Source organism: Xyrauchen texanus, chromosome 18, assembly GCF_025860055.1.
Source record: "Xyrauchen texanus isolate HMW12.3.18 chromosome 18, RBS_HiC_50CHRs, whole genome shotgun sequence".
NCBI lineage: Eukaryota > Metazoa > Chordata > Actinopteri > Cypriniformes > Catostomidae > Xyrauchen > Xyrauchen texanus.
The window spans coordinates 42,418,928-42,481,519 of NC_068293.1; the positions used below are offsets into that span (position 1 = coordinate 42,418,928).

At 38.9% G+C, this 62,592-nt stretch overlaps 1 protein-coding gene across 3 annotated transcripts; it reads right to left on the reverse strand.

Moving 5' to 3' along the window:
- Positions 1-32,388: 32,388 nt before the first annotated feature.
- On the reverse strand, positions 32,389-59,258 carry LOC127658667 (TRAF family member-associated NF-kappa-B activator-like). 3 transcript variants are annotated; one of them, XM_052148076.1, is made up of 8 exons: positions 59,204-59,258; positions 52,008-52,143; positions 51,821-51,932; positions 49,268-49,380; positions 45,409-45,476; positions 44,854-44,972; positions 39,499-39,884; positions 32,389-35,092 (listed from the first exon to the last, which is right to left on the reverse strand). In XM_052148076.1, the coding sequence occupies exons 2-8, from the start codon at positions 52,104-52,106 to the stop codon at positions 34,928-34,930; spliced, it is 1,062 nt and encodes a 353-aa protein (XP_052004036.1). In that variant the 5' UTR covers positions 52,107-52,143; positions 59,204-59,258; the 3' UTR covers positions 32,389-34,927. The 3 variants fall into 3 exon arrangements, with proteins under 3 accessions (XP_052004036.1, XP_052004034.1, XP_052004035.1); XM_052148074.1 differs by lacking the exon at positions 59,204-59,258 and adding an exon at positions 54,314-54,476; XM_052148075.1 differs by lacking the exon at positions 59,204-59,258 and adding an exon at positions 54,325-54,473.
- Between the last annotated feature and the right edge of the window lie 3,334 nt (positions 59,259-62,592).

Sequence of the window (62,592 nt, forward strand, 5' to 3'; positions counted from 1 at the left end):
GTTGTATTTGGTTTAGGGGATGTGTTGGGTTTAGGGGTTGTGTTGGGTCTAGGGGTTTTGTTGGGTTTAGGGGTTGTGTAGGGTTTAGGGGTTGTGTCGTGTTTAGGGGTTGTGTCGGGTTTAGGGGTTGTGTTTGGTCTAGGGGTTTTGTTAGGTTTAGGGGTTGTGTTGGGTTTAGGGGATGTGTTGGGTTTAGGGGTTTTGTTAGGTTTAGGGGTTGTGTTGGGTTTAGGGGTTGTGTAGGGTTTAGGGGTTGTGTCGTGTTTAGGGGTTGTGTCGGGTTTAGGGGTTGTGTTTGGTCTAGGGGTTTTGTTAGGTTTAGGGGTTGTGTTGGGTTTAGGGGATGTGTTGGGTTTAGGGGTTTTGTTAGGTTTAGGGGTTGTGTTGGGTTTAGGGGTTGTGTCGGATTTAGGGGTTGTGTCGGGTTTAGGGGTTGGGTTGGGTTTAGGGGTTGTGTTGGGTTTAGGGGTTGTGTGAGGTTTAGGGGTTGTGTTAGGTTTAGGGGTTGTGTGAGGTTTAGTGGTTGTGTCGGGTTTAGGGGTTGTGTTGGGTTTAGGGGTTGTGTGAGGTTTAGGGGTTGTGTTAGGTTTAGTGGTTGTGTCGGGTTTAGGGGTTGTGTTGGGTTTAGGGGTTGTGTGGGGTTTAGGGGTTGTGTTACGTTTAGGTGTTTGTGTCGGGTCTAGGGGTTTTGTTGGGTTTAGGGGTTGTGTGAGGTTTAGGGGATGTGTGTGGTTTAGGGGATGTGTTAGGTTTAGGGGTTGTGTTGGGTTTAGGGGTTGTGTTTGGTTTAGGGGATGTGTTGGGTTTAGGGGTTGTGTTGGGTCTAGGGGTTTTGTTGGGTTTAGGGGTTGTGTAGGGTTTAGGGGTTGTGTCGTGTTTAGGGGTTGTGTCGGGTTTAGGGGTTGTGTTTTGTCTAGGGGTTTTTTTGGGTTTAGGGGTTGTGTTGGGTTTAGGGGATGTGTTGGGTTTAGGGGTTTTGTTAGGTTTAGGGGTTGTGTTGGGTTTAGGGGTTGAGTTGGGTTTAGGGGTTGTGTTGGGTTTAGGGGTTGTGTTGGGTTTAGGGGTTGTGTCGGATTTAGGGGATGTGTTGGGTTTAGGGGTTTTTTTAGGTTTAGGGGTTGTGTTAGGTTTAGGGGTTGAGTTGGGTTTAGGGGTTGTGTTGGGTTTAGGGGTTGTGTCGGATTTAGGGGTTGTGTCGGGTTTAGGGGTTGAGTTGGGTTTAGGGGTTGTGTTGGGTTTAGGGGTTGTGTTGGGTTTAGGGGTTGTGTCGGATTTAGGGGTTGTGTCGGGTTTAGGGGTTGAGTTGGGTTTAGGGGTTGTGTTGGGTTTAGGGGTTGTGTGAGGTTTAGGGGTTGTGTTAGGTTTAGGGGTTGTGTGAGGTTTAGTGTTTGTGTCAGGTTTAGGGGTTGTGTTGGGTTTAGGGGTTGTGTTGGGTTTAGGGGTTTTGTGAGGTTTAGTGGTTGTGTCGGGTTTAGGGGTTGTGTTGGGTTTAGGGGTTGTGTTGGGTTTAGGGGTTGTGTGAGGTTTAGTGGTTGTGTTGGGTTTAGGGGTTGTGTGAGGTTTAGGGGTTGTGTTGGGTTTAGGGGTTGTGTTAGGTTTAGTGGTTGTGTGAAGTTTAGTAGATAGAATCTATAGTTTGTACAGTATAGAAATCATAAAAAAACATTATGTCTATGGAAAGTCCTCATAATGATAGGTAGACCAACATGTGTGTGTGTGTGTGTGTGTGTGTGTGCGTGTGTGTGTGTGTGTGTGCGTGTGTGTGCTGTGTGTGTGTGTGTGTGTGTGTGTGTGTGTGTGTGTGTGTGTTATAAATGGTCTTCTATTGTGTTTTCTTCAGGACCAAGATTTTAGTGGTGACCCAACACCATACCAAAATTTTACCATATTTACCCTGTCTATTAATAGACATTTTAGTTTATTAATATTACCATGAACTGCACAAGCCCAACAATATGAAAATATATAACATGACATAGGCTGGATAGGAAATTGACAATTTTGTACATTCTTAAATGACACGTGTGATTTACCAGTCTAACATATTGAACATACACTGGGCCAAATATTGTTTATCTACAAGTAAAATATGAATTTGTGCCAAAATAACAAGAGTTTGATTGGGTGCACAGCCTTTGACATCTACAAGAAAAGATATGGGAAGTGTCTTTTTCTCACTATTTAGAAGGTGATATGACTGTTTATTTTACTATCATAATGAATTATTCATGACTATATGGTTAGTTAAAGTTTATTCCCTGCTGTCCGTGACCCCATCAGAACAGACCTGCAAATTATCTTTGGATCACAACCCATCAGTTTAGAATCACTGTGTAACATTATTTCCCAAAAACATGTTTAAATGCAATAGATTTTTACATGATACATTTTTAAGATTTTTTTTTAACGTTTTTATTTATTTATTTTTTGTTATTTTATCTGAAATGCATTTTTTGCCGAGGCCAATTGGAACTCAAACAGAAACAACATACCTAGAGGGTTAATGCTTTATTAACACCTGTCAAATGGGTTTTTGTAACTTCAGAGGAACGTATTGCAAGAATTCAAAAAGGATCATTTTGAAACTGCCATTATGTTTACACCTAAATCATTGGGGACACCAGACACAAAGACATTAAAGTTAATCTCCACTAAACATAAGCAATATTTTCACATAAGCGATGTACTTCCTTGCACGTTGAAATGTCACAAATGATTTGCAGCTCAAAGAAAACGTGTGCTGAGGGATGCAAAACAGCTCTTGTCTCTCAGAAAGGGGCCGCAGGCAGAGGTGAGTTGTTCTGTGTTCAAATGAAGAGGCGTCCATCTCTGAGGCTAACGAGAAGGGTCATTATAACAGGGCAACGGGGTCCAGTAATCTATTCTCCAGAATCATGCAAGCACGGGCTTGCCTGCACCCTACCAGCAGGGTAAGCAGCCATCTTCGCCTCCTCATTACCGGATTATTTGCCTTTCCTCTCGTTCTCCTCCTCTTTAATAGGCTACTGTCAGGCTTGGAGGCCTTATTGTTGAGTTAACTGTGCATGCGCCTGCCTGAAGAGTGTGTTTTTCTCCCCCGACTTGTTTTTTTGTCCTCTGCTTTTGTTGTGCATTAGCCCCCTGTACTTTGCACTTATTAGCACAGTCAGTGGCCACAACCGCCGAGGGGCCGTCGTGATTAGGAACGGTAAGGCCAGCCGGTCCCTTGGGGGGTCATTGTGTTGGATAGGGAGCTTTTCCATCATCAGGTGGGTACAAACATGCTGCACTGACCTACACAAGCAGCTGTTGTGTTTGCGTTACGCATATGTGTCTCTAATGGGCTTACAAGACGAATTAAACATAATGTTTGTGTATGACAACACGGTGGATCAAAAGGAAATCACGTCATTGGAATACAACCTAAAGGCCTATTCACACCAAGCACGAATTTGATTGCGAATGAGCTTCTGAATAGGAATTAGGAACAATGGATTTCTAAGGCGCTATTCACCCCGAGTCTGACAAATCATCCGCAAACAATCGGAAGATTTGCGAATAAAACTGATCAACCAATGAGATAAGTGCTTTTAGTCGCATGTCCCGAACCGCTGCCGCTAACAAACCAGCCAAAGTAAGCCAAATGTTACTTTGCAAACCATTACCTGAAAAGAACAACTAGGAACCGCTGTTGAACCGACTGCTGCTGCTGTTGTTCTTGTTGATTCTGATCTCTAGTATCCTGAGAAGATTAAAAATATGACAATCAGGCCCAGATGCAATTTTCAGAGGTTTTCCCCCATTTTCTGCATGGATTTTAGAGGAAAATCTGCTTAATTCTGCAGGATAGATTAAAACTAAAATGTGTTAAGCTGAGATGAGAGCACAACACACTTAATGGCAGCTAAAAGTACATAAAATTAGCCAATACGTTTTATTAATGAACAATGCAAGGGGTGTATAGATCTTTATGAATGACAGGTGAACCAATTTTGCAGGAAATTTTCTAATGACCTGAAGGTGAGGAAAGGAGTGTTGCACTGATATTGAAAGAACGTCTAATAATGCATCACCTGTGAAACAGCTTGTAGAGATGACATCAGCTTGGAGGTGTTTATCTGGGGTCGTATCACAGATTCTTCTTTATTGTGGCATTCATTAGTCGTAAAATGCCAACAACAGCCTATAAGAACAAGCCAAATGACGGATGGAAACATGATCTGTCTACTAAGCCACAGTGCGACGACAACGCCAATGTCCATACCAATGACAAGGACAAAATATTAGCTCAAGCCTTGTGTGGCACATATTAAAGTTTTCAGAGGTTGCCCGAGGACCAAATCAAGAAGCTTTGTTGCAAAGTCTTGTCGCCAAGGTGCGTGTTTGCCAGCCTGGTCTAATCTAATCAGCGTCAACGACACATCGAGGCAGCTTCTGTAAGTGAGCACCAGTCGAGGGACTTTACCTAATGCCCGGCTCTGTCACATCAATGATGTGGTCACTGCACACTTAAATGACAACAAAATTATTGCCAGCTCGGATACGGGGACAGGGAAGCCTGCCCCAGTCAGAAGAGATTGCTTTCTGCGTGAATCTCGGAGAGAAAGACGGCGAACTGATGGACATCAGGGTAAACACACCGAGAGATGACTGAGAGAGCGAGGGCCAAGGTTATTTGTGATTCATGACAGGTAGTAGCTTACATTACAGCGTCACTAAAAATTTCATGGGAATGCATTTAAGATGGCCCTTGAGTTATTTATAAGTTGTTTGCCAGATGCCATTTTTTAAAAATCAAGCTGTGAAGTCAAGCTGAACTTTGATGTCTTTATTTGTCGATTTGAAAAGGAATATTCAAAGTGTCTCGTTGTTCTAGCGACGTCCTCTAATCAACGTCTCGGCTTGCTTTAATAGGTGCCGGCTTCATTGTTTGATGCTGACATAACCAGTGGCCGCCGTGGTCCCCTGCGGTTGCAGCTGAGGCCTGTCACAAAGCATCAGGCAGCTCTTTGGAAAAGAAAGACGGGTGGTGGGCTGGCGTGGGCTGTGTGGACAGTTGTGGCTTTTAAACCCTTATTAGCCTCTGTGCAGCAAACTCGGGCCCGTGTCGTCCCTTGAGACACACTCCCACACCTCTCATTATTGATGTCCTTTTACGTCCCCTGCTCAGGTGTCACTGATGTTCTCCTCTTTGTATCTACCGCAGACTAGTAAAGGAGCCAGATTTACCTGCGATGGGCACAAATACACATGAACGCATATGCGCTGACCCTCTCAATATGCACTCAATATTTCACTCTTGAATTGATGCAAAATTGATGCCGGAATGAAAATTGACATTTCTGCTACCACGGATCGCACTGGCCACTCTAAGAACCTTTTCAACCACAAAAATTAAGTTAGACTCTTAACTCGTTTATAAATAAAAACGAAGCAAAATTCGTGGTTCCAGTGAGGCACTTACAATGGAAGTGAATGGGGGCCAGTCCATACATGTTAAAATACTCACTGTTTCAGTAGTATAGCCAGAAGACATAAACAATATGCACGTTAACATGATTGTAACGTGATAAAATCACACACTAACATTTTCTGTGTAAAGATATAGCCAATGTTACAACTTTGTTGCCATGACGATGTAATGCGCTACCCTAAAACCCTAAAATGACTGTAAAAATGACAATTTAAACAACTTTACAGCTCAAATAATACATGGGTTTTAACAGAAACATTAATGTAAGTGCTTTTATAAAAATGATAAGCTTCACATTTCTGCTTTTAAATTCGTAAAACATTGGCCCCATTGACTTCCATTATAAGTGCCTCATTGTAACCTCAATATTTGCTTTTTGTTTTTAAAGAAAAGGACGGATGACAAAGGTCATCAACATTATGCCACAAATGCTGTCGATTGAGCTTAACTTCTATTGAACCCGGAACGTTCCATTCAGGGTCTCGCTCAATTATCTAAGACCTAATGTTTTGGTGGTTATCTCAAGTCAGTCCAAGATATTATTATGTGTATTATCTACAAGTGAATGATGAGTTTTAATGCAACAAGTTCTGCAAATTTTAAAAAGGTGTTAATTGCAGATAGACACCTAATTTAAAATAAATCAATAAAAACTTCTTGAATACAAAAGGTGGACTATAGAAAGCATATTAGAATTATTTATTGTCGTTATTTTCCACACCTGACACCATAAAAGCAAAGCTAATGAGGACACTGGCCTTTCAAGGCAGGTAAGGGTCGGTCTGTGAGCGTGTAGCTTCTCGGTCGTGTGACTTGAACTTGGTCTAATTATTTCATATCCACATAATCAGCATTAACAGAACCAATCCACAGAAAATCACGATTTTTAATTAAGTATTCTAACAAAACATGTTTATAATTCAATTTAAAAAAAGTTGAAAAAATTCTACTTTTAGATGATGATAACCTCAACTTTTCCTAGCTACAGACATCTCCTATAATGACATTTGCACAGCAACATATGTTTTAAGGGAATTGCTCAACCAAAAATTAAAATTCTGTCATAATTTGCTCACCCGTGCATTAGAAATATTGATAATAAATATACGTATTATTGATTTAATACCCAAAATTAGCATCTAAAATCAGTCTACTATGTAGAACGTTCCAAGTCAGTATCTTGTGAGGTTTCATTTCGGTTAGGATGTTCCCTTGGAAGGCAACTCCCTATTTTGGCATAAGACAGCAAGGCAGCTTAGTTTAAGAACAGAGCCAATAAGTGACATTGTAACACTTTTCACAGTGACATTATTTAACAATTTAGTATGATAACATTATTGTATGAAAATGAAACATGCTATTTTTTCAGGTCACATGGGCAGTTATGCACGGATGAATTTATTTCTTGCATCTATTGCACTGTCAGTCTTCTCAAAGGAAAACCGAAGCTAAATCAGTGAAGTGTATTACAAGGCTAAACGATGGAGAAGATATAATATCGTATACTGAAGAAAAGGCCTAATGTTCCAAGTAAAGCCAACTTTTATCACCTGCAACTGACCTGTTATCAGCCACTCAGTGTGTCGCTAGTCCCTTTAAATATTAATTGGGCCGTGTGACCCAGGAAGTGCAACTGGGGTTTGTGACCATTTTGTTGTTGATGCTGCCGATTGCTCTCAGACGTCTACAAGTGCAGAACATCAGCCACTGTCCCCTGCAGGCCCCCGGTCATGAAAGATTCAGAGCAACTCTACTTTTTAAGCCATTTCTGATGAAAAGCTTGGAAAAATGAAACTGACTTATGCCAAATGAATATCAGTGAGTCGCTGTGATTGTGGCCTTTGATGTTTGTGGGGTCGAAATTATTTATAAAACATCAATTTTAGCTTAAGACAAGCATGTGCATTTTTCATCAGGCTCCTTTGAGAATTTCAACATATTCGGCCGGACCCGAAATGACAAAAAAACCTTTCTAGCCCCTAAGTTTTTCCCCAGTAAGCAACGATTCTCAAGATATACATTGTATTCGGTTCTAGCTGTCAGAACTGCACATATTATACAAACATAATGCAACTAAACACGATGTTGAACTGAAACGATAAGTGGACGTCCAAGATAATACATGCACAGTCTCTGCGGAATAGCCGTTATGTAAATTAGGTAAATCACATTGTTGCATTACAAATATTACACTAAAACAGTTTTCGCCATTGCGAAGCACAAAGTTTAAATAATCTCAGAGCTTTAGTCCAGAAAGTTATTTTATGCAAGTATGCAGATGCAAAAGTATGCAAGCATGCAACACCATGGTAATGTAGCTATTTAGCATGTGCTAAGTAACCTCAGTCCTCCAGGGGGCGATAGAGTTACCTTCAAATGTTTGTGCCATTGAACCGGATGTGCTATGAACATGGCGACTGTTAAATAACTTTATCTACGATTCCCTTCAAAACCGTTTCTCTGCTGTGAGAGTAAAAAGAACATTTACCGTAGAAGAAGACAGTTTTATGTTAATGCACTCTACAGCACCTCCTGTGGCAATGCAAAATAATGCAACACGTACTTGCATTGCTTTATAAATAGCTTTTCAAAAGCATTTGTGTTGATGCACTTGCGTAGAGTAGAGTTTTGTACATTTAATTGAAACAAATTAAGGGAGGAAACAGTTGATATTTTAATGTAAAAGTCGCTACAAATACAATGTTACGTGAAGGGTTCATGGTTTTCATTGTCTTTGTTTTCGCGTATAAATATCGAAATATCCTTCAACCAAGAGGAGCACAATTGTGTACGTTTTAAGACTTTCAGGCAATATATTTTAATTAAGTTAATTGTACTTACCCCATTGGCAAATAGGTTATTTTTTTTGTTTTATACAAAAAAACATATAGCAATGTGACACACATAAATATATAAATAAACGTCTCAATGTGAAATATGTATATGTGATGACACCTTCTCTGAAACAAACAAATAGTCTTGATGTGTGCACTTGTCAAAACCCATATTGAGCAATTTGCGAGATCGCAATCACGGCTGCAGTGTAGTACATTCGAAATCCTCAATAACACAAGAGGGAAAATCGGTGTTCTTGCACTCTCGTCTATAAAAATGAACCCTTAGCCAATTTCTTTGAGCTGGGTAAGTACGCCTGCCTCCTCCTCCCCATGGCAAAGTGAAATGGAATTGCCTCTCACATTCAAAGACAGCTCAGTGGAGGTGATAATAGAGCTACTCCCTGCTGTCTACAGCCAGGAAATAGGAAAGTGGCATATGGGGCCAGGAACCAAACAGAACAGGAGAAACAGGTTGGCAAGGAGGTGGGGGGAGAGGGGTGGAAGTGGAAACCAAAGGATTTGGTTAATGATCATTCCAGAATTCTAGCGGGAGAAATTCTTCTTGAAGTTGAGAGTGAGGGGGAAGGGAACAAAACAAGAACTGAGTGGTTATTTCAGAGATTTACCTTCACTGTGCACTTCATACAAACACTTTTTGTGTTACATTGGACGCAACTTCTGACAACCGAACGCCATAAAAGGATGAGATTATGAAGATTGTATGATCAAAAATGTATCATTGCAGTAAGAAACTTGTTATAGATCAGGAGATGCATTTACCCACTTTATGAAAAGGCATTTAAGGCAGCGTAGTTCTAGCGGGAAGACTAGCAGCTGTACATCATCGCACCATTAGCTGGGTAACTCCTAGCCAATCACATGTAAGCCATTGCTTTATAATCCAGCTCACAATCGATCACATTGCTGTTTCAGTGTGCTGACACGGCAACCTCCACCACCCCACCTCCACCAGTTGAGTCCCGTCCTGCACGGAGCTAGGCTCCTCGCCCCTGCCTCCTATCTCCTGCAGGATATGACGGTTCCGAGTACAACTTCTTCGGACCGCCAGGCGGGCCTATGCCAAAGAGAGACATTACCTTTATGTTTTATATTCACCAAATAAATGTCACTCAAGTCTGCAAGTCTTCCTGATAGAAATATAGTTTTAAACGTAATATTTGAGCAACCTATGTTTTTGTTTTATGGTTGCATGCCATTTTAAAGGTAATGTATACAATTTTGCACCACTAGCATCACAAATCGGAATTGCAATGGTTTATTTCAGCGTTCCGTCATAGGACAATTGGTTCAACCATATCATGGGTTTGGATCAGTATTACATGTTTTTTGAACTTCCCTGTTTTGGAAGAAAGGAGGAATGTTCAAAACAGTGACACTCGTGGTGCAGACATTGCTTCAACTCTGGTGAGACAAACAGAAAACTGATTGTAGAAGAAGTTAACACTAATGTACGCCACAGCGCCTCTTGTGGCAACAGTGAGAATGCAACACATATTTGCATTATGTTGTGAATAGCTTGCATACGCTAGAAGTGTTAGCGCTATGTACTTAGAGTATAGAGTATGTTTTAGATACTAGAGTGTCTGGTTAGGTTAATGAGTAATGTTTTGGAAGTCCAGCCTGGATTAACTGCAGAAGTTTACATAGATGCATTGCCTATTGTTATTTGGCTGATGAAGGCTTTTGTTGGCAATTAATGGAAAGTCAATGTATTCCATTTTAAGAGATTAGTCCATCATTAGACCAAGATGATGCAGGCAGAGATCTGTGAGAACCAAAGAACATACTGTCAGTTCCAAAACGACTACGTCACTCCACCCGGCTAAAATTGTTCTGCTAATTCGTCTATGCAGTTCTGCAAAAACTTGCACAGGTACTGTAGCAGCACCCAGACCAGCTCTGTTTTCAAGCTGTAACAGAGAAGACAAACTCTGAGACAACTGGTCTGAAATATCACACAGGTGTGAAAAGTAAGCCCAAAATAATAGTGATTAAAACGGCTCTAATACGCAAGAGTGCAAACATGCGAGAGCGAGCCAGAGTGCAGAGTGGAAGGGAACCAAACCTTGGCCGAGGCAGTTTGTAGCCTCTCAGCACTTCAGAGAGGATAGCAGGCCTTTAAGTATCAATTAAACTAGCAGTGGGATTAGCCACCTCATCATTAGGCAATTTGCACTATGTTGCTCCTCCGCTGTGCCTTTGTTCACATTCATTTGAGGCTTTTTTAATCTCTCTTCAATGACAAAGGTATTTGAAGAAGCAAATGCCAACTGTTGAAGGGCACAGTTGAACTGTTGAAGTAGTAAAACAGAGCAGAGTTCGCTCTAGTCCTGTTCTTGATTGCATAACGCTCGATGTGCTAACATGCGAGACATGTTTAAATGCAGATAATCGATGGCGTGCTTGCATGAATACTAGATGTACACATATGTGCGCAGAGAACACGATTATGATGTCTTTTATGGTGCTTTCACACCAGAGTTTTCTTTGTGAACATGAGTCTGAGTCACAGTTTTTCGACTGTGGATGCATGCAAATCACACTTATTATAGTGATGCATTTCATGGCTGTCTGTCTCCAAATAAATTGGCTTCACATAAAGGGAAATATGCTTATAATATTGGGGAGAATTAACTAAAAGTGGTGATGCTGCTACCTTAACAAAATGTTTCTGTTGCTCTGCTATTTCAACATGATCACACTGAAGTCGGCATGTTGTATTCGAGAGTTCCGGTACCCTAGGATGAGCCACATTATGCCGATTCACCAAGAGCCATCTCCTTTTAGACACTTTTTAATTGGCTCCAGCATGGTCACCTTCTCTTGTGTTGTAACCGGAAGAGCGTCAGCAGTGTGGGAGTCCTGGCGTTTCCGATCCTGCGTTGAAACCAGGATGTTATCACGTTCGCTTAATCAGTGACGAGCACGATTCAGAGATTGCGGTCTTCCCTCCAACATTACATTTTTACGCCACTGATGGTTAGGTTTAGGTTTGGGGTTTGTGCTGGGGAGTGTAGTTAATAAAATATGCATCACTCTTCGATGTATTTCAGCCCGTTCAGCTAAAAATGACTTGATTGTGGCGCCCCTCTGTGGACAATTCAGCTGGAAAATGGAGCTCTAAAGTCTCCATACACCAAACAACACTTACCGCTTTGGCCACTAGGGGCAGTGTTTCGCATTTCTGTAAGCACAGTCCGATTTCAGCATAAGAAAAGCCAACCTATGGTTTCCGATGTCTCTGTGAGATCAGCCTGGCTATTTTCACAATAGTGTAGGTTTTCCAGTAGAGGTCGACCGATAAGGATTTTGCCGATATGATAACCAGGGTTGGGGAGTAACGGAATACATGTAACAGGATTACGTATTTAAAATACAAAATATAAGTAACTGTATTCCACTACAGTTACAATTTAATCATTGCCAATTAGAATACAGTTACATAAAAAAAGTATTTTGATTACTCAAGAGATTACTTTGCATTTTTTTGTCATTTGTTTAATTTAATATTTAGTCCTTTCAGATGGAAAACATTTCTACATATAAATGATGCGATCCAAAGTGCATTTGAACAGCGGTGAAACACTTCATGATGTGTTACATTCGTACGAGCAGACAGAGAAGTGCGTTTGAAGTACGTTTGAAGTAAGTTTGGAGCAGAAGAAATAGAAATAAACCTTGAGTAAATTGTTAGCTTTATGCTAAGCTAAAATGCTATTTCTAGCCATTTTACATGCACATGTCACCAGACATGATCATATTTATTTATCAAAACATTTATGTTGGATCATAATTTCTTCTTTTCTAGTAAGATCTTTGATATTATGGCAAAAAATATATTCTTGATGATCATTTTGTTTGTTTTTCTGTAAAAATATCTAAAAATACTTAAAACAAGATCAATTTGATTCATCTTGTTTTAGAAACAACACTGCATAAGATATTTGTATTTTTCAGAGAATGTATTTTTAACATGTGTATTTTGAAGTTTTCATGGTCAAAACAAGTGAAAAAATCCACCAGTGCTGAAGAAGTAATCCAAAGTATTTAGAATACGTTACTGACCTTGAGTAATCTAACGGAATACATTACAAATTACATTTTACAGCATGTGTTCTGTAAGCTGTCGTGGAAAAAGTAATCCTCCCAACCTTGACGATAACTAAGGTACTGGAAAAGGCTGATAACCGATTGATCAGCCGATCTATAGAATAATAGAAAATATATTTATATTTCCTTACAAAATGAATACAATTCCAAAAGCATTTTATTGTGCAACCAAAATCCCAATAATAACCAGAAAAATTTGGTCCAGATTTGGTCCACTACGCGGGACTTTTTACTTTAAACAAGCCCAAAATACACCGGGGACTCTTATTTTGAAATTGCAGAGATTTTGCTCCATTACAATGCTCTGTATATAAGTATTTACCAAATGAAGCCTTTTATAGCCTATAGATTCACCTGATGAAGAGTGCTATATGTATACATTTCACCAAATGAGGTTTATTGATAAGGAATTAAAAAACAATATAATGTTGGCAACTATCTGCATATGTTTTCGAGAACCGATAGTTCCAAAAAGCTATCGGCACCGATTAATGATATCGGTCTACATCTATTTTCCAGCTCCATTTTCCGATGAGTAGCATCACAAAAGACGTTTGTCACATTGTATTGTGAATGTGGCAATGGATCCAAGTAGTGAGTAATCAAGAGGGTGGAATCGAACCTGGGGTCGGACCAAGCAATCGAACCTCAGTGTGAAAAACCTCAAGACCTGCATTTCACTGTAGGGTTTTGCAATCAGGCTTCAGGCCACCTGCAGCTACAGACATGAGGTCCGGGTGACATACATGTCGTAGAGACAATAGTCATCTTCCAGGAGCCAGATCTCACAATAACAAGTTATCACCTGAACGCAGAGGTGACATAACAGGGGCCTTCAGAGGCAGATCGATCAATAACCATCAGTTCTCGTACACTTTCTGTCTCAGTGAGATTGGAGTGTGGCAGATGTCAGAGGGTGATGGTCTGATGCTTCAAAACCAAGAATCAAACTTAGTGCTCTAGTAAACTAGAGATTGTAATGATATCCTCAACAACATTTTTAAAGGGTAACTAAACCCTAAACCAACTTTTTTTAGTTAATGATCTGTAAGAATGGGGCTTTATTAGTACTGGTCATTGATTCAAGTAATTGTTTTGACATTTGTGTATAAAGTGTTTTAATTCTACAATATATGGTGTAAAAACGTCTGAGTGCTGCCCTCTTCAGGTTGAACGGTGGCTACTGCAGTTGAATTTTCCTATTGGCTGTTTGCGGTACTTCGTGACGTAAGCGGTGACAGCTGACGTAAGCAGGTTTCAACTCACCACGCCCTTGGTACGAGCTACCACGCCCATGGCAGTATAAAAAACATCTCTTTTCGTCAAAACCACTGTAGCGAGTCAGGAGTTGGAATTGCGAGTATTGAAAACGATCAGGATAGAGTATTTTAGCATCTATTTAGCATAGCATTTATATAGTTATTTAGATTATTTCGTGTAGCCTAGGTAGTTAATTAGCATATTTGTTAGTGTAGTATTGTTAGAAGCATAGTTAGTTAGTAGCATAGTATTGCGTCAGTTAGGATAGCTTCAAGTTAGCGTAGATTATCTGTATTCAGAACAGTGGTCAGGATGGTACGTAGGTGTAGTGTTTCTGGTTGCAACAGCAATGCTGGACTGTATAGCTTTCCAGCAGACTTGGAAATTAGGCGCCAGGGGTTGCATGTCCTTGGGCTGGAAGACCGCGAGTTCCCGCCTATAGCTGGAGGAGTGTGCAAACTGCATGTTACGCGGGATTGCTTCTCCAACGCAATGGAGGTGGAAATGGGCTTCTCCAAACAGCTCGCGCTGAAAAGCGACGCAGTGCCAAACGCTGCTCCTCCTGCATGGACTCCACCACCTCAGCGGCGTCTTGAGGTGAGTGATCATATATATTTGAATCACAATTTATGGTTAGGCTAAAGTTAATCCTCTGGGGTCGACAAACGCGCGTTCGCGATGCGGGAGTGTTAAACGTATTGCACCCTTATACATTGTATTACGGTATTGACTGTATAGTTTTATTTGGAGGTATACGGTTTTGTACATGATGACGTTATGCTTTACGTCACATTCTTCTAAGTTGAGAGAACAGCTAACTGATGTTATGTTCAAGTGAAGCTTGCTAAATAAAAATCCTGCAAAAAGGATAAACATCACTGAACAGCGTTTCGTTTGTTTTTCCTGCACGCGAGTGAAGGTGAATGCGCACTCGGATGCTCAACAGGGAGTTAAAACCGCAGTTTGAGCCAGCGGCTCGAATTGATATGGCTCCGGCCCTGTGTCCACAGACAATTCACCCTCCTCCACTTCAGGTGAAGGTGGGGGAGAAAAGTCCTCAACTTCAAAAGACCGCTCCGTGGCAAAGCTACTTGCGTCACTCCAGTCACTCTCCATTTTAGAGTCTGACAGCAGCTGTCAATTAATCTGTCACTACGGGTCTCAGGTGCATGTGACGTGTGTGATGCTCTTGTTCTACCCGCTCCATACGGGACTTGAACCAAGGTCTCTGGCATAGCAGGCGGGTGCTCTAACAAGGAGGCTAAAGGCTACAGCCTCTAGCATCAGTCGCTAGTGCACCTCTTGAGGTCAGGAGAGTGAGGTTTACACACTGCACAGCTATCTACCAGCTGGCTCCTGTTACACTCACCCCCCTAAACCTCACTCCCATCCGGGTCACGGCACCAATGTGACGCTCTTGTTCTACCCACTCCGTACGGGACTCGAACCTAGGTCTCCAGCGTGGGAGGCGGGTGCTCTAACAAGGAGGCTAAAGGCTATCATCGCACTGATATTTCACTTTTAAAGATAAAAAAAATAGTATAAAGTTGAATGTCGTAATGAGGTATATGAAATGTAAATGTAGTATGCAATATTTGTAAAATGCAATATGTATTTGTTTAAAAAAAATGGTCACATTAAGGGTGTTTAGGATGAATACTCTTTCACAAACTTTTGTTGAAAAAGCTTATTTTTGTGGGGTGTATTTGCATATTTGAATATGCAAATAAATGCAAGTAATGATTTTTGAATTTTGAATGTTGAACATTCTATCAATGCAATTCAAATGGAGATTTTCAATGTGTAATCTCAAATTTAAAAATTTCAATTAAAGGTGCTGAAAGCGATTTTAGAATTCTGAAGCTTTCAGGGGACTGAGCTGTTGAATTAGCCACGCCCCCCTCATTCCAAAACCCCGCCCTCCAAAGATCATTTTGAGACCAAAACCAAGCAAAAGTGCAGCATTGTTTGTTCCTGTGGCTGTCAAATTAAACAGTGACACACATAGACTGTAAAAAAAGATGGACGACGCCCCTTCGCTCTTTTCCATTGGTGAGAACTGAAGCCGCCAGTGTCCCGATATGGCGCTGACATCTTGGGACTTGAGTCTGCGCAGTTGTGATTTCGGGACCAGACCTCGCGCAGTAGTGAGCAGGAAGTAAAGCCGCGAAATCAAGGCCCCGCCCTCACTCTTGCTGAATCAATCGCAAGCACACGCCCTGCACTTTTGACTTTGACTTATGACGGTGTGAAATAATGAATTATAGAAATTTAGATATTAAATTTAAAGCTCCAATCTCCTCAGTCCTCCGAAGATCCCAAAAAAGTCAGTTGGTGCTTCAGTGACTACTTCGCTCAGAGAACCTGTCAATCACAGCTGTCAATCATGATGTCACAGCACCGCTTTTATAGCATCAAATAACTAAAACAAACTTATTTTGAAAACAAACACTTGAAATGACATCAACGTGATAGAAACGACAGTAAATGACAGAAACTATCTTTGGAAAAAAGACATGTGAAGTGTAATTTAATTGTTTAGTTGGTCTCACATCCCGTTGAATAACATGGGGAGGCGGGGTTTATGACCTATACTAGGACCAGCCACCGGGGGGCGATCGAGACGTTTTGGCTTCACTTTTGAGGGCTTGTGCGGCACACTTGGGTGACACAATAGCGCCCTCAACTAACAAACATTATGAATCAAAGCCTCACTGATCCACTTCAAATTAGAGAAAGCAAAATTATTGACAGGTGAAAAGCATCAATATCCGCGATCTGCTGACCCGTTTTTGTTTGCTGTTTACAAAGTCTACAGCTCTCACAGAGACTGGTGAGATAAGGTCCTTAGGAACATGTTTTGCATTCTTTTCCATGAAAAAATCACTTACAGCACCTTTAATCAAATTAATTGCAACGATTTAGGGATAGGGGTTTCATTCTAAACCATAATGTTTGGGGTAGACACATACAGTGCCGCCATTGCAAACCCTGTAAATATGAATTAATGATTAAAAACTACTCTTGCATTACTAATACTGAGGCTACTAGACAAGTCTCGTGTCATTGGCTTTTGGTTTAGCATGTTTTTGGCTTCTCTATCAATATTGTCAGGCCTACACATGATGAAATCCAAGCCATTGCTGAAATATTCAGCACTGATGGTTTTTATTTGTCCCTGTAGAGAGACAGTGTATGATTTAGTAATGCCAATGGAAAGCCTGCCAGGACACATATCTCTCTCTCTCTTTCTCTCTCCCTCTCTTTTTCTGCCATCATGGCTGTGGAGATGAAATTTCAGGATGGCACTAACATAAACCATGTTTGATTGCTGTCCAGCGATCTGCAATAAACTTGACCTAAAAATACAAAGCAGGCACATACATTTCAAGATCAACTCTGCTGCAATATGTCGATTGCACTCCAGTGAATGTTATAAAATATTAAACTACAGAATACTTATACACTTTATTATGACAGTGCATTTACATAACATTCATTCATTTGATGTATGTGCTTTTAACAGACTTAGGCCAGAAACATACAAAGGTACAAAAACGCTGAGACAAATGCTTGGCCAACACATTACAAATGCACTGTAACCAGCCTGGTCTCATGAACATCACATGACCGTGGCTAAAGTTTTTGCAAAACGAATTTGCATGCCTTTTTGCACGTTGCGCGAGAAGGATATAGCAAAGATAATAGCGAGCCCCTAACCTAACCCTAACCCTAACCATGTGGAAGTGTTTCATGTATTCAAGGTGCAGAGAAAGCATTATAATACATTTTACTTAATGGTTACACTACATTGCTTTTGTAGAAAATGCTATAAAATGTTTTAAAAAATTTAGGAAACTAAATAGGAAACTGACCCATAAGTTAGATTACACCCCCATTTGGAGATCTCGGGCCTGCAGCTATACCTACTTGTGTTTGGCTGCCGTTTTCCAGTGAAATGTCCAGTGGGGGGCGCCAAAAGCGAGTGAAATGTGTTTTTTAAGGTGAATATTAGATAGAGGATTTAATGAGCAAAACGTACCTCCCTAACCTAAAACTGTAACCTAAACAGAAAATCAAACGAGGTTTACACAAAACAGACATCATTTCACCTAACCAACACCAAAACCAAACCGAAAGTGTCCAAAAACAAAATGAGAAATGAAAAGCACATTTTCAGACACTTTCGTCTCACGTGTCAGCTTGCGTGCTCGGGTGGGCTCAAACCACAATCTGTTAAATTTACAGTCCAACACTCTATCGGGTGAGCAACCGCTCAAGCTAATCACATTAAAATAAGTGTGTGAATGTAGGTGGGTCTGTAATACTTAGGGTGACCATACGTCCTCTTTTTCGGACCTTAAAAAAGCGTCCAGCCGGGATTTCTAAATGTGCAAAAATGTCCGGGATTCGGCTTTAGTTGCATTATGATCTGCATCTGGTCTAATACTTCATTGTGTGTGCACGCATGTTTGCATTGCTTTGACTCCTCTTTGTAAGTCCCGCCTTCTCGCACACCAGTTGGTCGATTATAAGAGGCTTGCAGCAACTATTGGCCAAATTCCTGCCAGTCAATCTCTCCGCGAACGCACGAAGCGCTGTTGTGTTCGGCATCAAACAGTTGCTTGACAGTAGCAGCAAATGACAGCTGAGTGGAAACAATGCCCAAAACGACATTTACATTTACATTTATGCATTTGGCAGACGCTTTTATCCAAAGCGACTTACAGTGCACTTATTACAGGGACAATCCCCCCGGAGCAACCTGGAGTTAAGTGCCTTGCTCATGTACACAATGGTGGTGGCAGTGGGGATTGAACCAGTGACCTTCTGATTAACAGTTATGTGCTTTAGCCCACTATACCACCACCACTCCACGTTGCAACAGGGTAGGCAAACCAGGCAATTGGCTGGGGTCCCAAGCTGGAAGGTGGCCCCTCAAGGACGGCTATTACATTGGACCACAGCAACGACAACATGGAACCCCTTTAAATTATTTGATGGTACAAGACTCTGCAATCACATGTCCGGAACCCCCCCTAAAACCCCCCATGCTACGAGCTTGCTATCAAAAGTTTCGGCAATTAAAAAGAGCGGCAATTAAATGACGGACCATGAAGCGGATTTACCCATCTGGGCATATTAAAAGGAAACGAAAGCAAAAGGAAGAGGAAGAGGCCCTTTCTGCCTGGGGCCCCCAGAGTCTCTAGAAACGCCCCTGCTTTCGTGGGAAGCAGAATGTATGACATGTAAAGCTGAACTTATGTGTCAGTTGCTCATAAAGATGCAAGTGATTTTGAAGCACATATTAGTTCTGCAAAGCATAAAGGGTCAGCAAAAGGTGAAAGTTCATCAGGTCAATTAACAGACTACTTTTGTGACCAGGTAAAATGTTTTCACATTGCTTCATTTTCCATGGCCATTCAAAATAATAGTAATAGTAAACAAAGGAACACTCATGGCAGTTATTTATTCATATATATTTATGTTATGCTAATAGAGCATCTTTTTCACTGTATTTAAGTTTGCATTCATAGTAACACTGTTTTGAACCTTATTATTTTAATTGTTTTAACATTTGCTTTACATAACCAACTACATTTACATGCTTGTTCGAGTGTGATTAAATTGTGCAGTAGCTCAACTGATAGAGCATTGCACTTGTGATGTAAGGGACCAGGTACTAGTCCTGAAGAGCAATTGAGTCGACACGTGAGCCCGTATGTGTGTTCCCTAGGAATCAAACCCTCGGTCCTGGCATAGCAAGAGCGACACTCCACCAGCTGAGCTACAGTAACTAGAAAAGTTACAATGTAAGTTTACAGCAATCAAATGTCCTTAAAATGAGCTTTGGATCAGAGATGAAAATGGATTTTATGACTTTTCATACCTGCTTCTCAGCTTTACATCGAAACCTGACTTTTACGGCTGGAGTTGGTTCATCATAACAACAGAAAGGCTAGTGAATTGGTCACAACTATAAATTCATCCTCTTGAGCATATATTAACGCTGTATTGTATGTACACGTCCCATGATTGGGACATGAATGCATCATGAACTGAGAGGCGCAGACACAATAGAACGAATGCAGGAATCGCAGGAAAACAACAAAAGCCGTGTGTTCAGGAGGTGTGGGGTCCCTGACGTGCAGATTAGGGTTGTGGGAGCACTTTGCAGGTTGTTGTCACAGAAAAACCAGCAGAGAATTGCACTAGCTCATCCCCAGATAGCAGAGTGTGTGAGAAGAGAAGGCAGCAAATTTGTTTTGCACTAAATTAAAAGACCTTAAAGTAATTGCAGGGTTCGGTACAAGTAAAGCTCAACTGACAGCATTTGTGGGGTAATATTGATAACCACCAAAATGACTTTCGACTTGTTCCTCCTTTCCTTCAATAAAAGCAGTGAGGCCCTTACAATGGAAGTGAATGAGGGGCCAATTTTTGAACGTTAAATTACTCTCTTTTTCAAAAGTATTGCCACAAGGCATAAAGGATATGCACGTCAACATGGCTTAAGTGTGATAAAATCACTTACTAACCTTTTCTGTGTATGTTACAACTTCGTTGCCATGACACTGTAATGTCAACAAACCCTAAAACCCTAAAATGACCATTTTAACAACATTACAGCTCAAATAACACAAGTTTAAACAGGAGAATTAATTTAAGTGTTTTATGAATTATTTAGCCTCCAAAAATTGGCCACACTGTAACCTTGAATTTTGCTTTTTTAAATAAAAGGAGGGATGAGTCTGTAAAGGGGTTATAAGGGAAAGGAGGAGGCGAGAACCAGCGAATGTAGGATATAACCAATTTAAATGTGTTTATTATGTACATAGGATTTTCTTATATATAAACACACAGTCATGGGAGGTGGTCAGGGGCGTAGCAGTCATTTTAAAAGTGGGGGGACACAGCTGTCTGTTGGTGGATGCCAGAAGGTGATGAAAAATGAGTGTCTTGTGTGAAATGAGACTATTTTCATCCTTTAAAGTGTGTATGTCTACAGACCTACAAAGAGACTTTAGTAGAGGTTTTGAGCATTATAAGAACGAAGCAAGTCTGTCATTTCCCAACAGACTGTGAGCTGCTGAGCATGAGTTTATCAAAAGACAACAATAATAGTCTGATATTATAATGATCTAGTATCTAGTAATCTGCTTAACTTGGCAAAAAGAGCCGATCAAACTATTCCCTCACAAACATGTAAAAAGCGGACTGTTACATAAGGGATGTTTCGGCTCATGAAACTCACCTGTGATTGGACGGATGGTCGCTCATTCAGCCAAAGTAACAAAACGCAACGAATACTGTATATAAATCCACCATTTAGACTCAGTATGGGTTTAGCTTGGAAAAGTGCATGGAACCGAATCACCCTTTTTAAAGAGTACGGCGGACGTGTCCCCTGTGTCCCGACTGGTTGCTACGCCCTTGGAGGTGGTGGACCAAAGATTTTCAATTTGTGTGAAATTGTTGTATGCGAAAAATAAGACATTGACTTAAGAGTCTATCAAACTTTTCACATCTGCATATGGACAACTTTCAAATAGCAAAAATGGTGGTTACAGTGAGGCTCTTACAATAGAAGTGAATGGGGCCAATTTTTGGAGGGTTTAAAGGCAGAAATGAGAAGCTTGTAATTTTATAAAAGCACTTACATTCATTGTTTTATTAAAACGTATGTATTATTTGAGCTATAAGTGGTTTAAATTGCCATTTTTACAGTCGCTCTAGGTTTTGTGGTAGTATGTCGCCATGACAACGAAGTTGTAAAATTGGACATAACGCAGAAAAATTATTAAGCAATTTTATCATACTAAATTTATGCATATTGTTTATGTCTTGTGGCTATAATTTTGCAGAAGTGAGTATTATTGGCCCCCATTCACTTCCATTGAACATCCATCAAGAACCCCCATCTCACCACTCACTAATGGTAAAGTTGATCTTATAGTATCTGACCTGGTGTTTTGTGAATGTAAATGAATCGCTATTGTTTGGGAGGCTTTCAAGAAACCGAAGCGTTTTCTTACATAGTCACTATGCTAGTTCAGACTGATTATTAATGATTTTGTCCTCCCACTAATACAGCATGAGGTGTCAGTCATACACTCCGCCTGCCAGATTACATGCACTTTCAATTTCATCATGGCCAGATGGTTTCTTCACACTGCATAAATAAATGAACACGGTGTGCGGACCTCTATAGCACGGATCTCATTCTCTTTGCCCGTCTCATCGACAAGCCACGTTACGATATCATAACCTCAAAGGTGAGCAGAACGGACGCCGTGATGAAGCGGTGCCGATCGGGTGTAAGCAAACAGGGCCGAGGTGTTTAATGTATCGCTGTCAATGGAGTGTTAACCATGAGGCAGACGTTCCATATCCAAGCGCAACACACAACTCAGAGTGCTATCCTTGTAAAAGTAAGCCAAAAAATGGTGAGACACACTACATCACCTTTGGCAGCGGTGTGAACCTCCTATCAATTATGTATCTTTTCTTTGATGATCGCATTCCGTTAAAATAGCTGCTAATGAATTGCGAAGCCACGTGTGGAACGATGAATGCAGCGGAAACGTGGTGGTAACCACATAGATTTATTCAATTACACTCCATTTTACCAGCTTGAAGCTCAGTGCTTGATGCAAGGGACGTCCATGCGACACACGGGCCGAAAGGTGTTTCAGACAGTGCACTCCAGTCATTAGGACCTAGCAGCGGTGCCTCTCTCCTACCTGTAAATGGACTCTGAGGAAAAACAGAGACGGAGCCCAGTGAGAATTTCACTGGGGGCTTGAAAATTCACACCCGCCCAAGGTGTTGTTTAGGCGTCTGATAAACATGTGAGAAAATAATAGGCTGGAGAGGAGTGGGTGCTTCAACCAAGGAGAGCAGAGTCAAGATCTAGATTTTTGAATAATTAACTTTGTGATCAAGATGATATCAGCCTGTTAGTCTTCATTTGTTCAAGAGGAGCAACAAAAGAGTGAGAGAGAGAGAGAGAGAGAGAGAGAGAGTGGGAGAGTGAGCCAGGCCTAGGAGAAAGACAACTCGGAGACGATAGTATCTTGGAAACCAGAGTTGTGGATCTAATTGAAGCTTCAAGCGGCCATATGGACTAGTGTGAAAATAGAGAATGATATCAGTAGGCAGAAAGACGAAGGAAGAAAGAAGACTAACACGGCATCTAGGTATGATGATAAAATGGGAGCCAATATTTCTCCAGATGTAGGGATGAAATGTACCTAGTTCTTTAAGCAATTTTAAATTCCAATCGCTGGTTCTTTACATTCAACGTGTGGCTTCATAGACAAAATAAATGACTCAAACACCAAACTCAAGTCCTTAAGATGCTAAAATGACTCTCAGCCATAGGAAACAGGCCAAGAATGAAAAACAAAGTGCATGTGCGCCTCTCCTCCCACCGCGCCTGATGTTCCGAGGCTGCCTGTTATCCGAGGTGTTAATTGGCAAATTCGGTACAAGTCAAGAGCATGTTCCCTGCCGTCCTCGCCCAGCTAGGCTAGGTCATTAAGTCGAGAATGGATTCTCTCTTGCTCCCTTAACCCTTGTTTTCCCTCCTCCTCCTCCACTTCCTCCCATTTCTCTTTTTATCCCTCCATCTAGAAAAGATAAAAGCCACAGATTTCACTCCAACATCAAACAGAGCTGTATTGCTATTGCTGTTGTATTTGCATTTGCCAACATACAATAATTTTCACTATTTCATTAATGTTTCTGAAAAGGTCAGTTATGCCATATTCATAAATTGTAGCATTCTTACTTAATTTTAGGTGCATCCCAAATCGTACAGTACTGCACCATTCTACTGCTTTTTGTAGTGTAACTACAAGTTGCATGTTTACACTGAAAAATGCAACAAAAAAATACAAAATAAACAAAGTGTGCTACGAGTACCCGGATGATGTATTACTCCTTAAACAGTTGTGTTCCACCAATCCTGAGCAATCAAAATAATGTTTCAAGAAAACTTAAAAGACACAAACATAAACACACACGGCAGCTGCGTATGGCTCTCTCTCTCTCTCTCTAACTGCCGCATCCAGCTCGGCCTTATCCCTCTCCTCGGCTGATTAGCCGATTGGGGGCCGGCCATGCGGACCTCCTCTTGTCACACTCCTCCCTCTTTTGCCTCAGGCCGGGGCACCCCCAGCATGATATACATCACGTTGCACTTCCGGCTGCGCCTGCCGGCAGCCTTTCCCCTCCTTTTGAGACCTGGAAGGCAGACAAGAGGAGGGAAAAGAGGAGAGGGAAAGCGCAAGGCGGAGCGACAGTGAGTGAGAGAGAGAGAGGACAGAGAGAAAACAATTGCTTGCCGGTTCCCCGACACGCCGTCGCCTGGTCCTCGACCACGCCTCCACCCTCAGGTGGATGACAGCCCTCCTCCCCGGGCTGACCGGTGCGAGTACTCTGAACCCTGGTTGATGGAATGCCCCTCCATGCCCGTGCCCCGGTGGGCGTCTGCTCCTTTGGCCGGACGGCAGTGGCAAGGACTCCACGACAGTGCATCCCTCCACCTTCCCGGGTTTTGGCACCAATGCAACATGGTTAAGAATGGGAAAGGAGGAGGCAGGAACTGACTGAACAATCAAAATAATGTTTAATGGAAACTTAAAAGACACAGACATAAACACAAATGGCAGCTGCGTATGGCTCTCTCTTTTATATCAGCACATGAGTCTTTATTAAGTTACGCTTTTTACATGTTTGTGAGGGAATAGTTTGATCGGCTCTTTTTGCCAAGTTAAGCAGATTACTAGATACTAGATCATTATAATATCAGACTATTATTGTTGTCTTTTGATAAAGTCATGCTCAGCAGCTCACAGTCTGTTGGGAAATGACAGATTCGCTTCGTTCTTATAATGCTCAAAACCTCTACTAAAGTCTCTTTGTAGGTCTGTAGACATACACACTTTAAAGGTTGAAAATAGTCTCATTTCACACAAGACACTCATTTTTCATCACCTGCTGGCATCATCAGAAATGGTCACTGTTAATTATTAAATGGATCTGAATTAATTTTGGTGAATGTAGTCAAAACACTGGAGCAACTTGGATACATTTAAATCCCACAATGCACAAGCACAGAGTACAAAATTACATTATTGTAATTGAGGAAATAATTTATTCAGGACCAGCTTGTGCTCAGTGTTTTATTGTCAAGTGCGAAACAGAAGCAAGTGCTCCAAAAGATGCCCTTTAATTTTGCTGCTAATTTTGTAAACTTTTTGCAATTATTTTGCAATAATTGAATCTTTAAAATACTTCAAATATTAAAAGTAAAATATATGCATATATTAATGTAATAATAACATAATACTTATATATTAATATATACTGTAATATATTAATACAGCACTGTAAGTGTTGGGTCTGTGTGTCCCCCCACTTTTAAAATGACTGCTACGCCCCTGTGTGTGTGTGTGTGTGTGTGTGTATGTGTGTGCGTGCGTGCGTGCGTGCGTGCGTGCGTGCGTGCGTGCGTGTGTGTGTGTGTATCAAATTTCTGTATTTGTACTTTTTGTAAAAAAAAGTCACACACACATAAATATATATGACATATAATTCCAAATACTACAAAAAATTACATTTTAAATTGTAACATACTGTTTATATATATATATATATATATATATATATATAAATACAGTATATACACCAATCAGCCACAACATTAAAACCACCCGTCTAATATTGTGTAGGTCCCCCTCATGCCACCATAACAGCATCAATCTGCATCTCAAGAACAGCATTCAGACATGATATTCTTCTCATCACAATTGCATAGCGGTTATCTATGACTGTAGACTTTGTCAGTTTGAACCAGTCTGACCACTCTCTGTTGATCTCGCTCATCAACAAGACATTTCTATCTGCAGAACTGTCCATCACTGGATGATTTTTGTTTTTGGCACCATTCGGAGTAAATTCTAGAGACTATTGTGTGTGAAAATCCCAGAAAATACTCAAACCAGCCCATCTGACCCCAACAATCATGCCACGATCCAAATCACTGAGATCAAAATTGTTCCCCATTCTGATGGTTGATGTGAACATTAACTGAAGCTCCTGACCTGTATCTGCATGATTTTATGCACTGCACTGCTGCCACACGATTGGCTGATTAGAAAATCACATGGATGGTTGTTGGTGCCAGATGGTCCGGTTTGAGTATGTCTACAGGAATGTCTACGGTAACTCAGATAACCGCTCTGTACAACTGTAGTGAGAAGAATATCATCTCTGAATGCTGTTCTGAGATGCGGGATGGTGCTCTTTTGAAGGCATGAGAGGGACCTACACAATATTAGGCAGGGGTTTTTAATGTTGTGCCTGATATATACACTGTGTATATACAGTATATATATATATATATATTAGAGTTCTTTATTTGTACTTTTTATACATGCAGTACTTGTATCCATTTGAAGAACCATTGAAAAACAAGTGAAGTCGGAAAAGTGATTAAAAAAATTGATAAAATAGGCCTATACACTTTTTCTTACACATGATATAACTTTGACCCTAAAATCCTGATCGTTTATTTTTTTGGAAATATTTATTTAAAGTTCATTCAAGATATAGTAAATGTATTCCCTTGGAATTTAACCCATGAGTTTAGTGCTCCTAACGCCATACTCTACTAATCGAGCTACATAAACACAAAACTAAATGTCTTTAACATGCTTTATTTCATGTAGTAGCTCAAGTGAAGCATATCTGAATGGGCTCAGAGGCCTTCCTTTCTACTGCTTCCTCAGAAACGGTTCGTCCTCTGGGGTTCTGGGTGCGATCTCACCAATGCCTCTGTCATCACTTGCTGTGACTGCCAAATCCGTGCTCCAGAATCGGGGGGATGCATGGAAACAAACACACAAAGCAGACAGGACTGCTCAGAGACCTAGGGAAGGCAGCCTTTCGCTTCAACACATTTCGGCTGACATGAGGAAGAACCACGATGCATCCTGAACCGAGAAGGACCATTGCGTTATTTGTTGGGTAACATGTAAACTGCGGGGTGGCTCTCTATCCTCTCTTGCCCTTACATTTGGTCTGCATCCAGTCATGCATGCACATGTGTTTCTGTAGGAAGTTGTTGATTGTCTGCAGGACTTTGATATGGAGAGATGGCCATCGAGCCATCGCGAGGCTATAAAATAGCGGCCAACTGTCCTGCGACACCAGCTGAGATGTGCATTTACTCAGCAACTCTTCCTACAATGCAAATGTGTCATAGGTGCATATTCATATATATATATATATATATGAATATAATTCATGATTATATTTCAATAAAAATATTGTCTGGAAGCCTATAGCTGTGGCACTGTCATGTCCGGACAAGTTTATGGTTATTTTTTCATTTATTTATAAGCTAAATCGGAAAAAAGAAAATACATGACCAGACAATGGCATACCTGGCCGGCCATATTCACCAAACATATATACGTATATATATATATATACTGTACAAACAGTAATAAGTTCCATGCACTGCAAATGAATCAATGCATTTAGTATTACAGCTGTATCTTCCTTTCTCAGGTGTTTGCATAAAAATTGAGGTTTTATACAACACAGAGTCATAATAAACGCTTTGGACAATAATGTGTGAATCTGCTTCCTCTGATCAAACTTTGTCAGTGGTGACGCTGAGACTGCCTCAGACTTCCTGTAAATTAACACTACATATTAATTCCACCATCTTTTAGCCCTCTCCTCTCCCAGACTGTTATTTGGCAATAGTCTGACAGAGATGCAGACACTGAGTTCCGTTTGTGGTTATTTGGCTGTGCAAAAATAAATAATCGAAATCATGTTGATATATTTTCAATTATGTTTTCTCGGGGATCATTGTAAAGAGATGGATTTTCTGATATTTTTTTAAAGACCATTTATTTATTTATTTATTTAGGCTACTAGGCTATTCTCCCTGTTTCGCAATGACGCGAAAAAACCTGTTTATGCGTGGTTTGCTTGACCAAAGATAAATAAATGAAAGAGGAAAGAGAGAGATTGTTGCAAGCAGATGTATCAGTAATAACGTCATAAACAATGCCGATTTCGATCAACTCAATAACAGAGTTCCGTTCTGTGATGTCATAATGATTTCGAAGCTATGTCAAATTAACGGCTGTTGATGCAGGTACAATACAGTATGTTGCAAAAGTTATGATGTCACAATAATGCAATCATTTATGCTATGCAATGAATGTGTTTATGAATACATTACGTCTATTATTAAAACGAAACATCTCAAGAATTTGGTTAAATGTCGCCATAGGTACATTTCAGCATGTTTTAGCAATTTTCTTTTTTCAGTGTTTACTACTGAGATTTTATTCGCGTTCATTTTTTAAATAAATAAATGCATCGAAATATTATTTCTGAGAGAGAGAAAAAACGAAAGTGAGGTGAAATAATTTATTGACAATCGACATTCGCCAATTTGAGAATTATTAGAGTGTTGTTTTGGAATAAAAAATGAACATTCAATTTGATTCTTATAATCTCTATTATTATTATTATTATTATTATTATTATTATAAAAGTAGAACAGTAGGCCTAGAAAAAATATTGCAGGTAATTCACATTAACGCTGTTAAAGGACATAAGGAAACATTAATTGAGACAAATGAAATAACAAAAGATGTTTGAAATGATGGTAATTTAATGTCATTATATTCGTGCCCTTATGTGCTTGACGGTGAATAGCATGGAACTTAATTAAATGAATTATAGAATGTTCTATACATTACCAGCGTGATTGTTATATTTTCTTTTTATATTGTTATAGTTATATAAATGTATATAGGCTATAAAAGCAAGACTAAAAGGTACATAACATCCAAGTATATATATATATATATATACTTGGATGTACTACAACAAGCACACTAAGTTTCTTGACAATTATTTTCAGTTTAAATACACCGACCGAAAAATTGATGGATGGATGAGTTCATTTTAAATTAGGATTCAAGCAAATCGTCTTTTGGCTCGTCTGCATCGGTGGAACTTGAGCCAACACAGTTATGTGAGGGTCTCTCTCTCTCTCTTTCTCTCTCTCTCTCTCGCTCTCCATCATTTGAAGCTGGTGACTTGCTGTTTTTCCATGAACTGTGCAGCCGCATCAGCAGCGCCGATGGAGCGGCTGATTAGCATGCGGCAATAATGAGGGTGAGCCGGGTTTCATTGTTCTAACACCTCCCCTCTCCTCCGCACCAATCTGTCAGCGTTCAGCCTCAAATGCTGCACTCCACAAATGAATTGGATAATTAGTTGCCCCTCACGAATGCTGCACTCTTCTCACCCCTGATTGCTTTCACCTTTTTGCTCCTGGCAATTTTGACACCTCGTAATCAGCCTGCTGCTTCTCCTTCTCCATCTATAACCCTCCTCTTCCTCCTCTCTGCCATACTTGAATCCAAATACGACGTGTATACAGCTAAGTGTTGAACAGATGAATGGACGGCCTGCTTTACTAAAGATAATGCGCGCGGTCTATAGATCTTTAGAATAATCAACCATATTTCTGTCTTGCACTTTCTACATTATGCTGTCAAAAACCGAGTCAACAGCAAGGGCAGGAAAAAAAGAAAGAAAGAAAGAAAAAACACATGGACCCAGAAACTGTCAGTACAGCTTTCCTCTTCCAAATAACGAGCACTGACAACGTAATTACGTACAAGCATCTGTCTAAGACGAGAGAGAGAGAGAGAGAGAGAGAGAGAGAGAGAGAGAGAGAGAGAGAGAGAGAGAGAGAGAGAGAGAGAGAGAGAGAGAGAGATTGTTCATATCTGCTGCCTTTTAGAATAAATGCATGTTTTGATGTGAGAGATGAGAATTTGAGCGGTCTGTTTATCCAAGTTGGGTCGTGTTTTATGCGCAACACATTGTGCTCGTCCGAGATGCAATATTCAGCTTGCCAATAGATCAAAATGCACATCGTGTGTCTCAGTTATTGTGCTGTTTTTGCTTTACCAAAACAATGTCGCTCTATAGTGTTTACATGTTTTTATGCCGGTTGCATTAATTGCTTATATTAGCCGGACAGTTCGGCCCTAGATGCTGATTGGCCAACAGTGTTCCAGCTGTTCTACAATCAAAATCGCAATGACGCGAAAAAACGTTTCGCGCGATGTCACTGCAGTCAGTGACGTAGCCAAGGGTGGGCAAATTAGACCCATGCTCACCCAGAATATCAGAGATTATTCTTTGACTTAGAAAAAATATATATATGTATTAGGGCTGTTGATTTAACAAAAAATACGTTAATAAAAATAACGTGTTAAAAAATTGCAATTAATCGCAATGTCCCTGGACATTATGTGGAAGATTCCTGACTCAAGCTTGTAGTACCACCTGTTTACTCCAGAGGGCAGTAAGATACATTTCCGCTGTGTGAGCAACACACACTTTATTACAGTGAAGAAAACAACACTTCAGCAGTTCTAAGTATTAAACTATATTTAACTTGACACAGTGACTTTCTCAGCAAATATTTGTATATACAACTAAATTAATTACCATGTAATTAATTCAATTAAAAATGTTAATCGATTGTCAGCCCTAATATATATATATATATATATATATATATATATATATATATAATTCTGACTTCTGAAAATGTGAAAGAACTGTTTGAATGTGCCGGTTCTCTGTCGGTTCTCCTGTCAAGCAAACTTTGGTAAAAAAAATATTTTTTGCTGAAAACTTTTTTATTGAGGGCGACCTTGGCTGCGCCCATGGCTGGACTGAATGGGTCGCGATAAGCTAAAATGAGCCGGCACGTTATGCAGGACAGACCACAAAACGATATGCAGAAAAGGACAGTGAACACCCCCCCCCAACAATTTTTGGGCCTGTTGCTGTATAAAATCCCAGGCTGATTTCTCTTCCCATAGCGGATTGTTATTTTTGTTGCATATAGATTAAGATTAAGATTCAACTTTATTGTCATTGTGCAGAGTACAGGTAAAGAGCAAATTAAATGCAGTTGTTTTCACATTTCCCAACTAAGCTGGGGTCAGAGCACGGGGTCAGCCATGAAACAGCACCCCTGGAGCAGATAGGGTCAAGGGCCTTGCTCAAGGGCCCAACAATGGTATCTTGGCAGTGCTCGGGCTTGAACCCCTGACCTTTCGGTCAGTAACCCAGAGCCTTAACCACTGAGCCACCACTAGACATTGGGGGTTTACAGTGTGATTGATCATAGTTTAAATATTGGTGGGACTGTACTTGCTTGTTATTATTAATCTGTGTTCTAGTGAGGCACTTACAATGGAAGTCAATGGGAGCCAATTGTTGAACATTAGAATACTCACTTTTTCAAAAGTATAGCCACACGACATAAACAATTAGCATGATAACAAATTGAGTGTGATAAAATCGCTAAATATTTTTCTGTGTAAAATTGAATCTATTTTTACAACTCTGTTGCCATGACGATGTAATGTCAACAAACCCTAAAACTCTACAACGAGTGTAAAAATGCAATTTACACAACTTTACAGCTCAAATAATACATGTGTTATAACAGAAGAATTAATGTAAGTGCTTTATAAAATTATAAGCTTCCCATTTCTGCCTTTAAACCCTCCAAAAACTGGCCCCATTGACTTCCATTGTAAGTGCCTCACTGTAACCTCAATTTTTGCATTTTTAAAGTTAGCGATTAGAGTTAGAAAACTAGTTTGTTTAGGATCATTTAAGTAATTTGTCTTCAGAGTTCTGAATTTCATCTCAATCTAAAAATGTTAACATGCAGTTCCATAGTCAGAATTTTTTTACATCTAATTCCACCTCTAAAACGTTTTAAAAAAAATATTTTAAAATGCAAATTTATAAATTACACCACAACATCTTCAGTTTTGTTAACTGCACATGCCTAGAATGTCTAGAATTCAAATTAACACATTTTTAGAACCAAACACTTTAGTCATTGTTCTAGCTCCATAGTCACCAAGCAATGCTCTGTTACATCACAGATACTATATTATAGTGGAACAATGACAATTGATGGATTTGCTTAAAAATAAGGTATTGGTGAAAATTGTGCCCTTTACATTTTTATAGAATAATGCACTTGAGGCCATGCTATATGGTGAATATCCAGTTAAAACTCAACTGCACGTGTCACGCTTTACAATGCCATTTGGCAAATATTATTATTTTATATCACAATATAAAACATGGCTCAAACATACACTATCAAAGATTATCACACGGCTCTCTGGAATACTTGTTTGGTCAATCAGAGGTATTCTGCGATTTAATGCTTTTATCCAAGCTGTCCAACTGACCGTTGTCCCAGGCAACCGATTTTCTACATAGCTGTGCTATAGCATCGTTCCTTCTGTATCACCACATGCAGGGGCGTAGCACCAAATTTTGGGCCCTGGGTACAAACCATCTTGCTGGGCCCCCGTACCAAATATGTATGTATAGAAAACTGACTTCTAAGGGGCCCCCCTGCCTCGGGCCCTGGGTACTCGGTACCCTTTACCCCCCCCAGTCCGACGCCCCTGACCACATGCACTTTCTTCTCACATAATTTAGACTCATTTAAAACTAAATATTTGATGCACATTTATCTATTTGGCAAGGAGCTGTGTAAAAAGTGGGCTAATGTAGTCAGCAAGTCACAAGTGCAAAAAGATCCCTCCAATTCACATCAGGGTTTATTTTGCAACAATAACTGTACATTATCCACTATTTAATATTGTATGGAATCTTTTCTGCAAACAGATTATCAATGAAACATCATGAAATGCCCCATGTGCAGAGCCAGTCTGCCAGTGTGAAACAACAACAAAATCTAGTTCTTCTTCTTCACACATCTCATCTGCTGAGTGTGAGTGTGTGTGTGTGTGTGTGTGTGTGTGTGTGTGTGTTTGTGTGTGTGTGTTAGCAGGCTGAAATTCGGGGTGTTGGGAGGTCTTCACAGCAAAGACGTGTGCCACTACACACATGTCCCTTTCTGCTTAACGCATCGTCACTGGAATTAGTGAAAATGATTACCTTTGTTTATGAAACTAATTATCCACACACATGGTCCAATGCAGCATCAAGGACATGGTTTAAGATTCTCCCATTAAAACATTCAAGTGCATCTGTACTGTCCAGTGCACTGCAGTTTAGAGTGTTATAAGCGTGAGAAAACACAATAGAAGATTAAAAACAAAGCTTTGGTTTGGTATTAGAGGCAGTCTGTGGGGTGGATACGGCAGAGCCCTAAAGACATGTATAAGACAGACTATTAGCAAGAAGGCAACAAAATAATACGCTATACTGTAAATCACAAGATAATCGTGCATGTAATTGCAAAGTGAGCACGCATTGGATACTATGTGTAGTAACAATTAACCTGCAATACCTGTGCAGCAGTGATTTCATAGACCAGATGGTGTTTATCGTTGGAATAATGATCTAAGAAATATCTCTCATTCTGAACAGATTCCCTCATACAGGTGGAACAAATTAAAGCAATTAGGAGTTATTACTTCCAAAACATTTCAATGGATTGTTTTTTTCTCCAGGGGCCACTACATTTACTACTGCATTGCTGGAACTGCTTATACTAGATGTGCTGCGAAAATAGGGAGACTGGGGCAAGTTGTCACATTTTTTTAACTCCAGTGAATATTTCTCCGAATGGATTTATTTTTTAAAGTAAATAAAGACACATACAGTACCTTAAAGTCCGAGCTACATGAAAAGATTTTGAACATTTCTTGAGTTATTGCCCAGGAGGAAAGATAAAGTTCACTGAACGCATGTTGATCTTTATAGTGGAGCATTATATGGGGTAAGTTGTCACAATGGGAACCCGCCATGAAATAGCCTTTTTTTTAAGGCTTTTCAGCCAGTTATAAACAGGAATCTTTCAAAACAATTAATGAAAGCTAAAATGTCAAATAATAATAATAATAATAATAATAATTAATAATAATTCCTTACATTTATATAGCGCTTTACATAGCATAGGGATGATGCGACGGCAGCCATAGTGCGCCAGAACGCCCACCACACACCAGCTATTGGTGGGGAGGAGAAAGTAGAGTGATGTAGCCAATTCAGGGATAAATAAAAATATTTTTTTTTTGGCAAAAGATGCTGTAATTCCATATCAGATGTAAATGCATTCATAAAATATAAAATGCTCGGCACCTTACCCCAATAAATGTGACAACCTGCCCCGACATGACATTTATGAAACTTTTCTTCAGGTTAAAAATAATTAAAATGTAAGACATTTAAGACAAAAGTGTTTGAAACCAACAAAAACCACTGACAGAGAAAATACACATTAATGTAATTGGAATTGTGACAGACTGACATAGTGACTTTGTGTGACAACTAGCCTCGGGTCCCCTTTATGCCTGAAAATAATGCAATCACAACAAGGTAAATATATTAACAAAATGTAATATATATATACAAACACACACATGGCTTGAGACAGCATGACATTAAAAGGGTAGTTCACAGAAAAAATTAAATTCTGTTATCATTTACACACCTTCATGTCATTCCAAAACTAGCCTTTTTTCTTCCTTCTATTGCATCTTTTTTCAATACAATAATAGTGAATGGTGACTGAGGCTGTCAGTCCATAACATTCTCTTTTTGTGTTCCATAGTGGTTTTATGGGTTCGGAATGACATGAGTTTGAGTAAACAATGACATATTTTCTAATTTTGGGAGTACTAACCCTTTTTAAAGAAAAAAGAAATTGATGTTTTGTTTTAAATTGAATAAATGCAAACATAAAAGTGTTCTTTGGTTTTGGAAACATATGAAGAAACAGATTTAAGGGGTGTCTAAAACTGAAATGATGTGACATTGAATTCTCAAATGATCACATGATCTCACATGATCAGCGTTTACAATTATGAGCCTCTCTGAGATATGAATGTCCTTTATATTGCCATCTTGAATTAAATGACTTGAAAATTAAAGCAAGCACGTCTTCACCGCAAAGTCATCAGAATGCCTTCAAATAAAATGCAGCTAAGACATAACAGGCCTAAAATGAACCGTTTAATGTTCTCCTAATTAAATAAACGAGCGTGGAAGGTTCCGCTCTCTTCGTGGTGTCACTGAAGGACATGAGCAAATGTGTTCTGACGGGTAGCGCGCTACTCGACAAAACCACGAATAAAGCCCCTTTGCAGTCCTGCGGGCGGCCCTTTGCCCGCGTTTGTCAATCGCCAGCTTTGTTCTGGAAGTGTGAATTGAGGTGGCTATACATGTGAGTTGGGGATACATCATCCTTGCAAAAGGCACACTTCTGATTGCTGCTCATCTGCTGCACGTCTGTCACTGACGCCTGGGACGACGTGTCCGGGAGGTCTGGGGTCCAAAAAAGCTGGACACAGACAAGAGGACATTAGACAGCAGCAAGGGCAGCAATAGAGACAATTATTCATTGATTAAGATGGCATTAGATAATCTTGGGTAAATAAAAGCCAAGACTGAGCTATTCCACATGCATCCTTACTCAAAAACATGGTCAAAGTGCAGGATAAATAGGCGGAGATACAAAAATAAAGTGAAAATAGGACTGGGCTATATATTGCATATTCATGATGCATTTGTGATGACTTTGCTGGGGATATAACATTAAATGATGAATATTGCAATTTTGGTAATGCACATTTCAATTTGGCTATTAAAGGGATAGTTCACCAATAAATGAAAATTCTCTCATCATTTACTCACCCTCATGCGATCCCAGATGTGTATGACTTTCTTCTGCTGAACACAAACAAAGATTTTTAACAAAGATTCTTACAATGCAAGTGAACGGTGACCACCAGAACTTCAAAAATGCACATAAAGGCAGCATAGAAGTAATCCATATGACTCCAGTGGTTAAATCCATGTCTTCTGAAGTCTTCATGTCTGATCTGAGAAACAGATCAATATTTAAGTCCTTTTATTTTTAATACAATAAATCTCCACTTTCACTTTTACCTTCTTCTTCTTTTGCTTTTTGGGGATTCACATTCTTTATCCATATCGCCATCTACTGGTCAGGGCTGGTCAAAGGCGAAGAATTATAGTACATTTAAATATTGATCTGTTTCTCACCCACACCTATCATGGATTTAACCACTGGAGCCGTATGGATTACTTATATGCTGCCTTTATGTGCTTTTTTGGAACTTTAAAGTTTTGGTCACCATTCACTTGCATTGTATGGACCAATAGAGCTGAGATATTCTTCTAAAAATCTTAATTTGTAAATAATGAGAGAATTTTCATTTTTGGGTGTACTGTCCCTTTAAGTCTTCCTTGTGTTTTCCCGAGCTTTCTCTTTAAGATGTGATGTTTAAGATGTTTTAATAGCGCCCCAAATTTAAACTTCATTAGTGAGTTGGTAAGTTCAACCTGTCCATTTCAGTGGTTCAAAATGATTATTTCCATCTATGATTTTGGAAATATTAATAATTTTATTTTACACAGATTAACAGGTCTTTTACAAACAAAATTGTGTTGTTTTTTCCGAAGTTGGTGTGCCTCTCACTTCAGAGAATTAAAATATTTTTTAAGGCCCTATATGGTGAAATCCCAGAGATATGGGGCTCTCAATGTGGCTCCATCCAAAAAAATTATAATTTTGACTCATATAGTACAATGGTCAAAAACCAAATGTGGGTCACATGGTATGAAGCAAGTTTTTGTTTCTAACAAATGAAGGTCTGAAGTACAAATAATGTTGAAATCAGACATGTACCTTTATTTATTTATTTACATTAGAACAATTATGTCAAAATCTTGATTTTTGAGGGTCCAAAACAGGGCTGGACTGGGGAGAAAAATCGGCCCGAGATTTTACATAGCAACTGGCCCAAATGTGGGGGGGGGGGGGGATTGAGGGCGTTTTGTGGTCCATTCTGCATAATGCAGCAGTTCATTTTAGCTTATCGCAACCCATTCAGCCTGTTTCGCGGCCGACCCACTGGCACGCTCGTTTCTCCGGATGGCCAGTCCGCACCGATCGACCCGGGAAAATGCCCAGTATGCCAGATTACCAGATAAAGGTCCAAAAATAAACTACTATTAAGAGTAAGCGACATGTGGATCTCAGCAAGCGCAATGCCTGTATCTAGTTTGAGGATTTCAGAAATGTACATCTGCAAATTTGATCCACTGTGTTAAATATGTTGGATTTTTAATCTTCATTTATGTTTATCTTTCTCCAAAAAACATTTCAACCTGGAAAGTTTCTGAAATTTGGTTGATCTGACATGGAATAACCCTGTGGAAACATGCCCTGATTATTAAAAGCTAGATTTGTTTGCTACTCTGTAACAATTCTTGCATTAAACATTTTGAATCTACTTGGCAACACCTGTTCGTTTGAAATCATTTGTTTAATCAATCACACATTTAAGCCATTTCAGACCAGCATTTGATATTTACAGGTATATAAATATCGAGTTATGTGTTGAATATCATCAAAAAGGCTGAAACTCCCATCCCTATGTGGAAATGAAATACAAAAGATTGGTATTTCTAATGTCATTTCTTGAGTTGTGGCTTTGCATGTCTAGAATGTCTCACACAAGTGTCATTATTACTGCAGGACCAAATGCAGAGTAAATATGACACTTACTGTATGTTTCATTCTCCCTAAGCATTTAAAACCTAGTGACAAAGCCATTATTTTTTAATTTTATTATTCATTTCACATGCAGTGTTTTTATGCTATCCACAATTGCACATTGCCATACGGTAACCGAAATAACATACTTTATAATCAGTTATCTTGGTATATAAAGATCTGGCCAACTGCACACAGCACTTGGTGAAAACGCACTTAATAAAAGAGTTGTAGTTTTGATAACACTACATTTACACTTCATAATTTAGTCATTCCGTTTGAAATGTGTGTTTGCTAGCAACACAATTTTTTCATGTTCTTAAAACAGATGAGCCCAGGTAGCTATCTGTAACACTTTTAAACTAGAAGAGAGCGAAAAGAACAGTCCGGAAACTAGTGTAATAGTACGACAACACAGAAGACGAGGTAATATGTGATTCACAGCTCTCTGTGGTCTTAGCACATCTTAATTGACATCCTAAATGGAATGGCGCTGAATCCCCGTGCAGATGTGAGGCTTACATAATAGGTGTGAGTCTTGCAGTTCTCCATATGGACAGGTAAAAACAACAGGGTTTTTTTACATGTGTCTAATCAGATTTCTTGTGCAATTGTACAATATATTTAACATTGAGTTTGTGTTCATTGTATTGTAGAATGGGGGTTTGTGCAATTGTAAGTATGCAAACATTCTTTCAACTAGAGTACTGTATATTTCTCTTTAAATATGCAATACATGCACTAAATGCATTTTTGCGCTAAGAAAAGCTAGATGACGCACAAAGGCTATAACAGAAAGCAGGTTTCCCGAGACACGTTTTAAAAAGTTTAAGTTCTTTATAACATGACAGCATCTAGAAATGTGGTACTCCAGCGTGAGATGCTAATAAAAAAGGAAGATGCTGCACCACAGTCAAGGATGTCCGTCTAGTGCATGTCAACAAAGAAAAACATTGCAAACAGACACAAGAAGCATTTGTTGTGAATGGTGCCTGATATACACTGTTTTGCCCAAATTGTAAGGTAGCGTCGCACACACCCTTCGTGGAGAAGGTAATCGTTGAATGTATTACGACGGGCCCGGTGTAAAAATCATCCTGGTCTCATACACATTATATGGCCATGGTAAAATTTTTGCAAAATGAAATGATGTGCCTTATAACACGTTTAGCTGTTTTCCCAGCGGGGGGTGCCAAAAGTGTGTAAATTGGTTTTTAGGGTGAATATGGAGGTTTTAAAGTGTAAAACGTACCTTCTTAATTCAAAACGTTAACCTAAATTAAAAAAATTCCTGAATGCAAATGAGAGGTGAACAAAACAGATATCCTTACCCTAAACAAACACCTAAACCTAACCGGTAGCTTTTTGTGTCTGTTTGCTATGTTTTTCTTTGTTGACATGCACTAGACGGACATCCTTGACTGTGGTGCAGCACCTTCCTTTTTGTCCTAAAACAAAATGTGACCTGAAAAGCACATTTTCTTGAGCAACCATGTCATCTTATGTTGCTTCTATGACACTCTTGTCTCCTGTGTCATCTTGTGTGCTTGACTGGTCTCAACCACATACTTCCTAGTCTGAAGTCAACACTCTATCAGGTGAGCTACCATGCAAGCTAATCACATTGGAATAAGTGTGTAAATGTAGGTCAGTCTGTAATACAAGCGTTAAAATGCATTGTTTATGAAATGATGCGTACAGTAAAAGTGTTTGGATATAATATAACAGCAGTATGTGAGAAAAATATGCCATAATTAGCCACTGTACTCGTGAAAGTGAATAAAGCGCAGTTGTTGTGGCGTCTCTAGTGTTCATATCACAAGGAAACTGCAGCGAAACGAAGACTTCGGCATGTCAAATTCAGTTAGCAAAAAATGTAGTTCATGCTACGGGACTAGGTTGAACAAATTTCATTCAGCATGGCAGACGAACAGGATAAAAGTTGCTAATAAATATATTTAATTCAGTACAGAAAAGTAATGCATGTTCACATTTAAAAACCGTGAAGACAAACGCACAAGCGTGTTTGGTGTGAACAATCCCTGAGATATGCTGTTCCTAATAAAGTTTTCAACCAACTGGTTTGATTACGTTTTATTTACTCTTAAAATTAGCATTTGGAGCTTGGCGAGATTTCAGATCTCGCGTGTGAATGCTCATCTTACCTGCTGGGGTCCTCGTACATTTTCGTGCGCTGCAGAAGACGCGGATGAGTGAGTGGATGGAATGGGGGTGGGGGTGGGTTCTGATGAATAAGACTCCTCCCTCAACGTGTCTACGTGGTCTTCGAGGTCGGGCCTGTGCAGGGACAGGTCCAATCGTTTATCTGGTGTACTGTTCAGAAAGTCGTATTCGGGGTCTGTATCCGGGGGAAACTTGAGACTCAGGATTCTTAGCGAATCGATAAGGCCATCATCTGGAACAGCGCCACGTGATGCAAGAGATTTGGAGGATAACGTGTTGTCAACTTCTGGCTTTAGTGGTACGGAAAAGGGCACCTCAGCCTGTTCCGCTGTGTCGTCTGTGCATTGGATGGGCATTGAAAACTGTTCTGGAGACAACATTTCAAAGATGTTTATATACAGTGGCCCCAAAATGACACTTAAACCACACTTAAAAATGCACACTTGTAAGTCTTTGCATCACATAACAAAAAACAAGCAAAAAGAATTTTGTTACAAATGATAAAATGCATGTGAATTCGTAAATGCATATTGTTCAAAATAAAGACCAAAGCATTTGGACTTGGGCTGACAATCTATTAAAACATTTAATCAAGTTGACTATAATATGCAGCTTAATTGCTATATCAATATTTACTGAGAAAAGCCCTCAAATAAAGATAATTCAAAGACCTACGTGTGGCAGAAGAGTAAAACGTTAAATACACAAAAAATGGCTTTAAAATTGCATGTACTATAATACAGTTTTATATCTTGCTCTAAAGTCGGTGCTCTTTTTTTTACATTTGGTCAATGTACATATGCATCAAATGGAGGGAATGATGGTCATGTCGCATCTTAAAAATAAAAATAAATTATTCACATGTATCACACGTTTTGCTCAGTGCCACCGCTCCCTATACGCAGGGACGGATTACCGACCGGGCCAGTAGGGCCAGTGCCCAGGGGCCCTTAACTACCAAGGGGCCCTTGACTGCCCGAGGGTGCCCTGGGCTTTAAGGCTGCGCAATCTAGTTTGGTGATCCCCCCGCTTGAAAACCCTTTTGGGCATGAACACCACCTCCCACCCCCACTCGCTCAACAACTTTTGGGTGTAGGGGGGCCCTTGGAGATAATTGGCCCCAGGGCCAACTCCCTAGGGAGGCACCATCTTACCCTAGGGGGCACCAGGAACTCTACCAGCTGCCCTTACTCGCACATTATACGTTATTCAAGGACCCAGTAGCAGTCTCGGAACACAGACTATCGCCTCGCGTTCGCACTTTCGCCTCGCTCGTCCCGCGTCTTGCAGCTTTTGCTCCGCGCCATGCAACTCACATTACAATCTTTTTACATTTATGAACATTTAAGAACTTAATAATGACTGTAATAGGGCGGAGGGCGGGGCTGTGTCGTGTTTTACACACCCGGCCCCTTATCAGGCTAATCAAGCATCCGAGAGGGATTAAGGCCAACTGTGGACAGTGGTGCGACAGAGAGAGAGAAAGTTTACGGGGGATACGGCGTAGTGGAGTTCTCACCGCTACCATCCACCCCACCTGAGCAGCCACGGCTGTCTTCAGGGGGACGGAGGAGCCCGACAGCTGACCGCGAGGGGAGAAGGGACTCCTAGTCGACCACCTGGAGCGGTCAGGGCCGCTGCCAGTGGCGGAGGAAACCCCTACCAGCCGCTGAAAAGTGCCGGGGTCTGAGACCGTGAGCGGGAAGGGGCTCACTGCCGATCGCCTGGAGCGGGAGAACCGCTGCCAGGTGCGTGGGAGACCCCTTCTGTTCCCTGAGAACGTGGCAGGGCGTTTCGTCTGCCAGGGGCTGGATGACTGCCTCCGATCCGCCTGGGGAGGCGCGGCTGTCATCCACTAGAGGGTGGAGGAGTGGCCGAGGACCAAGCTACGGCGTATCGGAGAACTGGCGAGTAAGTGTTTTTTTTTTCTCTCTCTCTCTTCTCTTTCTCCCACTGCTGCTCCGCGTTGGCCTTTTCCCTCTATTTTAAATTTTGCAGTTTTTTTTGTTAGGAGGGTACTGCACTGTTACAGGGAGACCCCCTATTTTTCCTTATTGTTTCCCTCCCCCTGGCCCCTCCCAGATTCAGGAAGGCTGGGATGACCTGCTGGCAGACGGGGCATAAGGCACGCCCTGCCCCAGGGAAAGGGGGGGAGGGGTGTACGTCATGCTGGGGACTCCTCAGCCTGAGAGAACGAGGGAGGAATGTGACAGGGTGGAAGGTGGGGCCTGGTCATGATTTTACACACTGGGCCCCTTATCAGGCTAATCAAGCCTCCGAGAGGGATAAAGGCCAACTGTGGACGGTTGTGCGACAGAGAGAGAGCGTTTACAGGCAGCTGTCTGTCCTATGTGTGTGTTTGTGTCTTTTGGTTTATTTCTTCATTAAACTATTATTTATATTGACGAGCCAGTTCTCGCCTCCTTTCCCTTAATCCCTTTACAATGACTAACAATATTGTTTTAGGTGAAACCATCGAGTCATGAATGATTTAGAAGTCTGAACTCTACCGGGTCAAAATTGACCCGCCAATGCAAAAGTATGCAGACATTATCACATTTTGTTGATACTGAACACAGAACATTCCTTTAACAGAAAAAAAGGACAGGCCTAACTCTCAAAATACCTTTATTTTCTCTCGTATAAGTCTGTCTCTCTTGCTCTCACTCATATAGAAGAACATTAGTCTATGCAAATGCAAAGAAAGCACAGCAGTGATATGCACACCATGCAACGCTGACTATTAATGAGGAACTCTGTCAATTTTAGCACCAAACAATGCAGTGAGAATTGCTCTACCATAACAACCACGTCAGCCCCTGCCACCACACCACGCCACGCCGCCAGCCAATTAAAATCAACTACACAGCTCGAAATTCTCCTTTAAATCTTCCAGATCAAAGTCTATGATAAAACTAAAGACAGGTGGAGTTAGTAATGTAACATTATCAGATCATAATGATCACAGAATGGCTCCGTTTCAATGACTGTTATCAAGAATTCAGCACTATGATATGCAGAGACATTTTTACAAGGACAGCGAGTCTGAGATCATTGTGAGAAGAAATTGTATTACCTCATATCTCCAGAGCAGAGTCACTTGCTAAAAGAATAGAGAGAGATGGATATGGATTTTTATCTATCTGGAACTGTTCAACCAAAGCTGAAAGCTTTGTTGTCATTCACTCACCCAGGCATGGATTATTTTCTTTCTTCCGAGGGATATAAAAGCAGATCTTACACAGAATGTCCAACCTACTCTTTTCCTTACAATAAAATCTGACGGTGATTTACATACCAAGCTCTAAAAAGGACAAAAAAAGGCCCTTAGAAGTAGTTTACACAGCTACATTCCTACTCCATGGAGGAAAAGTTCCTTCAATGATAATCTCCCCCTCCACCAAAGTGCTCTCAAATTTCATTGGCACTTTGTTAAATTTAAAAATGATGGCTTTATACGCATGATGACATGTATTTTTTGTCCAATTGGTCAGCATATTTTTCATCATTATTTCTTTTAAACCCGATCAAGTTGAATATTATATTATTGTATTATAATAATAATAATAGATTTAAGAAATTATTGTACAAATGTTGGTGATTTAATGAAATATCGGTTCCTGATATTTATCGGCCATGATATTATTATCACCAAATTAAAACCGCCGGCATGTCGGTTATAAGCATGAAAATGGTGATGGTGAAAAATGGTGAAAAACGATGGTTTATTTATAATTTATTAGTAACACACTTTGGGAAGCCATTCAATACGCTTTGAAACCAGCAGACTTTGACTTCCGAGACGTATCAATTATCAATTAATGCTGCATGATTGATTGAATTAAGACTGAAATCACAATATGGCCTTGCGCAGTGGTCGATTTGAAAATAATCATTCAAGTGGGATGGTGTAGTCAAAGGTTGGGGGGGTTCTAATACTTATGGGTCATTGGCAAATAACGTTGTACAAGGTGTTATAATGAGAAATCTTAAAAAAATCTAGTTTAAAACACGTGTGTCATGTTCTCAGAAATTTAACCAAATTAAGTCCAATTTGGTTTCATACATTTTTGAAAAAACTTTTATAGCATTATATTTTTAATCGGAGTGGTGGTGGTGTAGTGGGCTAAAGCACATAACTGGTAATCAGAAGGTTGCTGGTTCGATCCCCACAGCCACCACCATTGTGTCCTTGAGCAAGGCACTTAACTCCAGGTTGCTCCGGGGGGATTGTCCCTGTAATAAGTGCACTGTAAGTCGCTTTGGTTAAAAGCGTCTGCCAAATGCATAAATGTAAATGTAATCATGTAACTTTAAAATTGTCAAGTGGTGTAACCATTAAGTATTATAATGCTTTCTCTGCACCTTGAATACATGAGAGTAAAAACTATTTAATAATTTATTTCCAAACACATTTTTCAAGATAAAAAAAATATATATATTATGAATTTTTGAGTCAAAAATATCAAGAAGTTCTCTCACATGAACAAAATCTGCCTTTTCGTAAAAATGTCAAAATAAATATCAGATGTTTTTTAAAACTTTGTGCTCAGTCTTGAGGGTCTAATGGTGTAACATAGGTGGATGCTAGGGGTCAAAAATAAAAAAAAGCTCACCACAAAGTCTCTATAATATTCTGGTCTTGGGGCTCTTTTTCAATGCAAGTCATCCGTTTTATCCTCTGCCTGGCAGAATTTGTAAATCCAGTCACTTAGAAATGTAATAGCACACCTCTCCTCAACAGAACACCTAGCCCCAAGTATGAACAATAGTAATAGTAACGCTTGCCTTAACAAGCAACACATATAACTGATTACATTTACTACACATGACTGTTCAACGACGCAAGACACTGTGTTTTCTGCACGCTTTCCATCATTCTACCACGTCCAAAAATACATCTCACTGGCGTATAGTTTTCCAAGTCATTTCACAGAGGACACGTAATTGTGTAACAGTGTGCGGCTTCAAAACAACATTTATCAAAGTGATAATTGAACGTGTTCATCTGCGTAGTCTATTTTAATGCTGCGCAGAGGTCAAAGGTCAATGGAGCATAGAGACCTTACACCATAGCTTTGCATTAAGTAGTTCTGCTTTTAATTGCGTGCAGGATCCAACGCTGAAATGTATAATTACTAGTATACTGCATTAAACTACTAGTTAGATAATTAAAAATATGTTGTGACATTTCCGAAGTAATTGCAACTCCACGGTTTTCATTTGACCTAATTTAATTAGAAACAAAACGCACTTGGGTGAGGTGGTATAACAGCTATAATTTAATAAAAGACATTAGTCCAAAATTACAAATGAGGCTCTAAAAAGGCTGTTACCATTAGCGGTTTCGTTTCCTTTGTGTATTCTCTTCAGGTGATCTTTCTGCCGTCTCGCTAAGGTTTGAATCCTCTGGAAAGTCCCCTGGATTTCCCGCAGAGCATCCAGAACATCTTCACTGTGTGAAAGAGAAAGAGAAGTCATGAAAACAATGTCTGCTTGGGTCTTTCCCAATAAAAAAACTAATCTATCCAGTTAAATCCAGTTACTGTCCAAGGAGTATTATATCCTATATATACAATATATCTATTATAGAAATTAAAGAAATAATTTAAAAAAAGTTTCCCACTTAAATATTTCAAGTTGACTGTGTTGACAAGACTTAAGCTGATTTAAGGTCAGCGTAACTAACCTTTTGTTGCAATAGAGGCCACAAAAGCTGATCCCAAATCAGCAGCACTGCATTAGTATTGCATAAGCATGATATTTCAGGGCTGTTGACTCTGAATCAGTTCAGCTGGTTTGTATACTGCTCTTCAGATATTATACAATATATACTTTACAAAAAATAATTCTTTAGTAATTAATTCAGTTAAGTGAAATTAATCTTGTACCTCTTTATTCCACAAGCGGCAGAAATCGCGGTGGGAAGCATCCCGGAATTCTCTGTGGGTCCGTTTATCTGCACAAAAACAATAAAAAGAATTACAAATCAAAATAAACAAAACTCAAAATACATTTATCAGCACACCAAAGTAGGGTTAAAATATTTCACATTTATTTAAAACATTTTACTTTGCATAATAATTAATACATAAACCATTAATAAATGTTTTGCATTGTGAGATTTTTTCATGGTATTTCAGAAGAATCCTGGGGTTGAATATGTGCTTAATTGTCATAATTAAATATGACACGTGGTCTGGGTATCTCAGCGAGTAAAGACGCTGACTACCAACCCTGGAGTCATGAGTTTGAATCCAGGGTGTGCTGAGTGACTCCAGTCAGGTCTCCTGAACAACTAAATTGGCCCGGCTGCTAGGGAGGGTAGAGTCACATGGGGTAACCTGCTCGTGGTCGTCATAATGTGGTTTGCTCTCGGTGGGGTATGTGGCGAGTTGTGCGTGGATGCCGCGGAGAATAGCGTGAAGCCTCCACACGCGGTAGGTCGCCGCGGTAACGCGCTCAACAAGCCATGTGATAAGATGCGCAGATTGACGGGCTCAGACGCGGAGGCAACTTCGATTCGTCCTCCGCCATACGGATTGAGTCACTACGCCGCCACGAGGACTTATAGCGCACTGGAATCAGGCATTCCAAATTGGGGGGAGAAAATAAAAAAATAAAATAATAATAATAATAATAATAATTAAATATGACACTGCAAAACATCTTAAAGTTCCTAAAAACAGGCTTTAATTTTATAATAATATTATTATATACTGCAAAATGTTATTTGTTTAAATATAAAAGATATACATTTTAAATAAAAATAAAACATTTTATATATTTTTAAATAAAACATTTTATATTTTATATAAAATATATCATATTTATTTTATATAAAATATTAAACAACTATTATTTATTTTGATAATTTTTATATAAACAAAAGATGTAATATTTGTATATAAAATATAGGATTTTTTAAATTAAATAATAATATTATTATTATATACTGCTAAATGTTATTTGTTTAAATATAAAATATATACATTTTATATAAAAAAATTAAACATTTAATATATTTTTAAATAAAACATTTTATATTTTATATAAAATATATAAAATATTTTATATACAATTTTAAACAAGTATTATTTATTTTGATAATTGTTATATAAAAAAATATGTAATATTTGTATATAAAATATATATTTTTTTTTATTAAATAATACAATTAAAAATATATATATTTTGATAAATAAAAAATAAAAAATGACCCAAACATGTTCTTGACAGAAAAGCTTTGCTCAACTGAGCTGAATATACTTTATAAAGCCTGTACAAATCCACGCCAAACAAAAACCAAAAAACGACATGAATATTACCTTTGACTCAAGAGTTTATATACTTATATGTTTACGAATAATTACATACTGTTCCTTTAACAATCTCACTCCAGATTTTGAATGGAGCACACTAGAGGCCATTATCTACTCAAGATTAAGTTCAGGAAAAAGAGAAAGTAGCCATTTCAAACTGTTATTTCTACATATTTGAGTAACAGTCATCTAAAAAAGTGACACCTCCTTTCAAAGGAGTGAACTCAATGCTCAGGGCCTGTGCTTCACTGGTTAATGTGCAGCTCGACCAGATGAAAGCATTATGCTCTACTGCCCTCTGTGGGTTCAAACATGCACCTATAAACTGAAAACAATTGAGAAGAATTATCACACTGGATTCAATTAGAGAAGCATTCTCACTATGGACAGATAGCGATGAAAAATGATATCAAACTGTGAAGAGAGAGAACTACATCTTTTTCGCACATTTCTCACAACTTAACCCTCGAAATGAACTGTGGATAACTAGCAAAGCACTGCAAACTTAGCTATTAGGCTCGTTTTCTGCTTACAGGCTGTTAACGATGATAACACAATATAAAGACTAGGAGGTGTGGGGGTCACGGTCGGAGAAGCCCTTTCTTTTACAATTACATCTGAATTAAAATTCATTTAAACAACAAAGTGAAATAAAATCCCAACCTTGTGCATATTCATACAGCGGCCCCATGTCATTGCATTACATACTACACTCACCTAAAGGATTATTAGGAACACCTGTTCAATTTCTCATTAATGCAATTATCTAATCAACCAATCACATGGCAGTTGCTTCAATGCATTTAGGGGTGTGGTCCTGGTCAAGACAATCTCCTGAACTCCAAACTGACTGTCAGAATGGGAAAGAAAGGTGATTTAAGCAATTTTGAGCGTGGCATGGTTGTTGGTGCCAGACGGGCCGGTCTGAGTATTTCACAATCTGCTCAGTTACTGGGATTTTCACGCACAACCATTTCTAGGGTTTACAAAGAATGGTGTGAAAAGGAAAAACATCCAGTATGCGGCAGTCCTGTGGGCTGAAAATGCCTTGTTGATGCTAGAGGTCAGAGGAGAATGGGCCGACTGATTCAAGCTGATAGAAGAGCAACTTTGCCTGAAATAACCACTCGTTACAACCGAGGTATGCAGCAAAGCATTTGTGAAGCCACAACACGCACAACCTTGAGGCAGATGGGCTACAACAGCAGAAGACCCCACCGGTACCACTCATCTCCACTACAAATAGGAAAAAGAGGCTACAATTTGCAAGAGCTCACCAAAATTGGACAGTTGAAGACTGGAAAATGTTGCCTGGTCTGATGAGTCTCGATTTCTGTTGAGACATTCAGATGGTAGAGTCAGAATTTGGCGTAAACAGAATGAGAACATGGATCCATCATGCCTTGTTACCACTGTGCAGGCTGGTGGTGGTGGTGTAATGGTGTGGGGGATGTTTTCTTGGCACACTTTAGGCCCCTTAGTGCCAATTGGGCATCGTTTAAATGCCACGGCCTACCTGAGCATTGTTTCTGACCATGTCCATCCCTTTATGGCCACCATGTACCCATCCTCTGATGGCTACTTCCAGCAGGATAATGCACCATGTCACAAAGCTCGAATCATTTCAAATTGGTTTCTTGAACATGACAATGAGTTCACTGTACTAAAATGGCCCCCACAGTCACCAGATCTCAACCCAATAGAGCATCTTTGGGATGTGGTGGAACGGGAGCTTCGTGCCCTGGATGTGCATCCCACAAATCTCCATCAACTGCAAGATGCTATCCTATCAATATGGGCCAACATTTCTAAAGAATGCTTTCAGCACCTTGTTGAATCAATGCCACGTAGAATTAAGGCAGTTCTGAAGGCGAAAGGGGTCAAACACAGTATTAGTATGTGTTCCTAATAATCCTTTAGGTGAGTGTATATAATCAAAGCACGTGGCATCTGTAAACAAATGATGCATGAGCGTGAGTCATTTTTGCTATTATTTTTAAACAACTTGTCAAGGTGATTTTTAGTGGAACTATGAACTAACATTTCACATCCTAAAAAGTGTCCAAATATGACTTATCTTCATTTTGATCAGTGTGTTTATTGTTCAATAATTTGCAACCAGACAAACTTCTTTTTGTGCCATGTTTTGCTTGAAAAGTGTTTGTGGTTCCTTTGTTTAAAATAAAAGCACCGGTTTGAAATTGTGTTATGTAATGCAAAGACTTTTCTACATATAAGAGTTGCTTAAAGGGATAGTTCACCCAAAAACAAAAGTTCTGTCACTATTTACTTGGAGATGCAATGAAATAGTCACTGAGAGAAAGTGGGTGAACTATCCCTTTAAGTGTTATGTTAAATGTAAAACTCTGACATTATAGATTGACCACAGTCAGATCACTTTTTATTGACAGTAAGAGGAAATACCCACCAGGAAAGGGTTAGTCCTGTGGGAACTGGACTTGTTGTCGGAGTGATTATCGCTAGGTGACAAGGTCTCTACTTCCTGTTTTCTGTATGCAGACTCACCAAGTTTCATCTCCTCTAAAAAAAAAATGTTTAAAAAAAGTACGACAAGGAACCGGGCCAGTTATCAATTACACTCATCAACAACAACAACAACAATACTAGCCATTAAAAGCGAAAACATACATCTGAATATACTTCAAAGAATTGTGTTTTATTATAACATTTTTGTAACATACAATCTAACATTACTGTACAATGTTAAAAGCAAAGAGGGCATAAAGAGTGATAAATGAAATTTAAGCATCTACATTGTGTTATAATTTCTGTTTACATACAAATATATTTCCGATATTAAAAGAGCAGAGCGTGCTCAACTCCACTGTTTACAGAGCAGAGCTGACAGTGGCTCTGCAGACAGGGCGGGGTTAAGCGATGCGGGGTTAAGCGGTGTCTTCTCGGTAAGTTGCTAACTAGTTTAAATACATACTGGAAAGTTAATAAACAATGACACCATCATTTTCCATTTTCAATATAACATTAACCCTGTTAACCTTTATTGTATTTTAATTTATTATTTATTTAAATGGTCAGCAATTGACATACTGAACATACAGTACTGATGTTTATTTAGAGCGCAAATGCGAACTAAGAGATCTCAAGATGTTTTTAAAGATTGAGTATTAAACTATATTTAACTTGACACAGTGAACTAAACATTTTATGTTTATGACGCAACACACCCGAGACGCTACACAAGCATGTCTGACACAGGTGTAGATTGACGGGTCCTTAAACAAGCCCTCATAATAAATCTCTGATTGGCAAATTCACTTGTGTAATGGATTGCTGTGAACTGTGTGTCAATGATTGACTTATGATCAATAATATGGTCGTAAACAATACATTGTATTCTAAAGCCGCTTTTTGTATTGTCTTATCAATGATTAACTCTTCTGCTACAAGAATGTAATGCATTTTAATTATCTGAATATTTTTTTATTTTATATATATATATATATATAGAATTTTTAAATATTTAAAGATAACTATGCATCATTATATATTGATATAAATATGTATAATCTTTATATGTTGAGTTATTGTTAAATGAGGGGCTTTCTCAGCAAATATTTGTATATGTGATTAATCGTGATTAATTAATCGGGACACCATGTAATTAATTCGATCAAAAATTGTAATCGATTGACAGCCCTACTTTAAATATGAAGTGTGTTGCCACAAAGCTGAAATTACACTTACTGCCCTCTGGAGTAAACAGGTGGTACTACCAGCTTGAATTTCTCAATAATAATCCATATGACGAGGCATTGCGATTAATTACGTACATTTTTTTAACGCGTTATTTTTAGTCAAATTAATCACACAGAATTAATGCATTAAATCGACAGCCCTAATATATATATATATATATATATATATATATATATATATATATATATATATATATGTGCCATAAATAAACACGTCATTCGTTGGACACCTTTCTTACCTGATTTATGTTTCTAAACTGATTGCATTTTTAATTTCTAGGAAACAAGCTCTCTCAGAAATAGTTTCAAAGAACTACATTTGTCTTAAATGTTTCACTGAACATGGCCTTAACAACAAATGGCGAGCACAACGAGTGTGACAAATGAAATTTAAGCTGATAAATTTGATCATATTTATCTTTTAAACTTCTATTTACATTTTCATGGACGTAAAATAAACTACCAGTCAGAATTTGACACACTTGACTGAATTTTCGTTTCTCTTAAAAAACTTTTGATCTAAAGGCTTTTGACCAAAACCTGGAACTTAGTTTTGTACAAAAATATAAACTGTGCCTACATATGATTTTATATATATATATGTGTGTGTGTGTTTGTGTGTGTGTGTGTGCGTGTGCGTTTTGCATGGAGTTTTAAATAAAAAAATATATATTTTTGTTTAAATTTATATTTTGTATAAAACATAATACATTTACTATAAAATATAATACATAATAATATAAAGCATTTTTTATAATATAAATACATTTTGAATCAATTGTTTTATATAAAAAGAAAGAAAATTATATTTTAGATAATTTTCAAATGTTATTTTTTTTTTTTTTTTTTTACAAAACTTAAATTTTGAATGAAATCAATGAGTTGGAGCAGATAGAGAAGAAAAAGCAGCCAACAAATGTCCAGCATACATGGGAACTGCTTTAAGGAAACTCAAATATAATACGTTTTCATTTCTTTAATATTTTGTCACTTCTGCATCATTTTCATACTTTATTTTTGTGTTATCTCATACTTTTTAATTGCCTCACTTTCATTCTAAAATGTGCAAAAAAAAGTCATTATAAAGAATGAGCAGGTTGTCATTAACTCTTTAACTTTCTAGGTTTATTTCAAGTTTTACAGACAGCTTAAATGGACTTTATACAGTGTAAACAAAGTAAATCACTATGAATTTATTTTTTTACAATACATGAACACACAAGGAGAAAGCTTGTACTACTAACCTGATGCATGTTTTTGAAGTAAACTGAGCTGAGCTGTCAGATGTGTGATGGTCTTTGCTTGCTCCTCTATCTTTCTCTCCAGCTGCTGACTTTGCCGTTGATACTGCTCTGTCTGCAACAGATATGTTTTAGTGTCTGCCCACTCTCACACACACCAAGCTGAAGACATAAAAACAGAGTTCAGAACCTTGTGCTGAAGTTCCTTTCTGGCATTGTCTTTCTCAATAGATGCATTGCGGTACGCTTCGAAGGCTTTGTTGAGCTGCTCACTGATGTTTCTGTCCATTCCTTCAGTAACATTCCGTACGGGGCGGTCCCGAGCCCTAATCCCAGAGAGACACAAATACTTAAATGTTATAACATGTTTTAAATATATATGTACTGTATATATGATTAGCTGACTGTCTCAGGTAAATTTGATAAAAGTACTCAATAATGTACTATACACTGAAAGTACTATATAACAGTTTTAAGTTTTAGATGTGCATAAATGAGTACACATCGAAAGCAATAGTGTCATTTTTATGTAAGCTGCAACTAATAATAATGTTTTAGATATTTAGAAACAGTCCTAAACTTGACTTAAATGCATTTCCCTTTCATTTTAAAAGGAGTGGTGGTGGTGGCGTAGTGGTCTAAAGCACATAACTTGTAATCAGAAGGTTGCTGGTTTGATCCCCACGGCCACCACCATTGTGTCCTTGAGCAAGGCAGTTAACTCCAGGTTGCTCCGGGGGGATTGTCCCTGTAATAAGGGCTCTGTAAGTCACTTTGGATAAAAGCATCTCCCAAATGCATAAATGTAAATGAAAGCATGCTGATCAGTTTGTTGAGTTACCGCTAAAACCCCTAAACAAATTATTCTAACATTTGCTTAGAAATAGAAAACTGGTAATGCATTTTATGTCTTGGTCTGTAGTGGAAACACAGGGCTAGTTATCACAAGGTTGACTCAAGTAGAAATAGGCTATTTTTCAGGGTAGGCATATTTGTGATGTCCATTTCTGTATTGCAGAGTAAAAACAAGATCCAGCATTGAACAAACATTGAACTTTTATGGGAATGTTGTCACACTATTTGGGGTAAGTTGTAACAATGGGAAACTAATTGAAGAGCCTATCATAGGCTTTTCAGCTACATTTAAATCATTATTAAAACAGTTCATAAAATGGCTCAGATAACGGCTCTGTACAATTGTGATGACTGAGATGCGGGTTGGCGCTGTTTTGGTGGCACGAGGGGGACCTACACAATATTAGGCAGGTGGTTTTAATGTTGTGGCTGATCGGTGTGTATATATATATATATATATATATACACACACACACACACACACACACACACACTACTGGTCAAAAGTTTTGGAACACACTCATTCTTTATTATTTTTGTATTTTTTTTTTTCACATTTTAGAATAATAGTAAAGTCATCAAAACTATGGAACAACAAATGGAAATATGGGAATTATGCTCTGACTAAACAAAATCCAAAATAAATCAAAACTGTGTTATATTTTAGCATCTTCACAGTGGTCCCCCTTTGCCTAGAATTTGCAGACATTAACTTTGGACATTTTCTCAAGCAGCTTCTTGAGGAATCACCCTGGGATGCTTTATAAACAGTATTGAAGGAGTTCCCATCAATGCTGGGCACTTATTGGTTGCTTTTCTTTACTATTTGGTCCAAGTCATCCATTTAAAACACACACACACACACACACACACACACACACACACACACACACACACACACACATATATATACACACACACACATTTTAGTTTTATAATGAAATAAATTAATATGGTGGAACAATTATATTTTTGCCTATATATGATTTATATTATATATGTATGTGTGTGTGTGTGTGTGTGTGTGTGTGTGTGTGTGTGTCAAACCATGGTTTTGGCCAACATACATTTTAATTATTAAATTATATAAAAACACATCACACATTAGCAGACAATACTCTTGTCCTGAAAACACAGTTGAACCAAGTAAAATGTACCTTCATTATATAGTTAACCCTTGCTGGAATGTATGCCTGTGTGGTTTTATTGTGTTTACCCCAAAAACGATTACAAAAATGCGAAATTTTGTATTTTTATTTGGTGGATAGTATTCACAAACATATCCTTATTTCTGCCAGTTTTCAACGAGATTTCAACAAAACCACTGCTAGAGAAAACACACATATGTATCATTTGACTTTTGGCTGAAATCCCTCTTAGATAAAGCCCTTGTGTCAACTTCCCAGTGTGACAGCACACCCTAACCCAACCTTAAAGGGTTTCAAAACAGTTTTCTAAGAACATAGTGAAGTTCACAGTGAAGTCTACATCTAGCATGTATTACATAAGCGCGAGACTACCAAAGTAACACAACTGAACTTACTAAAAATAATGACTAAAAACAAAAGCAACTCGTTAAACATCTACATAGCTGATCACAGTGAAGTGAATTGAGTGCACTCAGTAGTGCACTGCACTCACAGGAGTCTTACCTTCACTCCAAAACAGCCCAAGCACATAAACTTTTGCGCAGTTCGGACATCGCGACGCTGCTACGCGTATATTTTAGAACGAGAGGAAATGAACTATTTTGTACAAATGTACATTTTGCATGTTTTACAATGAACTGGGAACTTCCCTCGGGGAATCCCCAGTCGCCTTAAACTTCCGCCTGCTGCAGCACAGCCAATCAGCTGCTGATATACATATCAGTCTTGCTTTGCTTTGTATGCAGTGGGGCTTTTTTTATATCACTTTTACATTTTAATGTTTATTCAGATTCTTTTTCTTGCCCTTAATTTTCAAGAACATAATTCACAAAGCAATTTTTGGAATATCACTCATGTCCACGGGCGTAGACTAGGCGGGGGATGCAGGGGACATGTCCCCCTCACTTTCAATAAAACCTAAGTTCGTCCCGTCGCGCTTTTTAACAGGGCAAATGTGTTTAAGCTGTTGTCTTTCATACAGAAAATGTCTAAATGTGTCAATGCTAGAGTTAAAATTCACTGGTCAATCGTGTAATTATTTACATTTTTAAAAATGTAGTGATTGAGAGCCTTAAAAATATATCTTATATATTTATTTTCGTCTTAAACTAATTGGACTGTCCCCCTCACTTTTGAAATGATTGCTACGCCCCTGTTGATATGCAGAATATAAAACATTTATACAAGCAGGATATTTGCACAGTTTTTAATTTTGTGACTGTAAGGGGTTACGATGGGCAAGGAGGAGGCGAGAACCGGCTTGTCAATATAAATAATACTTTAATGAAAACTTAAACCAAAACACACAAACATAAACACACACATGACGGACATGCCCGTAATTCTCTCTCTCTCTCTCTCGAACCGTCGTCACCGGCTGCCTTTATCCCTCGCGCGCACCATCAGGCCAATTGGGGACCGGGCGTGCGACATTCCAGCCCGGCCCCGCCCCCCTCCGCTCCACAGTGACCAAATCAGACCAGAAAGCTACACATGTTTTTACATCGAGGTACAGGTAGAAATGGCATCAAACTCCCCGATTATGGAAACGGATTGTGGATTAATATATATATATATGTATGTATCAAATATGATACACAATGTTTGACAGCTCCTGTTTCACTCTATCGTCAATCTCAAAAAACAAAAAAAAACATGGTTTGTAAGTTTCAATGTTTATGGCACCATCTAGTGGTTATTTGTGAAAAAAGTGGTTTCAATGTTTATATCAATCTATTTAAAATGGCAGTGGTCTTTTGCAAAAAATAACTGTTATGTTGGGATAAATGACAGTAATGATTATATTGTAACTGAAATTTTTAAATGAGTATTTGCTGAATATAAGCAACCTATGCTTGTTTAAAATTGTGTATATTATTTTATTGAAAAAGCATGTCGAAATTACAATTATGATATAACAGGCTTTTGAGGTATATCAATCACTATTCCATTCCATTCATGCCCTCAATTAAAAGAAAAAAAGAGCTTTGAAAATCCTGAAATATACTTTTCATAAGATATATTTTAAGTGTGAACTAATATTTCTGTGTATTTTCATATATATGCAGCATGCTCTGTCATTATAAAGACCTCAATATTTTACATTACAAGCAGGGCTGGACTGGACTGGTAATCTGGCATACCGGGCATTTTCCCGGTGGGCCGACGCACTTTGGGGCCGATCAAGGGCGGACTGGCCATCGGGAGAACCGAGAGGTCCGGTTGGGCCGCGATAAGCTAAAATGAGCTGCCGCGTTATGCTAACGGACCACAAAACGCTGCTGTGATATGCAGAAAAGGACAGTCTGCTCAATTCCGACAAAACAGAGGTACTAATTATTGGACCAAAAACCTCTAAAAATAAGACGCTAAAGTATAATTTAACTCTCGATGGATGTACTGTTACATCATCTTCAACAGCGAAGAACTTAGGTGTTATATTCGATACCAATCTGTCCTTTGAAAATCACATTTCCAATGTTTGCAAAACAGCATTCTTCCACCTAAGAAATATTGCTAAATTAAGGCATATGCTCTCTGTTGCTGATGCCAAAAAATATTTAATGCGTTCATGACCTCAAGACTAGATTATTGTAATGCATTACTGGGAGGATGTCCTGCAAGTTCAATAAATAAACTTCAATTGGTTCAAAATGCAGCAGCCAGAGTGCTGACGAGAACAAAGAAATATGATCATATTAGCCCCATTTTATCATCGTTACATTGTTACCTGTTAAATTACATATTCATTTTAAAATTCTGTTAACTACATACAAAGCTTTGAATGGTCTCCGCAGTACTGACGTGACCTTCTGATATGATATATATTCCATCACGTACATTATGATCACAAAATTCTGGCTTGCGAATAACTCCTAGAATATCTAAATCCACAAAAGGATCCTTTTCCTATTAGGCGACTAAACTATGGAAGTCTCCCTAACACTGTTCGGGACTCAGACACACTCTCTCAGTTTAAGACTAAAGACTCATCTATTTAGCCAGGCGTACACCTCATTTATCCTCCAACCCACAATTAGGCTGCTTTAGTTGGGTCTGCCGGAACCAGAAACATTTATCATGATCTATAACTCTGCATCAAATTAAATGACATCTGCGCTAGTATTATTCTATTCTATTCTCAGCCTCGGGATTCATATCCTGAGGTTACCAGAGCCGTCCAGATCCAACTCCATTCCTGCTTGGTGTCAGACTCCATTGCTATGTGTCTCTGAGTGATGATGACTAAATGCAGCCGGTGCCAGCCAGACATCACTTCAGTCTTCTATGATGGACTTCAGAGGATGAACTGATGCCAACTCCAACTGTAAGATATCAGATACTTCATATGCCACTGCCTGAACCTTGGATTTATGACGGACCCCACCGAACCTCAACGAAATGACCTGCCGGTTGAACTGCGACGCACATCACTGATCTCTGCCTGCATCACCTCGATCTATTGGTGGACTACGTTTTTGAAATGGACTAACTATTGCCAACAAAACCCTTCATCAGCCAATTAACATGGACAATTGCGTCTATGAACTTCTACAGTCAATCCAGGATGAACTTCAAAGACATTAGTCATTAATCTTACAGTTCATACAGAATCTATGTTTAAATACTGACCCTTAACACTTACATAGTTTAATCATTTTTAACCATGACTTGCACTATACATTAGTAATATTGGCATTATATTCATGATGTTAGTCAGAGTAACTGGCTCCCACAGTGAGTCTGGTTTCTCCCATTAATCAACATCTTAAGAAGTTTTGTGTTCCTTGCCACAGTCACCATCGGCTGCTCACTGGGGTTATAAATACAATTATTATTTAATGACTTATTTTCAATTCACAATCATATTTGATCTAATTACACAACGATGATTCATCGACATTATAGACATCACAGTGTTATCTTCTGTTAATGCCTGATCTTCTGGAAAGCTGCTTTGAAACGATGTGTGTTGTGAAAGGTGCTATACAAATAAAAATGACTTGACTTTATTTATTATATCTTGCAATCATTTACTCTTTATGTGATCGTTTACTCTCTCTCTCTCTCTCTCTATCTTTCTTTCTTTCTAAAAGTCTTCATACATTTCCAGAGGCCTTGTTTTCTTTTGTTTCTTTTTTTGCAGCTGGAATGAAAGGCAGTCGAGATTTCCCCAGACATCAGTGCAGTCACACAAACAGAATGGAATGTGTGCCTCAGGTAACAGTTACATCCTGTCTGCCAACTCTGAACACCATTCATTCACACACTATATGTTTTTAACACTTGTGCGACCTTCTGGACATTTTTGTCTTTTTCATTTTTGTATTTGTTTTGTTTGTGTTCATTCCAACGGCATCAATTTTGCCAAAGGTGTGTGTTTTTTTTTTTTAGGAATTTTGTTATTTCAACATCAGTTCCTAAAATACATCTATAATACACTTGTGTACATAAAATAGTTACACTCAGGACCCTCAGGACAAAAATGTCCCTATTGAATCCCATTAAAAATGCAATATTTGTTCCCAGTGCCATTAAAGCATAATATCATGAATTCCATGATATTATGCTTTCATGCCGGACTTCAAAATAAAACAAATTATATATATTTTCCACCAGATGGCGCAATTTTTCTCATGTTTAGCCTATGGAGCAAATACATTGTTTTCCCCTATTTTCGCTTTGCTGTATTTTAGAGCACTGCAGGACAATTGAATAAATGATGCAGCTAAATTTGTGTGGGTGTGTTTGTATGGATGCCAGAGTGTGAATTTATGATCAGGACTGATGTAAGTTAAAAAATCACTGTTAAAAGTCAGTGAAAGTGGAAAATAATATTAATATATAATATTTTTATGGCAGTTTTTTGACGTCGAATCTTTGTCCTCAAAGGTCCTGAGTGTGAGTTTTTTTTTATCTGACACTGCACAAAAAATTATAATGCATCAAAATCAATGTTGTTGCTAATCATTGACATATCCCAGACTGTGATAATCTTCCCCAAAATTCCCCTTAGCATTTAGTAAATGGAAAATAATAATAATACATAAATAAAATAAAATGATAAAAACAACAGTGGCATTATTTAAACAAACTGGCATTTAAATGGTTAAAATCCTGAAAATGAATGAATATTTGGTAATTATGATCAGGACTGATGTTGGTGAAAAATGTACTTACTGAAAGTGGAAGATAATATTTCTATATAATATTATTATGGCAGACATTTTTGTCCTCTAAGGACCTCTGAGTAACTTTGTTTTATTGACACACAAGGGTTAACTAAACTTTGCATCTGGTCATACATTTTGTAAGTGTCATTTGAAAATAAATAACAATTATAAAAGATGTTCTATAAAAGCAGTTTGAACAGTTGACTTACTGCTAAAGCTCTGTTGTGTGTCCTCATGGCATTTCAACAGCAGCAAATAACGATCATCTCACTGCACTTTAACTTCATCTGCCTGGTGAACTTGAACTAAACCAACATAATATAGAATGTAATCAAAACTGGACACACATTCATGGATGGATGTTCACTCCAGATGACCTCCAGATGGCAGTGTTGCTAACGCTTGCATGACTCTGGAAGTTAATGTATTTGCCTCATACTGTATGTTGTTCATAGACCTAGACATTTTTGTTTAGTTATTTACGTCTTGCTATGCGGTGGTTATAAGGTGCTCTGAGATGTTGCTTTGCTGTTTTTAGGTAGTTAATAGACAGACAGACAGACGGATAGACAGGCGGACGGACAGACAGAAATAGTGACAGACTGACAGACAGATAGATAGACAGACAGAACAGAAATAGTAACAGACACACAGACAGATAGAACAGAACAGTGACAGACAGACAGAACAGACAGACAGATAGATAGACAGACAGACAGATAGATAGACAGACAGACAGAACAGAAATAGTAACAGACAGACAGACAGATACAGTAGATAGATCAGAAATAGTGACAGACAGACAGACAGATAGACTGACAGAACAGAAATAGTAACAGACAGACAGACAGCCAGAACAGAAATAGTGACTGACAGACAGACAGATAGAACAGAAATAGTTACAGACAGACAGACAGATAGACTGACAGAACAGAAATAGTAACAGACAGACAGACAGCCAGAACAGAAATAGTGACTGACAGACAGACAGATAGAACAGAAATAGTAACAGACAGACAGACAGATACAGTAGATAGATCAGAAATAGTGACAGACAGACAGACAGATAGACTGACAGAACAGAAATAGTAACAGACAGACAGACAGCCAGAACAGAAATAGTGACAGACAGACAGACAGATAGACTGACAGAACAGAAATAGTAACAGACAGACAGACAGCCAGAACAGAAATAGTGACAGACAGACAGACAGATAGACTGACAGAACAGAAATAGTAACAGACAGACAGCCAGAACAGAAATAGTGACTGACAGACAGACAGATAGAACAGAAATAGTTACAGACAGACAGACAGATAGACAGATAGAACAGAAATAGTGTCAGACAGACAGACAGAACAGAAATAGTAACTAACAGACAGACAGACAGACAGACAGAACAGAACAGTGACAGACAGACAGACAGATAGATAGATAGACAGACAGACAGAACAGAAATAATAACAGACAGACAGACAGATACAGTAGATAGATCAGAAATAGTGATAGACAGACAGACAGATAGACAGACAGAACAGAAATAGTAACAGACAGACAGACAGACAGACAGACAGATAGATAGATAGATAGATAGATAGATAGATAGATAGATAGATAGATAGATAGATAGATAGATAGATAGATAGATAGACAGACAGACAGACAGGTAGACAGACAGACAGACCAGAAATAGTGACAGGCAGAAAGATAGATAGACAGACAGACAGAACAGAAATAGTAACAGACAGAGAGTCAGACAGATGGAACAGAATAGTGACAGACAGACAGACAGACCAGAAATAGTGACTGACAGACAGACAGATAGAACAGAATAGTGACAGACAGACAGACAGAACAGAAATAGTAACAGACAGACAGACAGATGCAACAGAATAGTGAGAGACAGACAGACAGAACAGAAATAGTAACAGACAGACAGACAGACAGACAGACAGACCAGAAATAGTGACAGACAGACAGACAGACAGACAGACAGATAGTACAGAAATAGTGACTGACAGACAGACAGACAGATAAAACCGAAATAGTGACAGACAGACAGACAGATAGAACAGAATAGTGACAGACAGACAGACAGAACAGAAATATTAACAGACAGACAGACAGACAGACCAGAAATAGTGACAGGCAGAAAGATAGATAGACAGACAGACAGAACAGAAATAGTAACAGACAGACAGACAGACAGATGGAACAGAATAGTGACAGACAGACAGACAGACCAGAAATAGTGACTGACAGACAGACAGATAGATAAAACAGAAATAGTGACAGACAGACAGACAGACAGATAGAACAGAATACTGACAGACAGACAGACAGAACAGAAATAGTAACAGACAGACAGACAGATGCAACAGAATAGTGACAAACAGAGAGACAGAACAGAAATAGTGACAGACAGACAGACAGATAGAACAGAAATAGTGAAAGGCAGAAAGATAGATAGACAGACAGAACAGAAATAGTAACAGACAGACAGACAGATGGAACAGAATAGTGACAGACAGACAGACAGACAGACAGACCAGAAATAGTGACAGACAGACAGACAGACAGACAGATGGAATAGAATAGTGACAGATAGACAGACCAGAAATAGTGACAGACAGACAGACAGATAGTACAGAAATAGTGACTGACAGACAGACAGACAGACAGATAAAACAGAAATAGTGACAGACAGACAGACAGATAGAACAGAATAGTGACAGACAGACAGACAGACAGATAGAACAGAATAGTGACAGACAGACAGACAGAACAGAAATAGTAATAGACAGACAGACAGATGCAACAGAATAGTGACAGACAGACAGATAGATCAGAAATAGTGACAGGCAGAAAGATAGATAGACAGACCGAACAGAAATAGTAACAGACAGACAGACAGATGGAACAGAATAGTGACAGACAGACAGACAGACAGACAGACAGACAGACAGACCAGAAATAGTGACAGACAGACAGACAGATAGTACAGAAATAGAGACTGACAGACAGACAAACAGACAGACAGACAGATAAAACAGAAATAGTGACTGACAGACAGACAGATAAAACAGAAATAGTGACAGACAGACAGATAGAACAGAATAGTGACAGACAGACAGACAGACAGACAGACAGACAGACAGAGAGATAGATAGATAGATAGATAGATAGATAGATAGATAGATAGATAGATAGATAGATAGATAGATAGATAGATAGATAGATAGATAGATAGATAGATAGATAGATAGATAGATAGATAGATAGATAGATAGACAGACAGATAGATAGATAGATAGATAGATAGATAGATAGATAGATAGATATTTTTGCAATAATATTATGTTGTCAAGCCAACATAACAACAAATGGCTCAAATGTTTCTGTGATTTATAAGATAGTATCAGTTATTAAAACAGAACTAGTCAGGTGTTTTTGAAACTCAGTATACAGTCAAATATGTCTGACACGTCACCTGTCAAGTGTTTCCCAGCTGCCTCACAAGTCTGCATTCATCACATTCTTCAGTTGAGTATCAACTGACTCAGAGTATATACTTAACACATAAGACTGCATCCCTTC

Excerpts from the sequence above, each read along its gene's own strand:
- LOC127658667 (XM_052148074.1), bottom strand. The coding sequence starts at position 54,351 with ATGTGCTTGGGCTGTTTTGGAGTGAAGGTAAGACTCCT. Across the intron at positions 52,144-54,313 it reads GGAGTGAAGGTAAGACTCCT|GGCTCGGGACCGCCCCGTAC; the intron begins GTGAGTGCAGTG and ends CTCTGGGATTAG. Across the intron at positions 45,477-49,267 it reads ACAGGACTAACCCTTTCCTG|ATAAACGGACCCACAGAGAA; the intron begins GTGGGTATTTCC and ends GTTTTTGTGCAG.